At 38.4% G+C, this 55,602-nt stretch overlaps 11 protein-coding genes, 3 long non-coding RNA genes, 1 other non-coding gene and 3 pseudogenes across 17 annotated transcripts; 8 read left to right on the top strand and 10 right to left on the bottom strand.

Annotated features, from left to right (window-relative positions):
• Window positions 1-1,841: 1,841 nt before the first annotated feature.
• LOC130501375 (putative anthocyanidin reductase) lies at window positions 1,842-4,516 on the top strand (annotated as a pseudogene).
• Window positions 4,517-4,554: 38 nt separating this feature from the next.
• LOC130501376 (uncharacterized) lies at window positions 4,555-5,182 on the bottom strand. The gene is made up of 2 exons (XR_008939639.1): window positions 5,018-5,182; window positions 4,555-4,916 (listed from the first exon to the last, which is right to left on the bottom strand). It is a non-coding gene; the product is annotated as an uncharacterized LOC130501376 (long non-coding RNA).
• Window positions 5,183-5,299: 117 nt separating this feature from the next.
• Window positions 5,300-8,475, bottom strand: LOC130501378 (disease resistance protein At4g27190-like; annotated as a pseudogene).
• A 5,372-nt stretch (window positions 8,476-13,847) lies between these two features.
• On the bottom strand, window positions 13,848-16,012 carry LOC130501377 (uncharacterized). Its single transcript, XM_056996271.1, has 2 exons — window positions 14,369-16,012; window positions 13,848-14,012 (listed from the first exon to the last, which is right to left on the bottom strand). Exons 1-2 carry the CDS (start codon window positions 15,612-15,614, stop codon window positions 13,978-13,980), a joined length of 1,281 nt encoding a protein of 426 aa, XP_056852251.1. The 5' UTR covers window positions 15,615-16,012; the 3' UTR covers window positions 13,848-13,977.
• Window positions 16,013-17,331: 1,319 nt separating this feature from the next.
• On the top strand, window positions 17,332-18,859 carry LOC108851579 (protein translation factor SUI1 homolog 1). The gene is made up of 5 exons (XM_018625032.2): window positions 17,332-17,485; window positions 17,810-17,890; window positions 18,066-18,271; window positions 18,466-18,519; window positions 18,606-18,859. The coding sequence occupies exons 2-5, from the start codon at window positions 17,854-17,856 to the stop codon at window positions 18,648-18,650; spliced, it is 342 nt and encodes a 113-aa protein (XP_018480534.1). The 5' UTR covers window positions 17,332-17,485; window positions 17,810-17,853; the 3' UTR covers window positions 18,651-18,859.
• A 114-nt stretch (window positions 18,860-18,973) lies between these two features.
• Window positions 18,974-21,391, top strand: LOC130501373 (DDRGK domain-containing protein 1-like). The gene is made up of 9 exons (XM_056996270.1): window positions 18,974-19,111; window positions 19,199-19,340; window positions 19,417-19,537; window positions 19,842-19,951; window positions 20,152-20,253; window positions 20,343-20,501; window positions 20,656-20,712; window positions 20,805-20,841; window positions 21,041-21,391. The coding sequence occupies exons 2-9, from the start codon at window positions 19,209-19,211 to the stop codon at window positions 21,250-21,252; spliced, it is 930 nt and encodes a 309-aa protein (XP_056852250.1). The 5' UTR covers window positions 18,974-19,111; window positions 19,199-19,208; the 3' UTR covers window positions 21,253-21,391.
• A 493-nt stretch (window positions 21,392-21,884) lies between these two features.
• Window positions 21,885-23,114, top strand: LOC108855320 (60S ribosomal protein L14-2). The gene is made up of 5 exons (XM_018629111.2): window positions 21,885-21,985; window positions 22,073-22,174; window positions 22,449-22,578; window positions 22,662-22,774; window positions 22,862-23,114. Exons 1-5 carry the CDS (start codon window positions 21,983-21,985, stop codon window positions 22,916-22,918), a joined length of 405 nt encoding a protein of 134 aa, XP_018484613.1. The 5' UTR covers window positions 21,885-21,982; the 3' UTR covers window positions 22,919-23,114.
• Window positions 23,115-23,377: 263 nt separating this feature from the next.
• On the bottom strand, window positions 23,378-27,491 carry LOC108855319 (protein disulfide-isomerase 5-4). Its single transcript, XM_018629110.2, has 15 exons — window positions 27,326-27,491; window positions 26,688-26,778; window positions 26,463-26,557; window positions 26,203-26,260; window positions 25,824-26,005; window positions 25,639-25,696; window positions 25,275-25,315; window positions 25,126-25,200; window positions 24,941-24,997; window positions 24,744-24,810; window positions 24,500-24,643; window positions 24,181-24,402; window positions 23,938-24,090; window positions 23,707-23,784; window positions 23,378-23,624 (listed from the first exon to the last, which is right to left on the bottom strand). Exons 1-15 carry the CDS (start codon window positions 27,364-27,366, stop codon window positions 23,547-23,549), a joined length of 1,440 nt encoding a protein of 479 aa, XP_018484612.1. The 5' UTR covers window positions 27,367-27,491; the 3' UTR covers window positions 23,378-23,546.
• Window positions 27,492-28,463: 972 nt separating this feature from the next.
• LOC130501374 (uncharacterized) lies at window positions 28,464-29,976 on the bottom strand. Of its 2 annotated transcripts, XR_008939638.1 has the most exons (3): window positions 29,889-29,976; window positions 29,500-29,729; window positions 28,464-28,933 (listed from the first exon to the last, which is right to left on the bottom strand). It is a non-coding gene; the product is annotated as an uncharacterized LOC130501374 (long non-coding RNA). The 2 variants fall into 2 exon arrangements; XR_008939637.1 differs by lacking the exon at window positions 29,889-29,976 and having other exon boundaries at window positions 29,500-29,879.
• Window positions 29,977-30,249: 273 nt separating this feature from the next.
• On the bottom strand, window positions 30,250-32,469 carry LOC108849705 (tryptophan synthase beta chain 2, chloroplastic). The gene is made up of 4 exons (XM_056996272.1): window positions 32,090-32,469; window positions 30,853-31,652; window positions 30,668-30,762; window positions 30,250-30,582 (listed from the first exon to the last, which is right to left on the bottom strand). The coding sequence occupies exons 1-4, from the start codon at window positions 32,438-32,440 to the stop codon at window positions 30,407-30,409; spliced, it is 1,422 nt and encodes a 473-aa protein (XP_056852252.1). The 5' UTR covers window positions 32,441-32,469; the 3' UTR covers window positions 30,250-30,406.
• Window positions 32,470-33,088: 619 nt separating this feature from the next.
• TRNAM-CAU (transfer RNA methionine (anticodon CAU)) lies at window positions 33,089-33,160 on the bottom strand. Its single transcript has one exon. It is a non-coding gene; the product is annotated as a tRNA-Met (tRNA).
• A 30-nt stretch (window positions 33,161-33,190) lies between these two features.
• Window positions 33,191-34,752, top strand: LOC108854171 (vacuolar protein sorting-associated protein 22 homolog 1-like). The gene is made up of 7 exons (XM_018627680.2): window positions 33,191-33,330; window positions 33,438-33,548; window positions 33,623-33,758; window positions 33,892-34,046; window positions 34,126-34,233; window positions 34,331-34,420; window positions 34,512-34,752. The coding sequence occupies exons 1-7, from the start codon at window positions 33,280-33,282 to the stop codon at window positions 34,611-34,613; spliced, it is 753 nt and encodes a 250-aa protein (XP_018483182.1). The 5' UTR covers window positions 33,191-33,279; the 3' UTR covers window positions 34,614-34,752.
• A 195-nt stretch (window positions 34,753-34,947) lies between these two features.
• LOC108854170 (fatty acid desaturase 4-like 2, chloroplastic) lies at window positions 34,948-36,216 on the bottom strand. Its single transcript, XM_018627679.2, is given in 2 exon segments — window positions 34,948-35,747; window positions 35,750-36,216. Coding segments are annotated over 2 exon segments (846 nt in total). The 5' UTR covers window positions 36,018-36,216; the 3' UTR covers window positions 34,948-35,169.
• A 108-nt stretch (window positions 36,217-36,324) lies between these two features.
• On the top strand, window positions 36,325-39,414 carry LOC108854169 (polyadenylate-binding protein RBP45C). The gene is made up of 7 exons (XM_018627678.2): window positions 36,325-36,701; window positions 36,786-37,257; window positions 38,230-38,285; window positions 38,374-38,504; window positions 38,607-38,703; window positions 38,788-38,967; window positions 39,066-39,414. The coding sequence occupies exons 1-7, from the start codon at window positions 36,399-36,401 to the stop codon at window positions 39,066-39,068; spliced, it is 1,242 nt and encodes a 413-aa protein (XP_018483180.1). The 5' UTR covers window positions 36,325-36,398; the 3' UTR covers window positions 39,069-39,414.
• A 2,493-nt stretch (window positions 39,415-41,907) lies between these two features.
• LOC108849990 (polyadenylate-binding protein-interacting protein 4-like) lies at window positions 41,908-45,054 on the top strand (annotated as a pseudogene).
• Window positions 44,390-44,793, bottom strand: LOC130501379 (uncharacterized). Its single transcript, XR_008939640.1, has 2 exons — window positions 44,655-44,793; window positions 44,390-44,546 (listed from the first exon to the last, which is right to left on the bottom strand). It is a non-coding gene; the product is annotated as an uncharacterized LOC130501379 (long non-coding RNA).
• Window positions 45,055-45,239: 185 nt separating the features above from the next.
• Window positions 45,240-47,642, top strand: LOC108854173 (uncharacterized). Of its 2 annotated transcripts, none has more exons than XM_018627681.2 (6): window positions 45,240-45,491; window positions 45,638-45,771; window positions 45,875-46,044; window positions 46,422-46,499; window positions 46,715-46,862; window positions 46,933-47,642. In XM_018627681.2, the coding sequence occupies exons 1-6, from the start codon at window positions 45,374-45,376 to the stop codon at window positions 47,350-47,352; spliced, it is 1,068 nt and encodes a 355-aa protein (XP_018483183.1). In that variant the 5' UTR covers window positions 45,240-45,373; the 3' UTR covers window positions 47,353-47,642. The 2 variants fall into 2 exon arrangements, with proteins under 2 accessions (XP_018483183.1, XP_018483184.1); XM_018627682.2 differs by having other exon boundaries at window positions 45,422-45,560.
• A 126-nt stretch (window positions 47,643-47,768) lies between these two features.
• On the bottom strand, window positions 47,769-52,769 carry LOC108849991 (aconitate hydratase 2, mitochondrial-like). The gene is made up of 19 exons (XM_018623583.2): window positions 52,484-52,769; window positions 51,869-51,973; window positions 51,625-51,785; window positions 51,441-51,533; window positions 51,135-51,320; window positions 50,861-51,022; window positions 50,633-50,777; window positions 50,402-50,544; window positions 50,273-50,329; window positions 50,035-50,190; window positions 49,776-49,964; window positions 49,627-49,694; window positions 49,428-49,546; window positions 49,195-49,316; window positions 48,992-49,090; window positions 48,420-48,899; window positions 48,254-48,352; window positions 47,940-48,182; window positions 47,769-47,851 (listed from the first exon to the last, which is right to left on the bottom strand). Exons 1-19 carry the CDS (start codon window positions 52,767-52,769, stop codon window positions 47,780-47,782), a joined length of 2,985 nt encoding a protein of 994 aa, XP_018479085.1. The 3' UTR covers window positions 47,769-47,779.
• Between the last annotated feature and the right edge of the window lie 2,833 nt (window positions 52,770-55,602).

Raw genomic sequence — 55,602 nt, 5'->3', positions numbered from 1 at the left:
TATTCATGGGCTATTAGTTACTATACTCTTGAGACTATTTTTTTAAGTTACGATATATTAATATATGGAGTGAAAGAAATGAAAGGAACACTCTCAGCGTTTTCAAGACAGTGGATCAGTTGGCAAAGATATTGACAAAACTGTAAGGCAGCATATCCTATCAACTAGATATTTTGCGAAGCCGAAAATCCAAGGTTTAATGCAGTATTGGTTTGGAGCTCATATGCGGCATAGTTAGTTTGCAGGCTAATTATTTTTCTTTACACAGTTTTAATCAGATGTACATAATTATTCTTTTTCTAGTCGATGATCAATAAATTTAAAATTTCATCAAAAAGGAGAAAATTGGGCAAACATATATATCGGATCAAGTAGCAATAGTGATCATCATTAGACGGATCATCTACAATAACAAGTGAAAGGACAAAATTTCATCAGTTCACTAAAAGTCTCGACCACAGGTCCACAAACTACGTACTGACAAAGTAAATATTGCTAAATAACGACCACAAGCTAGAAGACGATATTGAAGACCTACAGTTCCTCATCAGTTATTCACAGTCTACAAAGTGATCTTAACTATTCGCTTAAACTAATATAACAACAAAATATAGTCTACAATGTTTGTCATAGAAGATGGAAGATGATATTACCAATAAAAAAGAATATTTAAAAAATGGATTTTGAAAACTGGGTTTGAAGAGAAGATTCCCTTTATTGTTGTGGTGGTATAGATTGAAGTCATAGATTCTTTAGTAATAATGAATATACTATAGGTTCGGTGGTTATTGTGGATTTGTGTGTTTCGTATCAGTAGGTATGAAAGATAAGGCTCTCTTCTTTTCGTATCCAATGTGAAGCGGTTTATGTGTAGCTATATTGTTATCCCAGCAGTACCTATATTGTATAGCTTAAATAGATTTATGTGTACACAATGTATTGCAATTTGCAATCCAATATAGCTTAAATAGATTTTATCTTTAATAACAATATTTGCAGTAATGCAATTGTAATCCAATATAGGTATATGTGTACATTGTGCAAATATTGTTATTAAAGATTTTTTTTCAAACTACAAATTGCATTACTGCTAATGATGTTTGAGATATGAATTGTTTCATTGCTGGGGTAAAGTGTGGATCTATGGTCCAGCCCATGCCAGTATCTTAATGTCTTGGAAGCCTTCTCATGTGATGTGGAAGAAGTACTTCCAAGGCACTAAGAAACGCACAAGAGTTAGATGGAAATGAGGGTCATCGACTGGTGTTATTGAGTTATGTGTACACAATCTACGGCATCGAGAAATATGGAAGCGACAAATTCATGAAGGCCAAAAATTTAGAAACCGCACAAGTCGCTGTTTTCTACAGCTAGCTGTGTCTTAACTGTTCTTAATATCAGTTTCAGAAAAAAAAAGTTGTTCTTAATATTTCTTTCTCTCTTTCTTCTGTCTTATCCAGTGATGTATCTTTTATCTTTTTTACCTTTTTTTTTCTCTTCTTTATATATATCAAAATGCACCATGATAACAACACCAATGTTGCAATAATCTTCTTTTTTGACTAAATGTTGCAATAATCTCATCTATCAAATGTCACAAAATGCCAAAACTAAATTAAAAAATGTGGTTGTCTACTAGTTTTCCAAATGTCAGGTTTTGGAAAGCACAATTTTGTTATAAAATACAAAAAAAGTTAACACCAAACCAGAAAGAAACAAACATGCAATATTAAAATAGCACAGACAAAAGACGGTGGTGGTATCGTTACAAGCCAAGAATTAATAATTAACACTGTAACCCGTTTTGGCATTTGAAGAAGAACAAGAGAGACAGAGAGACGATGGAGCTGAACGGAGAGGGAGGAAAAGCGACGACGTATTGCGTGACGGGTGCAAGTGGATACATCGTTCTTGGTTGGTTAACTCTCTTCTAGAAAGAGGCTACACTGTTCATGCCACTCTCAGAGATCTTGGTACTCTCTTGTTTGAGAAAAAAAAACTGATTTCAATTTCTTGAAACTATTCGGTTAGTATTTTATATAAGTTCTTGCAAAATGTGAAAGAAAAAATTACATAAGTTCTTGCAAAATGTGAAAAAAAATTACATAAGTTCTTGCATGGATTTGAAACTATTTGTTTTTTTAAGTGTTGATATTTTTTTTCTTTTTTTTGTAACTTGAAAGTGTTAGTATTATATTTTTTTGTTTTTTTTTTTAAAAAGTGTTAATATGTTAATTTGAATTATATCAAATCTTAGATACTTTGCATAGAGTTTCAGAATAGTTATGAATTAATTGGTTAATTTGAATCAAAGTTGGACTGATTTGTAAAATAGCTTCGAAGCCATCAGAGTTAACCTAATAGCTTCTTCCTCTGACAGCAAAATCTCAATATTTTCAATTCAAGTGGAAACGAAACGAACGGCTTAGATTATTCCAAGCTGATCTTCAAGATGAAGGCAGCTTCGATGAAGCCGTTAAGGGCTGTCATGGGGGTGTTCCATGTCGCGGCTTCCATGGAGTTTGATATCTCACCGGATCATGTTAATCTAGGTACAACCTTCTCCTTGCACGTACCGTTTTAATTTATCTTCTTTTTCACATTGTCTTAACCGCTATCAACCAGAATCTTCGGTTTAGTACTAATACTAGAATGTTATATATGACTTAATCCCCTCAAGCCTTGACCATGATCTGGTGAAACCTATGTCAATGTAAATATGATGTAAATGATGCATAAAGTCTCGTGTCAAGATCAAAGAACACGTAGGCTAACCGGGTTTTGAATCTCAGAGAGTTATGTCCAGAGCAAAGTCATTGACCCGGCGATGAAAGGCGTACGGAACGTACTTGGTTCTTGTCTAAAGTCAAACTCAGTCAAGAGAGCTGTCTTCACGTCATCCATCAGTACCCTCACAGCCAAAGATGAGAATGAACGGTGGAGATCAGTCGTAGACGAGACTTGCAAGACTCCCATTGATCATGTACTTAAAACAAAAGCAAGTGGATGGGTAAATACTACTATTACAATAGTACAGTTCACTACATGACTTAGGCACGTTGTAAACAACTTTAGAGTTTGTGCGGACGACAGGTTTATGTACTATCGAAACTAGTATCAGAGGAAGAAGCATTTAGATATGCAAAAGAGAAAGGAATGGATCTTGTTTCAGTTATTACAACTACTGTCTCGGGTCCATTTCTTACTCCTTCTCTCCCATCAAGCCTTCAAGTTCTCTTGTCTCCAATAACAGGTGTTTGTGTGTGTGTGTGTGTACGTATTTATTTTTGTTATCAAATATAAATTAAAATGTAACCAGTTTTGGTTTTAGGTGACTCCAAGTTTTGCGATACTATCAGCAGTGAACAAAAGAATGGGTTCGATTGGTTGGTGCACATTGAAGATATTTGCATGGCGCATTTGCTTCTTATGGAAGAACCAAAAGCTGAAGGTCAATACATATGTTGTGTTGATAATATTGATATGCATGAGTTGATGCTTAAGCACTTTTCTAAGGAGCATCTTTGTAAAGTTCATAAGTAAGTTCTTGAAATTTTACAATCTTCAGTTGCGACTCTTTTCTTTTGTTTTTTAGACAAAAAAAAATCACAAATTAGTTATTATTCTTGGTTTATAGGGTGGATCTGGAAGAGAGTCAAAGTTTGATGAAGCCTAATGATTTCTTCAAAGAAGTTGAGAGACTTGGGGTTTGAGTACAAATATAGTATTGATGAAATTATTCGTCAAACCATTGATGCGTCCATCGATTTTAGGTTTCCTACCTTGGACCACAAGCTCAAGTAGTAAGAGGCTTGTAGTTTTGATCAGGCCATAGTGATAATCAAGAATCTATTGATCATAAAGCTTTTTTTTTTTTGTAATTCCTACAAGTTGTTTATTTAGAAGGTTGTACTGTGTACTGCCAGTGCGAAACCGTTAGCCTATTTGGCTACAATACAAATCTCCCTGATTCGTTTCTCCTACCTTAATGTTCCTTCCACACTTGAGATACCGTCAAACCATGGGCCAAACATGTATATCACAGCACAGGACGGTACACCAAAGCATGATTCTAACTTATGAGTGGTAAGTAGGTTAAACAATCTTTTGCTGTCTACAACTCACACATGTACATTACCGGATTTAACTGATGTTATGACATGTTTAGAGGGTTACATGATATGTATTTGGCTGGATATTACCGGATTTAACTAACCTATCATTATATGACTTCTCTCAAAACCGTTTGAACATTTAAAAGTCTTTCTCTCAGACCTACTGATTGAGTATTAGTCACGTGTATAAATAGAGATGAAGTAGCGCATGTTGGGCGTCACTTCGAGCTAGGAGGGAGAGAAGCGTGTCGCCCATCAGACGGTCCACGGATGAACGAACTACTTGGACTGGAGTGGAGGTTGTTGTAAAAATCTCTGTGTTTCTTTCTTTCCAAACCAAGTAGATTACAGCTTGGTGGAAAGTAGCTTCAACAGCTTTTTTTTTTCATTCTTTACCTCTTTGTGGCATAGTTCTAGAATATCTGTTGAACTCGTGATGTATAAACATACTTTCATAGAATTTGAATAGAAAAACAAATTTCATGTTTACTTTCATTGCACGGAGTCGAGTAATAAAACAATCAGATATACACAAGAAAGGAGAAACAATCATCCGAGAATTCCTGAGGTGGGAACACCTTCAAACCTGTTACTATTTAGCGTCAACAACAATCACAGATTACGAAAACCATCAACACATATTTGTTAGTTGCCACCAAGATATGTCCTGCATAGACGATGGTGAAGTCCACCAACTGGACCGTAATGTTTGGTCTGCACGTTGCTTGATACTGACCTATCCCTGGCACAAAGAAAGCTCTTGACTCAAGCCTTTGAGGACATCTCGTGGCTCTTGTTTTTCTGCAAAGTATGTCAATCAAAGCAGCAAACCCAAGTTTACCACAATCTCTTACATTTTCTTGATAAAGAAATTAATAAAGTGTGAGAAAACGGACTACTACGTCTTGAATGTTCTCTCCTTTGTGAAGATCAGACAATTTTGAGGCCTCCTTGCAGATGCAACCAGGTTTAACTACAGTTACTTACATAAATCACTGCTCAAACCTGAACTTTTTTACAAACTGAGGCCACCAATTGAACCTGAAGCTCCTCAGCCATTAGGTCTTCTATCTAACTGGATAAACCTCTTCTCTCTCTCTCTCTCTTCTCTCTCTATTGGGTTGAGATGGACCCTCGGTTACACGAGATCGCAAGTGAGCTAGCCAAGTATTATCCACAAAGCTTCTGTAAGTTCATGATTACATTGTAGCTACAGAAGCTCCTCAGTCTGAGATCCTGATGTACTACAAATTGGAGAAGCTTCTAAAATCGTGTTGGGGCTCCGATAACAAGTAATTCCAACAGAGTCAGTTAGCTTGTTTCCGTCAGCTGGTATGAAACGAGGCTGAAGGGTTTCTCTCGTGTTGTTAACATCCCAAGTTAAGTTGTTCCACCAGTGTGTTTCTCCTCTTACTTCTCTGACCCTGTGAGCGTTATTTGAGCTAATGGGTAGATTCTTGAGAAGGTTGCATCGTATCACTTCCACATGTTCCAGACATCCCCATGACACTTTTTGGCTACATAAACTCTTCAACTGCGGAAGATTCCTTAGCTTTATGACACGCAGAGCAGGTACCACAGAAACAGAGGTTGGAACTTCCCCTGGAGAATAGTCGAACAGCTCCTGAAGCCTTTCACAAAAGCTAACATGTATCTCTTGTAGGTTCGGCAGGAAACAGATGAAGTTCCCTAATGAGAGAAGGCATTTGAGCCGGCTACATCTGCTGACTTCTAGATGTTTCAGTGTCTCAAATCTCAACCCCAGGTGACCAACGAGCTCTCTAATGGTTCCCAGGTTTACACGACGCAGATGAAGTTCTTCAAGGTTAGGTATAAGATCCAGCTGTGCAACAACACATCCACCAGCGGGTCTTATACTTCCACCAAAACCCTCTACCGTTAGAGATCTCAACATGTTGAAGCTACTCGTGCTATCGATCACCAAGTTCTCCAGCATCTCATTGAGACCCCAACAATGGTTCATCACTAGAGAAGTTGTCTTCGTTAGCAACCATCCAATGAATGCTTCTGAAACATTGAGACTACTAATTGTCACTCTCCGCTTGTCATGTCTAGAAGGTAAAGAGTTTGCTGTTGGACCGATAAACAACTGAAACTTCTTTAACCTTTCTATCCAAGGAATTGTACTCAGGGGAGAGAGGTGGGACACATACAACTCTGATTGAGAGGATTGATAAACGTTGGGAGCAAGCAATCTCTTCAAGTGTTGCTTGCCCTTCTTGAGTTTGTCCTTGGACGCCCCAGTGGAAATGACTAAGGGTCATGTCTAGAACCTCTAAACTTGACAACTGTGGGATGGTTCCTGCTGGAATGCTTTCGAGGTGATGTGTACGGGAAAGGTCAAGTAGTCTCAAGCTCTTCAATGTTTCCAACCCTTTTGGTGTTTCCTTTATTGGAGTGGCACAAAGATCCAGAACTTGAATTTTTGCCAAGCTTTCAAGAGAAGGAACTTCTTCAAGGTAGTAGCAGTCTTTCAAGATGAGAGATCTGAGTTCATGAAGCTCGCTGAGGGAATGGGGTAATGACTTTATGCGTGTCCCACTTAGATTCAGAATCCGAAGTGCTGGGAAAGATATCAAGAACCCCACAGGCAACTCTTCCAGGTGAAAGTTTCCATGTAGCAGCAAAGCTGAGAGTTCAACACACTCTACCACTTGATTTGGAAGCCTAGTAAGCTTATTATTCATCAAAGAAACTCTTCGGATAGAAGGAACAAACTTCTCATGTGGAAACTCGCACAAGCCTATACCAGACATGACAAGAGAGTGACTACCATCTCGTGAGGAAGACATGACCCAAATGGCAAAATCGCGAACCACATCATGCATCTTAACCGTGTCACCATGAGCACCCTCTTCAAGTAAGCAAGAGTCTTTCAGATTCTCTGCCAGAGTGATTCCTTGGTTCATTAAGTAGCCATGGTTTTGTGTTTCATCAATGAATCCTTCGGCAATCCAGTACCCTCACGAGCTCAGCTACTTCTATGGAGTAATCCTCTGGAAATAAGGCACAGAAGAGGAAGCAAGATTTCATATTTGGCTCGAGCAAGTCGTAGCTCAATTTCAAAGGCTGGTAGATCTTTTCTTCAATACTCTTGACATAAGGCACCGAACTCTTGAGTTCTTCAAAGGCATGTTCCCACAGCTCGACCATCTTCTTCCTCGCATAGCCATTCCAACCGTGATGATAGCCAAAGGCAATCCACCACATTCCCGAGAAACCTCTTTTGCTATAGGTTCAACACAATCTAATCTAGTTACTTCTCCAGCGTTTTTACAAAACAATTGCCAAGCTTCTTCTTCACATAAGCAATCCACTCTGAAGTCAATATCCGTTTTGATGCTCTGGCAAACCTCTAAAAATCTAGAAGTCAAGACAATCTTTGAAGCCTTGTGTATATTTGTGTCTGGAATCCCCAACTGGTCTAGATCAATGGGTTTCCAGACATCATCAAGAATGAGAAGAAATCTACTCACTTTCTCAAGCCTTCCATATATCCGTTTCGCCAGCGTTTCCTCGCTTTCGCCTAGTTTCACTTCCATATCCAATCTTTCAGCGATTTGCTTCAGGACCCTTCCCAATTCAAACTCTTTGAGACTGTAGCCCATATCACCATACCCAAAGGCTGCGTATCAGCTTCTTTCCATAGCTTATTGTTCAGTTCCCTGACTAGTGTTGTTTTCCCAACTCCACCCATGCCCCAAATACCCATCTTTTGAACATCATCTCTCATCAAACAGTTTAGAACTTTGACTAACATCTCTGATGCTCTTGTTTGATCAGCGATGGAGGGTCCAAGGATTTTTTCAACTAGAGATCTGCCTTCAAAAGAGAATATGTCGAGAAGTTCTACGCCTTGCTTCTGAAGCTTCTTGACTTTCTCAAGAACTACCGCGAGTTTTTTACTCCGCTTACATCTCAAGGACAGAGCACATGAAACACGCCCTTCCTGAATTGAATTTGCTTCAGAGACAATCTCTTCCACATCTCTTAGCCATCTCCTCAGTTGCACATGCAAGGACTTCCCTTTGATCTCCAAGGTTTTGAGGTCTTGTTCCACTTTGTCCTGAACATCAACAAGGCCATTGAGCGCATTCTCTAAAGCTTTGATGTTTGACTTGAACCGGATGGTATTAATGGCTCGAGTATAGGTTGATCTGGATATACCACGCCCTGCCTCTGCCAAGAAAGAACCCAAAGCTGAGCCCAGACAATCCATGACAAAGAGTTTCACAGAGAGATTTATAAAAAAAAAAGATAAGAAGGAATGACAATAAGAAATGTGAGGAACCACTGATCAAATATCAACCAGATAAAACCACTACGAGGCACCATTGACTTCTTAATGGGTCTCCTTAGTATAGAAAGGATCAAATAAAATTATGTTGACACTAGATGGTCTTCATAAATAAAAACAAGACTTTGATGTTGATGCCTTTGATTTAGCCATCTACGAGTTGGCATTTGAAGTTTCCAACAACTTTACTTGAAGACTTATTCCTCGTTTTATTTTAAAACTTCTAGCAAGACTTTGGGTATATTCATCGAAACTTTCTAATTGGTTGTTGAACTTTTCAGAAATAATAGAAACTCTTATTTGGTTAACTCGTGCTTTAACACTAGTTCAGACTTATTCAACTTATCTTCTTTCAAATGTCAACTTAGAACCCAATCCCACTTTCTAAGAAAGATAAAAAAAGAAAGAAAGAAATATGAAGTACTCACAAGTGAGTTTGCAGTCTTTTCTCTGTGCCTTTTCCAACCTCACTGCTCAACTTTGGAACGAAACTTTCTGAATCCCGTTGCTATTTCATAAGTTTTTCAGGGCCATGGAGTCATCTGCTCGGCATTGGAGAACCATCAGCTCTCCCTTTGGACTGAGTTATCTCTTAAAGGACGCAATAGATCAGCATCTTCCCTTTCAGTTCCTTAATGTGAGAAACTTGGAGAGGAAAACAGAAGGCTGAGATAACTGTATATAACCCCCACTTTTAGTCTTTCAGTCAATACATGCTGTAAATAAGAACAAAAAGCTAAGTGGGTTTAACAAGGGATTGTCTGAGAAACTTATTGAACACTCATATATATATATATCTGCAAAGAACCATGTACGAGCTTAGACCCAATGGATTATTTTAGGAAGTCCCTAACTCTCACAAGCTACCTTTAACAACTAAAATCCACAATAACAGTTAAGTCTATCTAGATGCTAATATTTGCCTCTAACTAACATACGTGACAAGCTCGAGCTGGAAACTATGGCAAGCAATGAAATACGTTGTGTGGATATATATCCATATTGATCTAACCTCTGGCAAAATGCATCAAACTCGAAACACCCCTGACAGTATACAACAGGACAAACGAAAACCATAGCTAACTCAATCTTGTTCCTCAAACACCTAAAATCTTAAGCAAGAATCAACCACATAAAGTATAGAACAAAAGCAGCAGAATCAACTTGCATTCTAAACCCAGAAAGCAGCTTAAAGCAAAGGAAGAAAGGTTACATTACATATCATTTGCTCACTGACCGTTTCCCTGGAGCTGGAGAGCCATAAACTGTGTGGCAAAGAGATAGTTCCTTCGATGTTATTACTAACAAACACTGTAAGCAAATTCACCCAAGAGAACTAAAAGTTTTTCACCATTTTCATCGTTCCAAAACCCAATTTTACTAAACACTTCGAAATTCGATCAAATTGAAGTTTTTAAACCATAAACTTGACGATTATGATCGAGAATCCAGAACTTTACTTTTGGGAGCTGATTTCGTTACGTAAACGGATGAAAATAACACTGTACAATATTGTGGGGAAGGTTCTTCTCGTAAAGAAGAAAATTTTGTATTTGGACAATTTTTAGCCCATTACGTTTTTTTGGGTCCATAAGCGTGAATGGCCTTTTTTGGACCAAAAGAAAAGGGTGAAAACTATTCTTTTAAAACTCAACTTTTTTTCCAATAGGAACAACAGAAATGAAACTAGGTCGAATATTAGCCCTGCTTAGGTTGCGATTCTGATGCTAATGTTTGTTAGATTAGACATCAACCTTCCTCAACTGGTGAGTCTCTGTAATACTCCCTCTCAAGCCTCATAGCAAGGGTCGATGCTTGAATGGCACACGTCAAGGTTAACAATATAGGCAGTCGTCGGATTATGTTTCTCCCTAAATTTGGTCACTAGTTACTGTTTGTTTTAAACCTGTATAGATATTAGCTTGTATTAACCTAAAGAGTCTATTTTCTCCACTTTCATCTTTGTATAAGAATAATTTATGTGTTAAAAACAATACATTAGTGCTCTAAAATCAATCGACAAGCATTAATAGAGTATACTAATCATATTATATTTGTTAAGTATACATCACCATATATAAGATCTCTATTATTGGTTTTGTAATCTATTTTGGTGCAAAACCTAGTAAACATCATACTTGATACACTTGAACAAAAAAAAAGTAAAACTTATATTTTATTACGGAGTAGTGCTTATTACATTAGCCTCAAGCTACCATTACACTAATATTTTTTTCTGATAGTAACGCACGATGCCTATGTGTTGTTAAATATACATCAACAACCATATTATTGATGATCATCGTGGGATAACACTAGCTAGGATTTAGTAAGGAGGAAAGAAAGGGATGGCAATGAAGGGACATGTTCCAATTCGTTGCATGTTGCAAACGTTAGGCAAGTTCTTAGCGATCTTATAGATGCGGGTCGACTGGATTGGTCCGTGCTGTCCCTGCATCCTAACTGCTTTGGCTGCTTGTTTCAAAGTAGGGCAGACGCACTCTTGGTCTTCCTGGTACAGCTCGTTACAGCATTGCTGGCGTAGCGACGGCCCTTGCTGAGGACCCCATTGGTTTTCGCTGAAGGGTGATCCTAATAGAAACAGAGTGAAATGGAAATATCTTCATTAAGATTAATGAATGTACAATATGTTCCTTATATACAAGATTAATTATCACTACTCTAACTGCTACTCTAACTGCTCATTTACAAGTATACAATACTATAACACCTAATAGTCCCCCTCAAGATGGCGTTAGAAGTCCATGAAAACCCATCTTGGACATATACTTGTGAAACAGAGTAGGATATAGAGCTTTGGTGAAAGGATCTGCAAGCTGATTCTCAGATCTCACATGAAGTGTCTTGAGCTGACCAGCTATGATCTTCTCGCGTATGGAATGACAGTCTCGCTCGATGTGTTTGGTTCGCTCGTGAAAGACGGGGTTCTTGGCGATGTGAAGAGCTGCCGTGCTATCACAGTATAGAACAGGTACAGTAGGAGGAGCAACCTGCAAGTCATTAACCATACGAGAGATCCACATGATTTCTTTAGACGTGAATGCCATAGAACGATATTCTGCCTCAGCAGACGAATGAGAAACTACATCCTGCTTCTTTGATTTCCATGATATCAACGAATTGCCAATGAAGATGCAGAAGCCCGAGATAGAACGCCGAGAGTCAGGGCAGTTAGACCAATCTGCATCGCAAAACGCTTTGATCTGAAAGTCATCATCAGCAGGGTAGAAAAGACTCTGTCCAATGGTTCCTTTGAGATAATGTAGAATCTTAAGAGCTGCTTTAAAATGAGGAACACGCGGAGCTGATGAATATTGACAAAGCTTATGAACCGCAAAGCATATATCAGGTCGCGTTATAGTAAGGTAAAGCAGTTTCCCAACCAAACGACGATAAGATTCTGCATCAGTAAGTAAGTCACCATCTTCAGAAGACAGCTTGATGCTTGGATCCATCGGAATAGATGATGGTCTACAGTCGAGGAGACCAGCATCAGTGAGAAGCTCAAGAATGTATTTGTGTTGACAGAGGGAGATTCCTGAACTTGAACGAGCTATTTCAATACCCAGAAAATACTTAGGTTGACCGAGATCACGAAGCTTGAAGCAAGTAGAGAGCTTCGAGATGAGAGAAGTCACAGAGGGATCAGAGTTGCTGGCGATGATGATATCGTCAACGTAAACCAATACCATGAGAAAGACACCAGCAGAATAAGACCAAAACAATGTGTGATCACCATTGATCTTTTCAAATCCCATAGTCATAAGAGTAGAGGAAAATTTCAAGAACCATTGTCTCGAAGCCTGCTTAAGCCCGTAGATAGATTTCTTGAGTTTAAGAACAGCGTTTTGTGGAAGATTGTCCCCCTTTCTCTCTGCATATCCTTCTGGAAAATCCATATAGATTTCCTCAGACAGATCGCCATTGAGAAACGCACTAGAGATGTCAAGTTGATGAAGAAACCATTTCTTCTTAGCTGCTAAAGCGAGTAGCATCTTGACAGTAACCATCTTGGCTACAGGAGAAAATGTATCCACAAAATCAACACCCTCTTGTTGAGTGTAGCCTTTGGCGACGACACGACCTTTAGGTCGCTCAACTGACCCATCTGCGTTGAGTTTTAGTTTAAAAAGCCAACGACATCCAATAGTCTTCTTACCATCAGGCAGAGAGCAAACTGACCAAGTATCAAGGTTTTCTAAAGAGTCAAACTCGTCGTCCACAGCCTTACACCAGAATTTGGACTTCTTCGCTTCTTTAAAAGAGGAAGGAGTTGTGAGAACAGAGGAATTTATAAAAGAAAAATGAGAAGAAGAAAGCTTTTGATAAGAGAGAAAGTCGGAGATTGGATAGAAAGAGTGAACTGAATTGCACAAATAGTCTTGCAAGTAAGTTGGTTTCTTTCGTAACCGAGATGCAGTTGCAGAAGGCAAACCTGCATCAGAGGGTGAAGAGGCATTGCCTGATGTTTCACCAGAAGATGACGGTACAGAAGGTACAGAGTCATCGATGTGAGCAAGACGAGGAAATAAAGCTTTTGCGGCATCAGAAAGAGAGGAATCCGCAAAAGGAAAGATTGTTTCATGGAATATGACATGCCGAGAAATGGAAATGCTATTAGTTTCAAGATCAAGAACTCTATAACCCTTGTAACCCGAAGGATATCCTAAGAAAACACAAGCGTCAGCCCGGGGATCAAATTTGGTTCTACCTGTGGGAGAAGTACTTTTGTAACAAAGGCAACCAAAACTTCTAAGGGAATGGTAATCAGGGAGCTTGTTCATAAGGATTTGGTAAGGAGATTTGTTTTTAAGGACAGGGGAGGGTATACGGTTGATAAGAAACACTGCTGACATTATGCATTCCCCCCAGTACACTAAAGGTATGTTGGATTGGAATAGAAGGGATCTAGCCACATTTAAGATGTGTTGGTGTTTCCTTTCTACAACTGAGTTCTGTTGAGGGGTTTCAGGGCATGAATGATAGGAAAGGATACCTTTGTCTTTGAATAAAGAACCAAAGGTCAACTCAGGAGCATTATCAGTCCTAACAGCTTTAATTTTTGCACGAAATTGAGTTTCAATCATTTTGATGAAAGCAAGGAATTCAGTCAAGACATCAGATTTGGCTTTTAACATGTAAATCCAAGTTGCACGACTATGATCATCAACGATGGTTAAAAAATACCTATAACCTTCATGAGTTCGAACAGAAAACGGACCCCAAACATCAATATGAATCAAGTCAAAACAAGCATCACTAATATGATTATCAGAAGGAAAAGAGAGACGCTTTTGTTTAGCTTGATGACAAATAGAGCAATGAAAAGGATCAATTTTCTTGGTTTTATTCAATGGTAAAATCTTAGACAATGAAGCAATTTTATCCATAGAAGGATGACCTAACCGAGAGTGCCAAATATGATTGTCTATAACAGATGCACAAACCGCATTATTCTGACTATTATGAAAAGGGACAGGAATAAGAGAACCTGAATCAAGCACATATAGATTGTAAATCTGTCTACCCTTGCCAATCATCAACTCCCGTGTAAGATCCTGTATGAAACAAGTACTAGAAGTGAAGCCAACCATTGATTCAGTATCTCTAGTAAAGGAACTAACACTCAGTAAATTGAAACGAAATTGAGGAATGAACAACACATTTTTCAATGTTATATTATCACTAAGACGAATAGGACCTATACCAATAATGCTCACAGAGTTTCCAGTGGGTAAAGTGACAAAGGTATTGAGGAGGGGTTTAATGTGGGTGAATAAGGATCTATTATGACTAACATGGTGAGTAGCACCGGAATCTATTACCCAAGAGTCACTTGAAACTAAAGCATTTCCGGAAGAGAGAGCTGAAGGCATGCCAATGAGAGAAAAAGTATATAGAGGTAGGAAAGTACCAGTCGCTTTGCAAGCCTCTGATACAGCTGAAGGAGAAGGAAGAAGTCCATTTGATGTTGATGTATGGCTCTGGTCTTGGAGTTGAGCACTGAAGTACGCGATGAACTGTTGCAGTTGCTCAGAGCTGAGAGTAGAAGGTATCGGAGAGGTAGCATTTGCAGTCACAGAAGTAGACTGTTTCACGTCTGGTGACTCAGAGATGATAGCATTTGCAGAAGCTTGACCATGTTGAGAGGCTGTATTCTTTGGTGGATAAGTTCTGCCTCGTGCTTTAAGACCTGGTGGATAACCATGGATCTTGTAGCATCTATCAACAACATGTCCAACACCTTTGCAATGAGTGCAAACCGGACGAGGCTTCCCATAAGAAGATACCTGAAACGTGCTAGCATCAACAGAAGTCTGAGAAGTAGTTCTTGCAGAACGTTGACTATCTTCTTGATCGAGAATATTGAAGACTTCAGACAGAGATGGAAGGGACTTCTTCATGAGAATCTGACTACGGATGTGATCATAACTGTCATTGAGTCCCATAAGGAAGTCAATGACTCTGTTACTCTCATTCTGTGCCATAAGACCTTCAATAGTATGAGCTGGAGCGTTCAGACTGTTGAGTTCTTCCCACAATGATTGCGTCTTGGTATGATACGAGGAGAGATCCATGCTACCTTGACGAAGTGAGTGTAGTTGATGACGGAGCTTGTACAGTCGTGGCAGATTAGATTTGTGGAACCGAGTGTGAAGATCATTCCATATATCAGATGCAGCTTTGAAATACAACACACTTGTGTAAATCTGCTTTGAAACGCTGTTAAGAAGCCAAGATTTGACCATACTGTTGCAACGACACCAGATCTTGTAGAAAGGATCAGTATCAACAGGCATAGCAATAGATCCATCGATAAATCCTAGCTTGTTCTTTGCCTCTAAACTCGTAGTCATAGCTATAGTCCAGATGCTATAGTTCGTTCCATCTAAAGCCTCAGATGCTAGAACTAAGCCAGGGTGATCTGAACTATGAAGAAAGTAAGGGCTATGAATGTTATCCGGAGAGTTAGATACCTCAAACGGTTTAGTGGAACGAATCACAGCTGGATTATCTGAAGAAGGTAGGTTAGCAGCTCGATTTGAAGATCCAGAAGCTTCGCGACGGAGATCGGAAGCTGGAGATGAATCGCGATGAGTCGGAGATTCGCGATCAGGAGTTGAGCTCCTGTATTTGGAAGCACACTTTCTCTTTCCCATAGTTGTGGATGATATGATCGAAGAAGAAGAAGCGGATGATAGGGATGATCGAATCGATTCGAGAGATCAGAGAGATCGGAGAGCTCGAGTCGTGAAGGGGATAACCAAGATGGCGAGATGCGGAAGAAGAGATGAATCGAAGAGAAGTCGTCGTTGAGAGAGAGCGACAACGGAAAGAGAAAGCGATGATCGGAAAGTGAATGAAGACGGCGGAGCAGTGATCGGAGATCGACGGTTAGAGATCGGATCAGTGAGCTCAGCTCACTCGCTCTGATACCATAATAGAAACAGAGTGAAATGGAAATATCTTCATTAAGATTAATGAATGTACAATATGTTCCTTATATACAAGATTAATTATCACTACTCTAACTGCTACTCTAACTGCTCATTTACAAGTATACAATACTATAACACCTAATAGATCCCGCAAGTTGCTGGCGGATCCATCGCTGGCAAGCTCTTAGGTGTTGCTCTTGCTGAAACTCCCTCTGGCATTTCCTTGGTGGACCGAATGGGTTTGTATCGTCATCCAATTCGACGACGGTGCGGTAGATGGATGCGTTGGTGAGGAGGACGCAGAAGGCAAGAGTTGCGCATACGAGGAAGAGCTTGGTAGCCATTTGCTATCTGTGTGTGTGTTTCTTGTGTTTTGGTTTTTGAGTGAAGAATGTAGCGAAGGGTTGGGTGGGTATTTATGGACAAGATAGGTGTTATGCATGGAGATCACGTGTAACATTGCATGCATGTATTTGTGTGTTTTTGTGAGAGAGAGAAGCTACAAGGTTGTTGTCGGGATTAGATGTTGGAAACTCGAGTGTAGAGGAATGACAAGTGATGAATAACACCTGCATGTTGATCTTGTCTTGGATTTTAATTAATACTTAAAAGCAAAGCCGGGTGATAACGGTAAAGAATTGATCATCATTAATGAATACTCAATAGAATAGTTACAGAATCATAACATTCCATTCATAGTGATATTATATTTCATCGTGTTCCTCTTTTCCATTACCTACACCGACCATATACACTCATTATAGGATTGGATATGTTAGTTTAATTGGATTTTGGTTGTTTAGAGTTGAATCTGGTTTTGCCTTATTAGTTATTAAACATCTACTTGTTTAACCTGAAATTTTGTTTTCCTATCATCAGACGGCTTTCTATATACTATACGGAATTTGTAACTATATATATTGACAATTCATTACATTTTGACTAAAATTATTTTGAGAATAAAAATCTATCATGAGCCAGCCGAACTATATACTAGATGTTAGTTACGGCAACCATTTGTTTGTGTGTGTGTGTGTGTGAGAGAGAAGGCCGATGTCTGAAGTGAGTGACAAGTGATCAACAACACCATCAGTTTTTAACATTTAGACCCCAAAAAAACAACACCAGCAGTCCTCCGCGTCTGCATGCTATGTGTTACTTGTAGCTCATATTCTGACATGTCCGAATATTAACATCATTTATGGTAGCAATAACAAATACTTGAACATTATTAATATATTATTTTATACCCGTATTTAACTAAAGTTAAACAGGAGATAACAATCATTTCTAGCAAAACGATATCTTGTATTATGTTAATCAAGTAGCAAACTATACATTTTTCCAACAAACACCAAGAAATCAGTTAAGTCAAGTAAGACTGGGAGACGTCTGAAGGCCAAGCCCACGCAGAGGACAAGTATGAAGCCCAAACCCACCGAGAGATAGAAGATATATTTTCCGACCAAAATATCCACTCATCTCCTCCTCTCATTACTTTTGTCTGCACCGAAGCAAAAAGTTTCAGACTATCCAAATCCAGGGTTTCTTCTCCTACAATCAGATCATCGAAACCCTACTTTTCGAATCAGGTAGATTTGTGCGTTTTCGTATGAATACTGCCTTTGATCTGTCTCGAGCTTTTGTTTATGATCTTTTGGATTTGCTGTTGTCTTTGCAAAAAAAAAAAAAACGGATCTTGCTTTGAATCTCATCTTAAAAAAATAAAATTCAATGATTTTACATAATGGTCACTGGTTTGATGTTCTGTTGTACATCATTTTCTGTAATTTAACTGGATATTTGCTTAACTAGGTTCCTGTGATATGATCAATATATTGAATTTTTGATGAAGTGTGTTCTTTACCCTTATGAGTGTGCTAAATTCTTATTGTAACGTTGGTCTTCTTTCTCAGGTCTTAGCTTCTCCGTCGTTTGCCCCTCAGATCAATAAAGTTTCATGTCTGAGCTTGATTCCCAGATCCCTACTGCCTTCGGTAAGTTTCCACTTTGATCCATAGTCTACCTCTGATTATCTGCCTCATAAGTCTATTGCTTAGATGTTTGTTAACAGTTTAATATTTGGAACATGGGCTTTAGTAAACGTTTATCATGTGGGAATATTAATCTGAGCTAATTAGTTTTTTTTGTTTTGGTTTTGATTTATGGCAGACCCGTTTGCTGATGCGAATGTTGAGGACTCAGGTGCAGGAACAAAAGAGTACGTCCACATCCGTGTGCAGCAGCGCAATGGTAGGAAAAGCTTGACAACTGTCCAGGGGTTGAAGAAAGAGTATAGTTACAGCAAGATACTTAAGGACCTCAAGAAAGAGTTTTGTTGCAACGGAACAGTCGTTCAAGACTCTGAACTCGGACAGGTTCGTGTTTTCTTTTTTCAACATTAACGTGGGTCAATTACTGTCTTCATTGTTGACATGTTACCATTAAAATAATGCAGAGACTAATTGCAAAGCTTAACCAAGCGATATTTAGCTTTTCTCCAAGGATAGTCTGTTTATATGTGTGCTCTCTCTCTCTCTCTCTTTAATAGTGTTTGTGTGTAAATGTGTAGGTTATTCAGCTTCAAGGAGACCAGAGGAAGAACGTCTCCACGTTCCTAGTCCAGGTAATGATCGCATTCTCACTGACAAAGCTAAACATTAAAAAAACATTTTTGCATTATCTCATTTCTTTTACTTTTGATTGGAACAGGCTGGGCTAGTGAAGAAGGACAACATCAAGATCCATGGTTTCTGAGCTGCATTGTCCCTAAGTCTGTTTGCCTTATATTCTGTTATTAAGTGTGTATTACTATTGTTATCCTTCCCTTTCCAAAACATTTCCTCAAACTTCTTCTTTGATCTCTTGTTGCTTGGTTTGTTTCGATTTAGACTCGGTAAGAGACTATCTTTTATGTACTTGTTTGCTACTTGTTTAATAAATAGATATGAAATTGTTGAATAACATATTCGTGTTTTGTAACTTGAGAACTATACAAAAACAAAAGGACCATTGATCCAATAGACTCCTAAACTGAACCGCTAATCCATGAAAGACTCTGATGGCGCCCAGAGGGTTTGGAAAGTGTGGTAAATTACGAGATTAACCTTCGCGTTGATTGTCTTCTCTAATCGAGAGTTCAGCAATCCTCGAGTCGAGAGCATGGTGGTTTTTTTTAGGTTAAACTACGAATAGAGAAGACAACAAAAACAATTTAGGTTACTTTCCGAAATATCTGAATCAATTCAATTTTAATTTCAATTTTTCATCATCCTCGTTTGGTTTCGTCTACATCTCGATCGCAGGTAAGAAGAGATGGAAGAGATGTTGGCTCTGATAGTCTCAATGATCCTCATAGCTGCGGTGATACCCTTGTTCTTGTGGAAACAACGTCGGGTAGACAGTAGTAGTAGTAGATCACGTGAGGAAGATGCAGCACCTCCGCTGGTAAAATTTCTCAACTTTCCTTTCATTGTTGGACGAAATGGATTTTGACTTTTTTTTTTTTTATTATTCGACGCAGGTTCAGGCGCGTGAAAACGTGGGACGTGCTACTGGTGGTGGTGGTGGTGGGCGTAGAATGCGTCGGAGACCTGCAGCTTCTGCTGCTGCTGCTAGCTCCTCTTCTTCATCAAACGTTCAAGGTTTGTGCTTTACAACAGCCTTCTCTCTCTCTCTCTATCATAAAGCTTCGAACTTTATATAAATAAAAGACATGGGTTGTTAGATGTCTCCAACTTATACGTAATAGTTGGAGACAACCGTATGTTCAGGGGGTGTTAGTGGTAAGAGTTTCCTATATAGCCAGGGAGAACTCGAAACCAGTGACTCGAGAATAGTCAAATAGTTTTTTTAGTTTCATTTGTTCACCTTGCTGTAAATCTAGCTTAAGATAACTGGGAGGGTATATTGGAATGATTTTTTTTGGGTACCAATGTGAAAAAACAGAAAATATCAGTGGGAGTGAAGATGAGGATGAAGATGAAGCCGGTGGGAATCAGGCCAGAGCATCAAAGAAGAAAGAGAAGAAGCGACAAGAACGAGAAGAACAAAGACAGGTGGGGCTAACAATCTCTTATCTCCATAAAATTCTTCTAATATTTTATCAGAAAATTCTGCAAGGATGAGAAAATTCTAGACCAGTTACAGAACGAACTACGGAAGCTTTACATTGTAGCTTCAGAATAGAGCATTGGTCTAGTAGTACGTAAATTTTTAGACTTTCCTGATCAAATTATGTTTGTATTGTCTGGTGAAGGCTGAAGAAGCTGCACGGGAGTCAAGGAGTACAAAACAAGATTGGTATGCAGAGATGCGGAGGAAGAAGGACGAAGAGCGTGAGGCAGAGGAGCGGAAGTTGGTGGGTTAATTGAATAATATACATCCTTCTGTTTAGGCCTCCTTCTTTAGAAATACTGAACTTGGCTATTTGTGACAAATGTTTTGTAGGAAGAAGAAGAAAAAGCACGACAAGCCAAGGAAGAAGAGGCAGCTGCGTTAGAGTTTGACAAATGGAAAGGAGACTTCTCAGTTGATGCCGAAGGTACCACAGAGGAAGTGGAAGGTGGGAATCAAGATTTGCTTTCAGAATTTGTTGAATACATTAAGGTATTATATCTTCTTGAATAACCATTATAATCTTGATTCCGCGAAACCGAAACAAAACTGACAGTGAAGTATAGATAATACAAGTACTGTCTCATCCCATAACAGTGTGCATAAATGTTGAGCCTTCCTTTTTTGCTTGGTGTTGTGATTGCAGAAACAGAAATGTGTTCCACTTGAAGATCTTGCAGCAGAGTTTCATCTAAGAACTCAGGTATCATCTGGCTACTACATCTTCTATCTCACAAAGAAATGAATACGTTTTGTCATTGTCCTATAGTCTGATTTCACTATTTGTTTCTATAGGAATGCATCAACAGGATCGCCTCGTTGGAGAGCATTGGTATTATCTCTCTCTCTCTCTCTCTCTCTATCCAATCATAAACTAGCATTCGTCTCGCAGTCTGTTGTTTAGTATGTTTATAATAAGCATGAAGCAATATGAAAGCTTGATGATTATGTATACATACATTATACATACATGTGTAACCGTGATGGGACTCTTGAGATCTGAATGCCTTGTCTTTTTTTTTTCAATTCAGGGCGCCTCTCGGGGGTTATGGATGATAGAGGAAAATACATTTACATATCAATGGAAGAGATGAATGCGGTTGCGGATTACATCAAACGTCAAGGAAGAGTTAGTATCTCACACCTAGCAAGCAAGTCGAACCAGTTCATCGACTTGGAGCCCAAAGTTCAGCATGAGCTGACTGAAGAAATCAGCAGCGTAGAAGAGATCTCGGTTTCTTAGTTCCTTGTTCGCAGTTTCTCTCGTCCTTTGTCGAAAACAAGAGTAAGAAAAAAGTCTTAGGGACTCGTTGTAACTCGTTGACCACCTTGTTTTGATTTTACTAGTTTGAGATACATACATCCATATGCAGTACATGAAAATATATCAACTCCAGTTTAGACTCAATTTTCATATCCAAATGCATCTACTTAATTTGAAAGATTCTCAAACTTGAAACATTTTTCAATTATTTCGGTTTGAAATTGGGAAATTTTTTTTAACACAAATTTATCAGTGTGATATTACTTTACATTTTTCTCTGTTATCTCCAGAGGAACATGTGAAAACAGAGGAAGAGAAAACTGTTATATCCATTTTTCTCTTTCTTGCGTTCTAAGAAACTTAGGAAACGAGGTAGAGATGACGATCATCTGACAATTAGCTGACTTCTGTACTTCTTTCGTAAATAATGAATGACATGAATCATGATTATAATGAAATGCTCATCGGAGTCTTGTAATGAAATACACCTACAACGGTGAGGTTAAGCTAGCAACGACGAGAATATCAACGTATAAACGACACCGTGTTATTGCTTTACTATATTGTTGGGCTTTTAGTTAAGCTCTAGCATTCATAACGGGCCTTTGGGTTATTTATTGGCTCAAAACAGAAAACCCTAAAAACCACTATATAACTCTCTTCGGCTTTGGTCACTCTGCTTCGAACATTCAAGCTACCGCCGGCGAAAATGGTGAGATATAATTCCAGATGTCCTTTCCTCCTTGACATCCAGCAAGGTCGTGCCTGAGATTTCTATGTTTGTTTTGTAATTGCTCAGGTTTTCAAGAGGTACGTCGAGATCGGGAGAGTCGCTCTTGTGAACTATGGAAAAGACCACGGAAAGCTCGTCGTCATCGTTGACGTCGTGGACCAGAACAGGGTACGTTGTTTTAAATTTTATTCATACATTACGAAAGTTTTCATATTTTCTTAGTGAAGTTAAGAGCTAGCTTAAAAATTTAGTCCGCAGATCTTTCATTGCTTAGTGATTTGTGAAAGTTTTAGTTCTTCTCGATCGATCAGTGTCTGCTTAATAAGTTTTAGTCTTTACCTTGAGCTGCTGCTGTAAACTTGTCTATGTTGCAATTGTAATTTGTGTTCTGGTTTATGTCTTGATTGTCTAATTGAATCCTGGTTTCGTTATTTTCGTTTAGGCTTTGGTAGACGCCCCTGACATGGAGAGGATCCAGATGAACTTCAAGAGGTTGTCTCTCACTGACATCGTTATCGAAATCAACCGAGTGCCAAAGAAGAAGGCGTTGATCGAGGCCATGGAGAAGGCTGGTGAGTGCTCCTGTTTAATGAATTGTTTAATGTTGAAGTTCGTAAGTTGCTCCAACCTTATCCTGGGATAAATGTGTTTGCAGACGTGAAGAACAAGTGGGAGAAGAGCTCGTGGGGTAGGAAGCTCATCGTTCAGAAGCGTAGGGCTAGCCTCAACGATTTCGACAGATTCAAGATCATGTTGGCCAAAATCAAGGTCTGTGTTTTAAACTGTTAAACATTCTGTGACCTTGTTTTCATAATGTTAAAACCGAAAATAATGGTTTGTTGCTATGTTTTGTAGAAAGCTGGTGTCGTCAGGCAAGAGCTTGCAAAACTCAAGAAGGAGATCACTGCCTGATCAACTTGAGGATTATCTGCTTCTCTGTTTTTCGATTTTGAATTTGGTAGTTAGTGTTTCTTGAAAGTGTCAAACATCATTTATCTACTCTGCTGTCGGATGTTAAGTTCAAGTTTGAATGAAACCTTGTTTGGAAGACTTCATTTTGTTGTTTGATCGCACTCTCTTAACTAAAAGCATGTTTATTTTCTGATTAGTCTTTATTCGATTCACGTCTCCATAATTTTCAATAAGTCCCATTTGAAGAGAATGTCCGACTACAGTGATCTATGATGGTCTCTTATGTTCTATTATTCAGATATATTTTAATGTCTGTGTTTTCTCTTTTTCTCTATAACCTTATTAAAATTAACTGTGTCAATGAAAATGCTTTCATCTAATAATGTAGGATGCTGGTGAATGGTGTGCAGTGTAATGACGAAGTTGAAGTGTTCCAATCTTCTAAATAGTTAGTACAAAAACGTCTAAATGATTCTGCCTCATCTGATTGTGTATAACAACATTCAAAAGGATAAACATTTTCCCAATATCTTCAAGGATACTTATGCCTCATCAGGTTGTGTATAACATAACAAAAATTTCCGATAGGTTACACAGAAAACGAAATAAAACTCTCTAAGGGAAAGCTTCAAAAGTTTTTTCCAAGTTCAATCTTTTTCATCAGTGTCATCGTCTGGTGGAGAATAGAATCCAAGATTCCAGCAACCTGAAAAAGAAGAAAAGTGTCACAAGGATATGTTTTTGATGAATTATAGCAAGAAGACGCTTCTAACTTCTCTAGTACTAACCGTGAAGACACCACCGATAATGGCGCATACATTGGTAATGAAGTGTGAGAAGGATCTTGAGTTTTCGGTTATGAGAACCTGCAACCAAACGAATAAAGAAAAAGATGAGCAGAGTGTAACTACGGTTGTTGTCCATACACAGAACCAGCCAGCAGGGCTTTTGGCTCAGCGTTCCATCCCTAATCTGTGAAACAGATCTGAGTAGGCAACAAAAAGAATGTAGAAGCCTACCTGCATAGGTGAGAGCTCGAAGTGAAACTTGGCGACTGGTAAATAGTAAGTATGAGCAACGCTGCTATGTGCTGTGTACTCATACTCCTCTACCACTGCATGTCCATTGCTTTTCAATACCTCTGTCTTTACTATTTGCAGATAATGCTCGATCTGTCCATGGAAAACAACACTTTAAAGCATGCTAAAAAAAGATTAATTAGATTAATCTTAATAGTATTTTTATGAACTAAACAAACTTACGGTAACATTAGGACCCAGATCACGTTGGTTTATGAAGGGGCGGCCGTTCAAACGGTCGTGACTATGACCGAGATAAGGTGACAAGCGCTTTAAGTCAGCGAATGTCTGAGGCAAAATCTTCCGCCCAAATGAAAGATGGTTAACAACATGGGACATATTCATCTGAGAAGAATCAAATGAATGTGATCCCGAGCGTGCTGAAACCATTAGGTTGCCTGGAACCTGCAATGACCATAGAAAAGTCACTATTTTAAGTTTTTAAGCAATTAAAAAGGCAAAACAGACACATAAAGAGAGACCCTCCCATTCAAATGCTTACCTTCTTTACACGTATGTATCCTTCAATTCGGCATCCTCCTGTAGAAGGTGCCTTTTTTAAAGTTTTCGATGCATTGCCTGATTTGTCCTCTAGTGCAAGTTTATGGGGCTCTACATGGATTGGTTCTACCAGACCTATCACCATCTGCAGGGGAACGCATGATACTCAATGAAGCTCAAAAATCAACTCTTTGTATAAGGGGCCATGGAAAAGATGCTGAAAAGAAACCTAGATCAAAAACTACCTTCACTAAGCTTTCCGTATCACGATCTCCATAGTATGATTCATGATCATGGTGTGCCTTGTCATCCCTATTAAGCAGAGATTCAAGCAGATGAAAGAAAGGTAGAGAAAATATAGAGGTTATAAGAATCGAGTAAATGATGGGTATCAGGGTATGCATTTGAGTAAACAAGTAACCTAGGAGTTACATTCTCTTACCTAAGATCACTGCCTTGGCGGAAAATGCGAATGGATGGATACCCTTGAATGTGATTCCTGGAGATCATTTGCAGAGGAAAATTGTGGGAATAAGTTAAACTGCTGGTAGAGGACTCCAGAGAGTGCATTATGTTATAGAAAATGAAGAAGTCAAGATGCAAAATATCAAATATGATGGGACATACTTCCGACAGAGATCAGCTTCTTGGGTGCAGTCAACTTTTGCCAAAATGACACGTCCGTCCATTTCTGGATCATATCTAACAAAAGCAAGAAAGTTATAAGAAAGAATAGTACCACGGATTCTTTATCTAAAGAGAGTATAATGGCACACCTCTCTTTTATTTGTTTTGCTGCTTTCTCCCATGATGGTTTCTGGCAATGCAGACTAAAGTTTAGTTTTCGAGTAAGAACATCAAAATTACCAGTGTGGTGTGCATAGACTGCCACCAGAAAATACTCTTTTGATATTTGTCATCAAGTTGATACTTAGATAAGTCTAGTCTTTTCCATGACAAATTATTACGAATACAGCCAAAGAGCATTCTCAAGAAAGACTGACTAGGTTACAGTATATTGCAATCTAAGCACATCTTAAGCACCAAACAGGTAGGATCTCCAATAGTAAGAACGCTAATAATATAACCCTTGCCAACAAGCAGCAACATGACGTTCTAGATGGAAAATGCGGGAGTTACCAGGAGATTACACCAATAGCACCACGGAGCATAGAAATTAACAACCGAGATAGGATATCTGCAAGTTATATGATTCATATGTTGTCATCAGAAGAAAGAAAAAGAAGAAGATACGTACTAGAAAAATACTCCTAGAATTATTGCATCTACGTACGAAATGTGCAATAATGACTCAAACTACTTACTGATGTAACAATGTGTCGAAGTTGCGGCTAGTAAGGGATACAGAATCTTCAACTACTTCTTCACCTGCTTCATCGTGATTAACGTGCGATAGAACTTCCCCAGAGTGAAACTCAGAACCAGTAGGTCTCAAATTCGGATCGATAGAAAATTTCCGAATTGTCTTTGTTACATTTAGCCTATTCTGAAAACAAAAGTTAACAAAATCAGGATAGAGAACAACCGAAAATTTTGAGTGACATTTCGGGTTCCACCCCGCATATATAATAAGACCATCTTTCACAATTATGGTGACATTTCAAAAAAAGAAAAATTGCGATAAGAAATCAAAGAAAAACAAACAGAGACTCGAAATGAGGTAATGATGAAACAAAAACTTACAGTTCCCAATACGTCACTGACATCCACAGATGCAAATTCACATGAAAGTGATGGGAAGCTGCGAAAAAAATAGAACATGTATCTAGTTAGCATTCAGATAGATGTTGCATTTCACACGACTTTGTGACATTTATGAAGAGACAAGGTATGTGCGCAAAATAAATTAGCGTTCTAGAATACTAGAGTCACGTTTCTACACTCTTTAACCTCTAAACTAAAACACATGTGTTCTGGAAAATGAAAACTGGGTAATAATGTACCTTATGTTAAAATCCATGCGCAGGAAGTCCCCATCAGAGCTCCGGTCAACGATGACGGACGTTGTAGTGCTTACAGCCAAATAATTATTTAACTCCTGTAATATGTGAAAAAATAGCATTCAGTTTTTCCAATTAGCACTAGTGACATAGTTGTTGACACAACATTTGAAAACCGCCACACAATGTCATAGTATCGGCAAAGTCAAGTGAGGTTGAAACTTTTACCATTCCAAATAAAAAGAGCATACAGAGTGCTGCTACAATGGACAATCCAGCTCCAGACAGAGTCGCCTCAGTCAAATCCCTCGGGATTTTCCTGCAATCATCCATCCAAATAACAAATTTCAAATTTTCTAATCCAGAATCACAAATGTTTAAATAAAATCACAGATCTCAGTAAGTTCAAGAAGGTTTGATTTATTCATGGATTCTTAGACTAAACAAATATCTTTCATCTGTCTAGCTAGCTTCCGCTACTGTCAAAAAAAGAAGTATAAGTGAACAGTGATGTTCTTATCGCACTAAGATCAAATGACCAATGCTAGGCAAAGATCAGAACTAAACGAATACACTTGCATAGCTTCTGCTACATCCAAAAACCGTAATAAAACTGACAATGAAGATCTTAAACCCTAACTAAAACACTTTCACTAAGATCAAATGATCAGTTCTAGTCAAAACCTACAACCTCAGGATCGCCTCTTCACAACTAAACCCTATCACTAATCAAGCATGAAAATCCACAGAATGTAGATACTCCTCAAGATTATGTTCACATTGAGCTATCGAAATCAGATCATGTCACTGCCTAGATCGAGGAAGCTTGAGAGATCTGCAAAATGTAAAAGAAGCAGAAGCAAAACCTGTAGAAATCGACGGATTTGATCTTGCTCGTGGAGACCATCTTCGTCAGATAAGGAGTCAACTGTTTGCTTGGGCTGCTTGTAAAAGCTTTAGGGACGACGATGCACCCCACCTCCCTTGGGATTTATCTTCTTCAACCCCTTTCAGATGTGAAACTCTCTCCCCCGATCGGTTCTAATTTATAAAACTAGTCCCTTATGATTTACTTTCTTTGATATTTGACCCAAATAGTTTTTTTCATAACAAATTAGTACCCAATCGTCTCAAATGTTACAGTCAACAAAACTCATTTATGACATTCGGCGTAGAAGGTGCATAATTGAATGCTCTAAATAATGCAGTGCACGAGTTGACCACTAGAGCCCTGTTCGTTTGGTTGCAGCCGGTTTCAGCGTCAGCGTCGGCGTCGGCGTCGGCGTCAGCGGCTGCGTCAAACTCGTTTATCTGATGTTCGTTTCATAGACGCTGATGCTGACGCCGACGCTGACGCCGACACTGATTGTTGTTCGTTTCGAAGACGCAGGAAATTGACGCAGCCGCATGACGCAAACGCATGATGCTGTTTTGGGTTGTTCGTTTGATTGACGCTGCGACTATTTTCATTTATTCATATTTTATTTTTAAAAAATTGTAAAATTGTATTTTAAATAAATAAAATGTAGTTTAAATATATTTACATCCATAAGAATATTATTTTCAATTGGTAATAAATTTTTGGTCAAATATAAAAATATAAAAATATTTGATGTCATAAATCATAAGCTAAATAAAAATAAAAATAATACATCAAAATATTTTATAATTATAATCAATCATATTAAAAAAATTATATTGAAGTAAATATGATAAAATTATATATTTTATTTTTATAAATATAAGATATTTATGTTTATATGACAGATATGTTAAACATTATGAGATTATATAAATAAAATAAAATATTTATGCTTAAAATATAATATAATGACAGAACGGTTTAATATTAGGAAACTATATAAATGTTAGTTGGTTGTTATGATGATATTTATGCTTAAAATAAAATATGCTTAGACCATCTCTACCATATTCACTTGTGATGTTTTCACACAAAGCTTAGATGATGTATTAAAATTGCTACAACATGGTCAACATAAGATATATTGTCAACATCATTTTAGTAAATATGAAACAAGAAGACAGAGCCTCACTTATCATAACAAAAGTAGAGAAACCGGAGAGAGGGGTTTGACTTCAAAGTTACTTTTCATATACAGACTAAGAAAATGTAAGAGAGCATTGATTAAAAAAAAAAAAAAACGTAAGAGAGTGATGTACAAAAACGAGCTCTGGCTCAATCAAAATGAAAACTACTTCCAACGATCATGTTCATGTGACTGAAGCTATGATTCTTAGCCGAGCAGGCTCTTGACTCTGTTCTTAGCAAGTGCCTCCTCGTCCAGTTCCAAATCTTCGGGAACAGCACTTCCCCATGCGTCTATTTTCTTCTCTTCAACCTTCTTTGGGCTCTCTGTTCACCAAGACACCATTCATTGTTTTGTTAGCACAAGCATACAAACGACATTACAAAAAGATATGCAGAAATGTGTGTGAGCTTGAGACGAGAGAGCCTGCAAAAAACAAATGCAATGAGGTCAGTATTAGTACATGTCTGAAGAACAAACATAAACAAACGAGAACAAACAGAAATAAGCAAAGCCAAAGGCTGTGAAACGTATAAACATCAGACTGATTGGCTATAAGCAACCTTAACATAACCTCTAATGTGCAAAAATACTGCATCAGTCTAAACCTCAAACAGTTGCAGATACTCAACGAAACTATAGACCATAGTAATCACAAGAAACATATTAACATGAGTGAAAGATCAGAAACAATAAGCAAGCTTAACATGAGTGGAAGAACAAGGACATACAGACACATGATGCATGAGAGAAACCATTAAGCTCAAGAACATGATCATAAATACAGAACCAAACGCATGAACCTAGAGCAAAGACAACACAAGACAAAGCAATTAAAAAGTGAAAAGCTGAAACTGAAGCTACGATCCTATATTAAAACTGAAGCTGAAATTGAAGCTACTATGAACAGAGAACATAGATCATCTCGGCTACACTATCAGTATCAGTATACAAAACGATTACAACCAATGCTTTAGAACAGAGACAGATACCTCAAAGAGAGAGAGCTCGAGTGGTTTGCGTCGGAGAAGAGAGAGAGCTCGCGTCCGAGATCGAGAGAGAGAGTTCGGGAGATGGGTTTTCGTCGGGAGATCGAGAGAGAGAACTGCGCCGGAGAAGAGATAGAGAGCACTGCGTTTACGCCGGAGATCGAAAGAGGGAGCTGGGTTCGAGATCGAGAGAGAGTTGGAGAAGAAAGCTGTCTGCGTCAATGGAGGTGAGTCTGCGTCAATAGGTTTAGATATTTTTGTAATTAGGAAATCAAGTTAGGGGTAAAACGGTAAATAGGTAAAGTAGACGCAGAAAAAATGACGCGGCCGCTGGTTTTTTCGGCGTCTTGACGCTGGACGCTGCATCTAGACGCAGACGCCGACGCCGGTACCTGCGTCGATGAAACGAACAAGCTTTGTGCGAAAATCATTGCCGCAGACGCAGACGCCGGACCTGCGGCAACCAAACGAACATCACTTAGGTAACTAACCTATACAAGATCACATCTCAAACAACTATAGCCTATTCATTTTGAATAATAATTTAGTAAAATATCTATCAATTGTATATAATTGAAGTAGTTTTTAGTTTCAAATAGTAAATCAGATTAGTGATCTAGAAATATCATAAAGTGTGTTTTTAACAAAATTTTATTTTAATTTGTTTTTACTGCATAGAGGTTTCTTCGTTTTTGGTCAAATTAAAGCCAAGTGAAGACAAAACACTTCGAGTTGTTTTATAAGAACATCAAACATTCAACATAAGTCTTATTTATAGGATTACATTCTTAAAATTTTCGTTCTCTTCTTGATACTTTGTTCCTATTTTGAGTTTCCCAAACCAGAAGCAAGAACTGACAAAACCACTAAAAGAAAATGTCACTATCTGAAAACGAAAGTATTATTCTCTTTAAACTTCAAGATACTTGATGGCAGTCTGAACATCCTTATCACCTCTCCCGCTGAAGTTTAAAACAACTCTGGCTCCATCAGGTAACGTCGGACAAAGCTTCTCGAGATGAGCCAGTGCATGTGACGTCTCCAAAGCAGGGATTATTCCCTCCAACCGAGACACTCTCTTGAACGCTACACACGAAGAAGATCAGTAAGGAAAAAACAATACAAATTCTTATTACATGTTATACAAACATATAAAGACAAGTACACGTACCTTCCAAGGCTTCTTCATCGGTAACACTATAGTATTCAGCACGTCCCATGTCTTTAAGGAAACTATGCTCAGGTCCAACTCCAGGGTAGTCCAAACTGTTATTAACATGAAACATATATACTCTTTAGAAATGGATGTTAAGGAAAGATCATTTGAACAGAGAAGAGTCTCTCTCTCTCTCTCACCCGGCACTGATGGAGTGTGGTTCAATGATTTGTCCATCATCATCTTGCAGCAAGTAACTCATAGCTCCGTGGAGTACACCGACATCTCCTTTCGTCAACGTGGCAGCGTGTTTACCACTATCCAATCCAAATCCAGCAGCTTCAACACCAATCATCCGAACCTCAGCATCATCAACAAACTCATGAAAGAGTCCCATGGCATTCGAGCCACCACCAACACAAGCCACCAATACATCAGGCTTCCCACCCCATTTCTCCATCGCTTGTCTCCTCGTCTCTTTACCAATCACCGCATGAAAATCTCTAACCATCATAGGGTAAGGATGAGGACCCGCCACAGATCCCAATATGTAATGAGTCGTCTCCACGTTCGTCACCCAATCCCTTATAGCTTCGGACGTCGCGTCCTTCAGAGTAGCCGTCCCGGAGTGGACCCCTCTCACCTCAGCGCCGAGAAGACGCATCCTGAACACGTTGAGAGCTTGTCTCTCCATGTCCTGAGCACCCATGTAGATGATACATTCCAAACCGAAACGAGCACACACGGTGGCTGTGGCTACACCGTGCTGTCCAGCTCCCGTCTCGGCGATGATCCTCTTCTTGCCTAAACGCTTGGCGAGAAGGGCCTGAGCGACGGCGTTGTTGATCTTGTGAGCACCGGTGTGGTTCAGGTCTTCCCTCTTGAGGTATATGAGCGGTCCTTGGCCGTTTTCTCCGCGGTAATGCTCCGTGAGCCTCTCTGCGAAGTAGAGAGGACTTTCTCGACCCACGTAGTCTTTCAAGATCCCTGCCAACTCCCTCTACAGTTTCATCAAACACTAATCAGACATAAGTCTACATACGAACTAACCAACAGAAGTTTCCAGATAGCATCAGGCAAAAAATGTATTATTGCTTACTAACACATGAGTATGCAGACTGACTTCAGTCTTTTTGGTAAATCACAACAATTTTCCGACAAAAGTTTGAGACTTTATGCAATTTTCCGACAAAAATTTGAAACTTTATGACAAGGGTAACTCTTAAATCACAAATCCGACAGAGAAAAAGTTCATTTACAAAAGAACTAAGAAGCTTCCAGATTGCATATTCAGGCAGAAGCATCTAAGTGCTGAAGAACATTATGAACTTAGTTTCTGAAATTTATGTGTAAATTACAATCATTTCAGATGACATTAGAGTATTATTTTGCGGATCTTCAATTTTCTAATAAAGATCAAATACCAAAATTTGTCACCTGGAAATCATCGTCGGTGGCAAGAGAGTAGAAAGCAGTTTCGAGTTCGGAGAGGGCGTGCATAAGGGTTTCAGGGACGTACTTCCCACCAAACTTCCCGAACCTCCCGAACGAATCGGGTCGTTTCCACAGGGTCGGGTCAGATCCAGCGGCCTTGGTCTTCTCCTCCGCCTCCGCCATGAGGAAAGTCGGGTCCTTTGCGATGGTGCAAGAGACGGAGAAGGAACGTGAGCGAGAGGGTGGCGGAGGCGTAAAGTTGGGGACTTTTGAGGGCGGTGATCTCAGATGGGTTAATCTAGAAGAAGCTGGAATGGATGGTCTGAATGTAGAAGCGGTTCCTGTGGTGGCCATTACTGAATCTTTTTTTTTATCTCTTTGTTTTTTTTTTTTTTCTGACAGAACCTTCAAAGTTTGGGCCTTTTATACAGATTCGCTTTGAAAAACGAAGTTTATATTTATTTGGTCAGTCCTGTCATCTGTGACCAGAGAAATTTCAATAGAATACACAAAAAGAGTCGGTATCGTATTAGTTTATTTGTGGATAGCAAATATCAGGAGGAGGTTGGTGAGAGGAGAGGGGTGTTTACATATTTGGTGGTTGGATGTGTTTATCACATGCCTTTATCAGTAGTGTTAAAAATCTGCTAATATAGTCTTTGGTTAGTGTAGTATAGTTTGGATTTATTTCTTTGGAAGCTACGACAACTTCTAAATCATTTCACAGAATATTGTGCGTGTCCTTTACTGTGTGAGATGCATCATCGTTAAAACACAGCTTGGCTTTTGTGCTGTTGTTTACTTTCACTAACATTCATAAACATGAGGCCTAGTATCTGTAAGACGTCTTTGAGGTAGGAGAAAAAAAAAGAGAGAAACAGCTGTGTGAAAATATGGTGGGCATCGGTTTGGTTCATTAGGCTTATCAGAATTTGGTTCATGGTTCACATTGGGTTCGATATGTAGAATGGGCTCTAAATCATTAGGATAAAAAAGAAAAAATATCAGAGCCAGGTTTCGATCCTGGGACCTGTGGGTTATGGGCCCACCACGCTTCCGCTGCGCCACTCTGATTATTGAAAGACAGAGAAATAACAATTTAATAGACGAAACGTAAAACGTCTTCTCTGATTGAATACTATTCCTCCCCGATTGACAGAGAATTGCAGAGATCATCAGAAGTAAATTGAAAGATGCGACGGCGACCAGGAATCGGAGGTCTTCAAAAGGCGGCAGCTGCTCGGGTTTTGCTTCTAAACCAGATTTGATTATTCCAATTCGTACAATCGGTTTGTTTCCAATGTAATCATATGTCACTTTTAACTCTAATCTCGATGAAAAATCAAAACAGGATCAGTACCGGTTATTAGGAGAAAATGTGGCAAAGTTAAGGACTGATATGATGAAAGAACAGCTCGCCACTTTCAAGTCTCAGCTTGAAGAGTTCGCTCGTAAACACAAGGTCTTTTTTTTTTTTTTGGATTGGTGTGGTTTTTGTTTGATTGAAAAGAAGCTTATTTTGACATTGGTTTGCAGAATGACATACGTAAAAATCCAGCGTTTAGAGCTCAGTTCCATGAAATGTGTGCTAAAGTTGGTGTGGATCCACTTGCTTCCAACAAGGGCTTCTGGGCTGAGCTCCTTGGAATTGGTGACTTCTACTATGAACTTGGTATCTTTGTTCTCCTATCTTTACATTGTTAGCTATAGCTATAGCTCTGTTTCTTACTTGGAATTGCACATTGCCTTCTGTGATGTTAGAAAGTTGGATAACATGTCTGAAAATTAGTATATTGATTAAACAGGAGTTCAGATTATTGAAGTGTGCATGCTTACAAGGTCACTCAATGGAGGTTTGATCAGCTTGCAAGAGCTCTGCAGCCATCTTCGTCAGAGGAGGAAGAAAGACCGTGAAGCTGTCACCGAAGATGATTGTCTTCGTGCTATTAGCAAGCTTAAGGTATCTATCTAACTTTTGTTTTTTTTCCTTTTCAGATTTTTTCAACTGTTCTTACTGGTAGCTTGGCCTTTTTCGTTAGGTATTGGGTAGCGGATTTGAGGTCATCACGATTGGCAAGAAAAAGCTTGTCCGTTCAGTCCCCACTGAGCTCAACAAAGACCATAACCAAATCTTGGAGTTGGCTCAGGTTATAATCATATATATACATACTTTCACATGTTTTGCATTATCTTAGAAGTTTTTCACTGAAGTAACTCAGAGGACTTTTGTTGCTTTCTCCACAGGGTCAAGGCTTTGTTACTGTGGAAGAGGTACAAAGACGGCTCTCGTGGTCATCTGGTCGGGTCATAGATGCTCTCGATACTTTGTTAGAGGTTTGCATTTGCCCCCGTTGATTTATGTGATTCAGTACATATGGTAAATGCAGTGCAACGAACTTTGTAATTTTTTGTAACATATTTTCAGGAGGGGCTCGCAATGATTGACAATGGCAACAAAGACGGAATATGTCAGTACTGGTTCCCCTGTGTCTCTTCTGTTTACTCTTTCGTTGGATCTGATACTTAAAAACTGGTGCATTCTCTCTTTTGTACTTTTTGTTTTATACTCAATACACTCACTCTGTATTGGCATATAAATTGCGAAATGTTATTTATCAGTGTATTTCTTAAATAAATTCTTGTGCGTGTAAATACATGCCATGTATGTATTAATAATTGTTTTCAAGTACGGCATAGTTCTACCTTGTAGAAAGAGGAGGATTCACAAAGCGTTTCTCAACTACAAGCTAAGTAGCAGAGCAGGTGACTTCTTGGGATATTGATGATGGGTCTTATAGAGTACTTGGTTTGAAGTTGAACTTATACAGCGATTGAGGCAGATTATGATACATACACAGGTAACAATGCTGTGGTGTACATTAAGCTTTGGGGGCTATTGTGATCGCAAGCACATTATAATTAGAAATTTTTATGGAAAAAGTCTCAAATTTTTTTGTACCTTTTATTTTCTTAAGCTACTAACTAACAACCCAACGTTTAAAAAGGTGTTATCAGACCCCATCATGACCAAAAAATGGTCAAAGTAAATACTAAACAAATGATTCAACTCTATATGTAAACAATCAATGATCCGAGTTTGGATCGGTCCATGACCTTGGCTTCACCCCGAGCTTGAAATAAACCACCATCTCGAACGCTTCAAAAAACCTATTATCATCCAAACACTTGTTCCATACCCCACTCACCACGCAGTAAGTATTGTTATACGGTGCTCGGTGATGATCCGCGTGCCGCTTCCGTGACACGACCAGTCCAGTGTCCTGCAACGCCACCACAAGAGGTGGAAGCTTGCTCTTGGTTCCATGAGCCCAAACATGAAACTGCTGGCAAAACAACACGCAAAACGCAAACGTGCTTACGAAGCCATGGAGCACAGGGTCATCAAATGCAAGGTCTAGTGGTAGAACCATCAAGGTTGTGCCACGAGCCAGAAAGTGTAGATTGTCTGCAAACTGCCGTTCGGTGATAGTCCAAGGGCACTCGTGGTGATCAAGAGAGTCTTGGACGTGGGTTCCTACGAGAGGCGTTGACCCATCTCCGTAGTTATCGGTGGCCCAGTGGTACACACCAGAGCTTAGATCTGCTAATATGTATCCGGCAAAACCGGCTAAAGCTGGTTCGAGCCAGAGGTTTGAACCACCCCTCCAATGATAGATTTGGCAAAAGAGACAAACACGGTGGTGCAGCCAGCTGAAACCCATAAGCGGTTGGACCATGTAGATCGCAAAGCTGTGTCACTGGACAGAGGAGGATTCACAGCCGCAAGGTTTTGACGGTTCGGGCGAGACTTGGTGGTGGTAGTAACTGAGCACGTGACACGTACACGGAGAAGCGACGGACGGTGACTTGTTGACATGTTGTTGGTGATGCGACCTAGAGTATGTTTGGTCTGAAGTGGTACGACAGCCATTGAAAAATATCAAGTTTCTAGATTGTTTTCAAGGATAAGAGAAAGCCATGTTGTCATGTGCTTTCAAGATGTGTGGGGACTATTGTCATCACTAGCCAGCCAATTACAAGCTGCCAGCTGTGAATAGTCTTTTCAAATCTTTCAACCAGTTGTGAAACTACAATTCCTCCTACCGGTTTGGCATAACACCGAGTTGTTCTTGTTCTCTCAACATGGGCTGAAATATTTTATATTGGGCCACATGAGGCCTAAACCACAATATATTTTTGTTTTCTCTTCTAATAAAACACAACCGAGACAGCTTTGTCACTCCCTCTTTTGCCCTTTGTCCGAAACTCCAACTTCGGCATCGTCTCTCTTGTTTTCTAGGTCTTCGCCGTCATGATGCAGCAACCACCTCCCGCCGCAAACGGTGCCGCCGCAGGATCAGGGCATATCCCTTCAGACCAGCAAGCTTACCACCACCACCAGCAGACGTGGATGATGCAGCAGCAACAACAGGGTCAGCCACCAGCAGGAGGATGGAATCCACAGTCGGCGCCGTCTCCAGCCGGTCAACATCACTACGGCGGCGGATCTCAGAATCCAGGATCAGCTGGAGAGATCAAATCCTTGTGGATCGGAGACCTTCAGCCATGGATGGACGAAGGCTACCTCATCAGCATCTTCTCCATCACCGGCGAGGTTAATCTTTAGAAATCATCAATTGTTTATAATAAAGTTTGATCCTTTTAATAAAGTTGTTAGCTTTGATTCGATTACTATTAGGTCCAACAAGCTAAAGTCATTCGCAATAAGCAGACCGGGTTAACCGAAGGGTACGGTTTCATCGAGTTTGTGAGCCACGCTGCGGCTGAGAGGATTCTGCAGACTTACAACGGTGCTCAGATGCCTAACTGTGAGCAGACCTTCAGGCTGAACTGGGCTCAGCTTGGTGCCGGGGAGAGGCGCCAGTCCGACGGGCCTGAGCACACTGTTTTCGTTGGAGACCTGGCGCCTGATGTTACCGACTACGTGCTTACCGAGACGTTCAAGTCTGTGTATTCCTCTGTGAAGGGCGCGAAAGTTGTGACCGATAGGGCCACTGGAAGGTCCAAGGGATACGGGTTTGTGAAGTTTGGGGATGAGAGTGAGCAGATGCGCGCCATGACTGAGATGAATGGTCAGTACTGCTCGTCCAGGCCTATGCGTATTGGTCCGGCTGCTAACAAGAAGCCTCTTACAATGCAACAACAACCAGGTATGTTTTGTTACTAAATAACAATGAGTATGTTGAGTGGTGGTTTGGTTTTACTTTGTCTTTAACTGTCTATGTTAGTTGATTGTATTTTCCTTGGTGGAGCTTGTTTCTGTGTTAGTTAAGACCTATACGTTTCCAAGTTTTAAATACAGTCCTTATCCTTCAGCTTCATGCCTATCAGCAACTTCAAAGAATTTAATATCGCAAAACATCCTAAACCTTATAAGATAAACTCATGTTGTCTTAAAGCAGGAGAACAAGGGGCCTGGAACTGACTTCAGCTGAAAATGATTCCACCTTATTGCGTGGCCTCATTTAGGTCAGTTGGTTATGTTTTCAGAAAAAGTTAATTACTATTAGCCTTTTTTTTTCCAGCAAATTATTTTTTTTCAGTTCCTTACTTATCAAAGCATAAGTCTTTTCTTTTATTTTTAAGCCCTACCTTTATGTTATTTCTTTTTCATATTACACAGTTTATTACATTCCGCTTCTTTTCTTCCAGTATCAGTGTTTTGTAATCTTCTTCATACCTATCAGTTCGTCTTCCTTCAGTTAGTGTTCTCTAAATTTATGCTATCAACTCCCTTTATTTTTTAACTTTTATTCGTTCGGCAAGTTGATTACTATGGTAACGAGTGTTAGATCATTCAAGGAATTTAGGTTACTTGTTATATCCTGGAGAGTACTGGTACCATTCTCTAATCTCTCAAAGTTGGATCCAACTTTTGCGCAGAACACTCTTAATGATGCGGTCTATCATTTATCTACTAACTTTAGATCTCTTTACCTTAATCTTCAAGATGTTACATATTGCCATTTAGTATATCTGCTGATATTTTTGGATCTTGATTTGGATATTCTTTGCGAATGTTGTAGTCTTGTAGATTGTGCCTGTTTATGTTAGTGTCTGTTTGCTTTAGAATATATAAGTATAAGTCAACTCCACTAAGCTCTCTTGTGTATTATTTGCAGGTGGATATCAGAACACTCAAGGAAATCCCGGAGAAGGTGATCCAACTAACACAACGGTGCGTACTTTGTTTGGGGTCTGCTCTATGTAGGGGTCTGTTGTTTAGGTGATATTTAAGGGTCTTCTTTTTGTTTTGGCTTTACCAGATTTTTGTTGGAGCTTTGGATGAAAGTGTGACAGAAGATGTTTTGAAGTCAGTTTTTGGTCAATTTGGTGAACTTGTTCATGTAAAAATACCTGCAGGAAAACGTTGCGGATTTGTTCAGTTTGCTAATAGGTAGTGGGTGACCGTTAAGACGAACTTGTTTTTTATTTTTATTTTTATCTTTATTCTGAGATTGTGTTTTTACATTTCTTTTCTCTGGCTGTCTGCTTTCAGGGGATGTGCAGAGCAAGCACTCAACTCGTTGAATGGAACACAGCTTGGCGGACAAAGCATTCGTCTTTCATGGGGTCGCACTCCTTCCAACAAGCAGGTTTGTATATCCGTTAAGACAATGCAACAAGTTTACTATGTTATGTACTCTTATATCATCTGATGACTTTGATTCATGTCACAGACTCAACCTGATCAATCTCAGTATGGTGGTGGTGGTGGATACTATGGGTATCCTCCTCAGGGATATGAAGCTTACGGATATGCGCCTCCTCCTCAGGACCCTAACGCCTACTATGGTGGCTACCCTGGTGCCGGCTATGGAAACTACCAGCAGCCTGGTGGCTACCAGCACCAACAGCAGGTAATCATTTGTTTTTTTTTGTACTTGAAAATCTTTGTGGTATTGCGAGCTTTTCACTGATTCTTGTTCTTCCATCTGTTTGTTCTTCCTAATTGCAGTGAAGCATGATGTGTGTGTGTCGTGATCGGAGCTGAAGTTCCAGAAAGCTGTCTGTGATGATGAACCACCGTTTGGAAAATGGTGTATTGAGTTATTGAAGTGGATGTGTATTAGCTCTTGTCTCAGATTCTCTCTACAACTCTTGTTTTGTTTTTCTCTGGCGTGACAGTTGTTGAGTGTCCTCCTTGAAGGAGTAATTAGAGGTGTTAACTGAAATGTTTCCCGTTTGACCATTATGTTTCTGTTTTATTGTTTCTATACTGTTTTCTTGCGACAATGGCCGGCCAGTCCTGTTTTAATAATTTTCGACAAAAGTCATAGTGTGTTCACTAGGCTTTCTTTATCACATTACCAACCTTTAGTTCAAAATTTTGGTTATGCAACGCGCCAAGTCTATATGTATTCAAATCATCTGGTTCTAATGATAACTTATGGTGAAGAAATGCAAGATATATATATTGGGTAACTAGTAGTGGGTGGTCAATCCAGTAAAATCTAACCAATTAAAACTGAATCAAACCATAATAGAAAACAATTAAAACTGAATCAAACCAAAATAGTAAATGTGGTTTGTACAAACCAAAATAGAAAATGTGCTTTGTACAGTAGTATCCATTAATAAAAAAACAATAATATATGAATATAATTTGATATATATAAATCGAAGAAACCGATCAACTAAAGCTATTAGTATATTCATATATAATATTTTATAATAATATTAATACTATTTACATAATTTATTTTATTAATATGATATTTATAATCAAAATATTTATTTAATAATTTTATTTTGTTTTAAAATAAGATGGTTATTCGGTTTTCATTTTCATCAAACTAAATAAAACATTTTTTATTGATAACTCCTTGTGCCAAAATATAATTATATTACTAATATTATGTTTTTACTCTTATTTTAATATTTAAATAAAACACTATATTTAAAATTTAGACTAAGGAATATATATTTATTTTTAATAAATCTGATTTCTATTCGTATAATCTAAAATTTGTTAGCAAAAATAATTATCATTATGGTTTTTTGAGTATAAAATCGAATAAGTCAAATCCAATGGTATATAAATCGAACCAAACCAAATTAGATATGATTCCAATATGGTAGTTAATTTTTATAAACCGAAAAATCGAAAACCAAAAAAAAAAATGAACTAGAACCATACCGAAATCCGGATTAAACATGCCTAATAGTGTCGAACATAGTGATGGTCGTTGTAAGAACATAGTGTCATATTAGTTATGCATTACTGAATTTACTGTTTTTATCTATTCAATGCTTATAAAAGGATTATAAAATGCTAATGGTTTCAAACACATTGTTTTCATTCCTGCTAAAGCAAAAACAATGTTTGAAAGAGGAGGAGGATGTATGATTAAGCTTTCAACCATTCTTGCTAACTAATTGTTTTATTTTTATGTTTTTTCTAACTTTTATATTTTTGTAGATTATGTATACCGTCTGTTTCATTATGGGAAAAGCATATGGAGTTTTTCACCATCCAGCCTCAAAAACAACAGCTTGGTACTTACAGCGACGGTCCAACAGTTGTAGAGGCCCTACCTAAATTGTAAGAAATGTGTTTTCTTTCTATTATATAATTTTTTTTTGCTAATCAATGGATTTAGGGTTTAGGCCTATTCTAGTCGTTTTACCTATATTATAGAAAATGAGTTTAGTTTTGTGTTACTCTTTTGTTATGATAATCATTTTTTAGAGACATAAAGTAACTTTTTATTTTTCTTGATAGATAGAGGCGAAGTCTACTATTATAAATTTATAACAGTGAGCAAATGCATTTTTAGTGAGATAATTGAGTTGATTAAAATTAAGTTACAGATTTTGTATCTTTGACTTTAGATTTTATTGATGTAAAATTATTTAAAAGATTTAAAAGCACTAAACATAAAGCCGTAGAATAATTAATTATAGAGTCAATATATTTCTTTTTTCTATAAAGATTTTGGACTGTATCTTTAAATTTTTTGATAAATTTTGATTGCTTTGATTTTATTGTTGTATAGAGAATTGTACCTGTGGATACCATCCATAATTATCACCAATCACCTTCAATGTTATTTTAGTTGGAAATCGCTATTTTGTGTGAAAGTGAAACATTAGTTTTGGTAAAGGATCGTCATATTCATATGATTTAATAATGAAAAAATGTTATTACTACATGTAGCAACATTTTGGTCTTTTGATTTTTTGATGTATAAATTACTTTCAACCTTTTAGTAATTCAAAATTTACAAAATAAACTAGTTACTATCTCTACTGCTGAGACTTTTTTTAAAAGATATATGTGCTAGGTTTAAGTTTCAGCAGCTGCGGAGAGGTGATTTAGCAACAGACACTTGTTTATAGCCTACAAAGAATATTGAATCTAAAACATCCAAATAGTACTGAATCATGATATAATTAGTAAAAAGAAAGTTGAAAATATTCTAAAATAATATTTATTAGAGAATATATATATATATATATATATATATATATATATATAAATTTAAAGTTTAGTGATTATGATTTTAGGATGAACATTTAGTGGGTGGAGATGAGATCGCAGTTTATAAATTAGTGTAACTTATCATTAGATGATAATTTTGAATAACTTTTTAAAATATGCTATTTAGGAGATATACCGTTAAATATTAGATTTAGAGTAAACAACATTGAGTATACACATCACATATGATGGAAAGAGAAACAACATTTGAGTATAAACAAAGTGGGCCGGGTATGTTTTACAAAATAACGGCCCATATAAAAGAAAGAGTCGCTGTACTGGTTCCATCGTATCTCTAGATCTCTTCTTCCTTTTTCTGGTACGATGAATGTGTATATAAACTAGCTTCGAATAGCCCGTGTGAGATAGATTAGAAACTTCTGGAGATTTCAGAGACTTTGAATTGCACTTGAAGGTCAACAGGATGGGATACGCAAGGAAACTGGAAGACGACGACGACGACGACTCTTCATCGTCACGACCACTAAACGAAACGCTGTTGATAGCGACTATGTGCATCATCGGATTGCAGGTTCATGTTCACGTCAAGGACGGCTCGGTGTTTTCCGGTGTCTTCTACACTGCTTCCTTCGAGAACGGCTTTGGTTCGTTGATTTGAATTTTTTTCTTCTGAATTTGATATTGTGTGTGTATGTGTTGCTGTAATGCTCGTAGTTTAAAGATCTGAATTGGGATCTATGGTATCAGAATCGAAGATTTATGTTTGTATTTTTAATGAGGTTAGACAGTTTAATCAAGGGAGGTAATGGAATTAAAGTTGTCTTAATCAAGGGAAAGCTACTTTTCTGTTATGGTTTTGTTTTTTTATGTTTTTGTCTATTTCCTGATTTGGGATGTATTTTTTTTTTTTTGTTCTGTTTAGGCATTGTTTTGAAGAATGCGAAATGACTAAGAAGGGAGAGTAAAGCGAATGTAGCAAGCGGAAGTGTGGTGGAGACACTTGTTATCATGTCTCCCAACATTGTTCAAGTAGTTGCCGAGGTGTGTCTTTTTTTTTGTTTAGTTACTTTTTCCCTTAAAGCTTTCGTTTTGTGACAGTCTTTGTGATGATATGCTTTGATTAGGGAGTCTCGCTTCCATCAAATGTAACTGGGAGTAACGAGTGTGAGGTTGTTGGATCAGCCGTGGAGACTTTACCTTCTAAGCCTCGTTTCTCTGCTGCGAACAAATCTAAGAAAAATGGCACTGAAGGAAGGGGCAATCATCATAGGAGGTAAGCTGTCTACTTGCTTTAAAGTTCATGTCGAAACAGAACTATATCGATCTTATGAGTTATCTAAAAATTTGCTTAGATAATTTTCTTTTTTTTTTCTCTGATTCTTGTATGCTTTTGTTGACAGACAGCCAGGAGCCAAGGTTTTGAAGCGTAATGAACACATTCCTGACCTTCATCAGGAAGATATCCAAATCTCAAGTTTTAGCTGTAAGTTCATTTCCTGTGTTAACTGTTTTAATCCTTGTTATTTGGTGTACTTGTTTCACCTTCTTTTGGGACACTGAAAATGTTTTCTGACGTACTTATCCTCAACTTTCAAATTCATGTGAACATGCAGTGGATAACAACATGTCCGAACGAGTTAAGCCAATAGAAGAAGATAAGTTGATGCCGAAACCTATCAGTAATGGTTTTCACGATGCTGCTGAAAGGCTCTCTTCCACTGACAATTCATCCTCACCAAGTACAACTGTTGATGAAACCTCAGAGTTGTGTCAGGGTTTAGAGGCATCTCCTAACGAATCAGTACCACCTATCCAGGCCGTAAAAAAGGCTAAGGTATGCTGTCAAATTGGTCAGTGTTTAATTTACTTATCTGTTACTCAATTACCAAGTTTCTACTTTTAGAATTTTTTACCACAGACTACTTTACATTTCAGGAGTTCAAGTTGAATCCAGAGGCAAAGAATTTTTGTCCATCTTATACAAAACGTCTTTCATCACCGTCTCCTGCTGCTATACCTGATATTGGAAATACTGCTTATATGCCATTGCCAAGCAACACTCCTATGCTACCTGTTCCTCAACCTGTTTACCCAGAAGTTGGAAACAATCCTTATATGCCCCATACAGTTCCACCTTCCAAGTTCGTGCCATATGCTAATTTGACTCCTGGAAATACCGTCGGTGGATTTAACTATCCTCAACACGTAAGTATTATCTTTCCTCGGACATATTATGTCAAAGGGGGCCTTATGAGCTAGCAGTTGAGAGTTGTTTCAGCACTAAGCGCTTGTATCCTTAAGAAATGTCGGTTTAATAGAATATTAGATTAGAGATGTCTTTGGGTTGACATGACTTAGTTTAGTAAATGTCTTTTGCGATAAATGATATATCATACTTCCATTTGCATCCCACTTTTGTGCAGATGATTGGACCTACTGTTAATAGGGCACAGCCGCAGAGATTCAACTCTCCGTACCAATCTGTTCAAGCATCACCAATGTTTGTAAATCCAAATCCTCAGGTTGTATTTCATGGGCAACCCTGAAAACTTTTGTTAAAAATGTTTATTATAGTGAACTGCAATGTAGTGAACTTTACATGGTGTATATGTTTCTCAAGACTTGTACTATACTTCAGGTAATGGTTGCGAGATCAGGGCAGCTTGTGTATGTCCAACCAGTTTCTCAGGTTAGAACTTGGTGCATATAACTTCTGAATTAGTTGTTTGTATCTCGAGATATAAGCTGTTTGGTGAACATATAATGGTGTTTAGAATCAATCTGTGACTTGCATGTTAGTCAAATGTATGTCATGTATTTCAGAGTGAGAGAGGAAATAAAATTATGTAGTCGCTTGCCTAATCTCTTCATATTCATATCTGATAGTCATAACCGTTTTCTTCTTTTTGTTCTTCTAGAATCTGGTTCAAGCAACACCGCCTCTTCCACCTATGCTCTCTTGTCCTCTAGCACCCGCTACAACATGTCCAATACCTGAAGCATCAAGGTAAAAATACTAAGTCTCTCTTAATAGACACACTGAAGAACAAACTTTGTTTTTTGGACCAAACCCAAAAAGTGTTGGTCCTAACTAGAAAAAACCATTTTATGATGCCAGGTGTTGGTCAGGCCGCGCAGCTATGCGTTCCCCAACAGTTCACAACGGGTGGAGTGCAACCTTACGGCGTTCCCGCCCAGTTCCCGGCTATGCAGCCACCTCCTCCTTTCCTGACGAATCAGCCAATGCACATTGCAGTTCCTAATGGCTTCTACGGCACAAAGTTTCCATAAATAGAGTCTCCTTGTTCTTGGTTATATACACCTTTATTCTTTGCCTCTCCAAACCTAATAAGGGCTTCATGGTTTATTGTTCGGTTTGGCTATTACCGGTTATTGATTTATTGGTTTATTTGGATTGGGCAAACAAACTGTTGTAGAATGTGAAAACATTATATACATGATTCTTTGATTGACATAGAAAAAACTTTATGGGCGTTTCATATATGGTGGAGCAGAAAGCACGGTTGAAACGCTAACGTATACGCGAAAAAAACAAACGGACCGACTAATTATTGAACCGAAATGAACTGAACCAGATGGTAACAGAAGTCCGTGTCAGTTGTCACCAAAATTATAAAGTTAAATGGCCCATGTCTGAATTGAATTCCGACAATGTTTAGGCCCGACAAACAACGTTATGCCGGTTTTTATTTAATCGTTTTTTTTTTGGTTTCGGTTTGACTCCGACCGGAGATTTCCTTTAGTCCGCCGTCCAATAATCGAAAACTCCCGGCGACCAGAAATTTTATCGGTGAGTTGTGATGGAAACTCGCAATTCAGAAGAAGGAAAGCTGCCGACTTGGCTCAAAAATCTGGACTTGAATAAGAATCACGAACCAAAGAATAAGATTCCTGTTCCAGCTTATCTATCTTCCTCACGTAAGCCCCCATCGTTCTGATTTTCCGACGTTCTAATTATGCGATTCTCTATGGTTAATTCGTTCCTTGGTAGCTCTCTCTTTTGCTTGTGAAAATTTCAAAGCTTTATGGACACAGTCACACAGCTGACATGTTTTCGATCATAGGGATGATGTCTGGGTTGAAACGAGGAGGACCTCCGTCTCTTGTCAGCTTGTGTCTTGGTGTTGTTGGGCGGCATTTAGAAGAAATCGTTCCTTGTTTATCTGATATCTCTGACTTCTTTCCTGCTGACATCAAGGTTTGCTTTTAGTTCTTTTGTGTGTTTCTCTTGCTCTCATCTGTATTATTGGGCAATGATGCTCTTAGAGAGTCTTTTACTACGTATCATTCATGTGAAACAGATGTCGATTGCTGCTATTGCTAAAAGAAGAAAGCTACTAGATGATAATTTGATCATCTCTTTGGCTGACACTTCCTGGGAGATTCTGGACATTAGCGGTTCTGATGTTTCGGATTCTGGCTTAGCTAAAGTGTCGGAGATGTGCAAATCTCTCCGAGCTGTCGACATTAGGTATTCATTATTGCTTAAAGTATTTAAGTTGAAAATCTATGACTATGAGTCCAGATGCCTCATTGTTATGGGTTACTTTTAGTTGCCAGTACGGATGACTTAACTGTGTCGCATGAATGCTTTCTCTACGTGTTTCATAAGCTTAGCTGTTAGCTTACTACTCGTCTAGCTACGTCCGTTAAAGATGGGAAGCACACAATCTACCAAAACATATGTCTGATTCTGTTCGGTTGGAATAGTGGATTTGTTTTGTTAGTTAGTTCTAGTCTTGTCTCTTGCGGGTTCTTGAGCTAGGAGCTTTCTGTTCATTGGATAAGTGTGTTTTTCTTTTTGTTCACCTCATGTAGTTATATAGTTGCATTGTTTTGTAATGTCAGCCGGTGCAACAAAATCACATCCATGGGAGTCTCGGAGCTTGTACAGAACTGCCGATCAGTGGAAACTCTAAGATGCGGGTAAACTTACTTTTTGCTCCAGATAAGTGCAGTTCAGTAAACTGGCTTTGATTTTTCAGTGGTAGCTTGTCTTGTTTTCTCATGAATCTTAAGTGATTTTTTGATGGGTAAAAGTGAGATAGAACTGAACCCATAATGTGTGGGTTTGACTTAGGAGGCTAACAAACTTTATAAAAAAAAAACAGGCAATGAGAGAAACAATTAAAATATTGCAGAGGATGCCCAAGCAGTGAGTCCACTGCACGCAGATCTTTGAGTTTGTTTAAGCCAGACTTGAGTAATGCTGAAGAAGAAGACACATGGGAAGAGCTAGACGTTACAGAGATTGGTCATGGCGGTCAGTCATTGCGTTGGCTTGTTTGGGTACGCATTGTCCCTTTATTTGTTTGCAATGGTTTCACACTGTTTTAGATCTAATTTGCTTCCTCTGCAGCCACGAATTGATAATGATTCATTGGAGATGCTATCCATGGAATGTCCAAGAATAGTAGTAAACCCTAAGCCCTCGTTTCTCACTTACAGTCTACACGAAGTCCCTCGAGAAGCATTACCAGATGTTGCATTGGACGAGCCGTTTGTGAAAGACATCGATCCCAAGACTTGGTTTGTTAGAGGAGCTGTGAAGAGTCCCACAACATCCTACTCATTATCAGTGACCTCCGACGGTGAGCTGTCGATAGCAGAGAAGTTCAGACTAGCGTTTGCAGAGAGAGATGCACGGTTGGCCCCTAAACGAGCTAAGAATGCAAGGCAACAGCAGCGTCGTGCTGAGAGGGATTGGATGATGTCTAGTGACGAAGCCAAAGCGATGGCATTTGCATCAAAGGCCACCAGGTCTTTGCGCAAGAAGTAGTTTTACTGATAGAATGAGGAGGATTCACTTCATTTAACCCGCAGCAAAGAAAACACGAGAAGGAAGATCAGTGTATCTTCTAACTATATAAGCATGGTTCATGCCAATTCTGTACTTTATTATGTTGTATCATTCAGAGAGGTTTTTGGGAAAAGCAAACCGAATGAAGAAGAAGAGTGACTGTGCTTATAGAAGAGAAAAACTGTTGGCTATGTTCCTTAACTGTTATCAAATCTTTTAAAGTGGTACAAAACGAGTTGATATATATATATAGAATGAACTGCCTCTCTTATTAGTCTCTTTGCATTTTCTGTTAACAACTCTTGCTGAGAAAGGTTCAGTGTAACCTTAGAACAAAGATGCTCACAAAAGTTGCTTGGTGAACTATGGAAACTTGTAGAAGGACAAAGAAGACAAAAAGCTTTGATCACTTGGTGCTGCTCAAACTCCGGATGACGTAGGGAAGAATACCGCCATGGTCATAGTATGCCAGCTCCACCTGCACATAATCCAAGAAAACCACAAAGTCTCAGACGAATTGAAATCTTGATTACAGATCAAACTTTTTTAACTAGTCTGCTATTTACCTCTGTATCAAACCGGAGAGTGCAAACAAAGGATTTGCCAGCGTCAGTGGTTACAGTGACGTCTTGGCCAGGTCTAATATCACTGACTCTGGTAGGAAGGTGGACTGTATAGCGTTCATGACCAGTCAGTCCAAGGGTTTCTGCGTCCTCCCCGGCTTTGAAACACAGAGGGATGATCCCCATTCCAGCCAAGTTGCTGCGGTGGATTCTCTCAAAGCTTATGGCGATCACAGCTTTCACTCCCTAAAGTTGTGGTTAGTTACCTCAGTTATAATCAAAATCTGATGACCAATTGTAAACAAGGTTCAACTTACCAAAAGCAAGGGACCCTTTGCAGCCCAATCTCTAGAGCTACCACTTCCATATTCAGCACCAGCTAGGATAATAGTATCCTCTCCAGCGCTCTTGTATCTCTGAAAGTTCATATGATTTTGAGTAAAACAGTTAAAACTTGGAAAGTATTTACGTTTCTATACTTACACTTGCTGCATCAAAAACGGTAAGTTTCTCTCCACTAGGAATGTGAACAGTCTTGGGACCAACTTCTCCTCCCACGAGCTTGTTAACGATACGGATGTTGGCAAACGCGCCACGAGCCATCACCTCATCGTTTCCTCTGCGACTTCCATACGAGTTGAAGTCCTCTTGACTAACACCGTGTTCCATCAGGAACTTTGCAGCAGGACTATCCTTTTGAATGTTCCCGGCTGGAGAGATGTGGTCCGTTGTTATGCTGTCTCCGAAGTTCAGCAAGCAGTAAGCACCTTTCACTTCACGAGGACCAGGTGGAGTAGCGGTCATATTCTTGAAATAGGGGGGCTCATGGATATAGGTGGAGTTGGGATCCCAAGAATATAATGTCGAACTTGGTGCAGAGAGTTGATTCCACAGAGGATTCCCCTCTGTTATTGTCTTGTATGTGCTCTTGAACATGTCTGGTAAGACGCTTCTTTGAACAACCTAATGAAGAAAAGTACCAGGAAAGTTAACAAGGAACGTTAGAAAGGGTCAGAGACATAACTGTGAAGGTTAGGATATGGTCAATGTAGCACCTGAGCAATTTCCTCATTGCTTGGCCATATGTCTCTCAAGTACACACTTTTGCCATCTCTTCCGGTTCCTATCGGTTCTTTCTCAAAGTCAATATCAACCTATATATAAAGGAGGCAGATAACATTCAGTAAACACATAGACACAAACATCTACATTTAGTACAACAAAGATCTCAGAGGTCAGCAAGATGTAAAGTACTAACCGTTCCAGCAAGTGCATAAGCAACAACTAGTGGAGGTGAAGCAAGATAGTTTGCTCTTGTTAGTGGATGAACACGGCCTTCAAAGTTTCTGTTCCCGGAAAGCACAGAAGCCACCACAACATCTGTGACAAGAAGGAGAGAAAGCAAAAGTGAAAAGTTGAGAGCTAACTCTTTATACAGCATGCTTCTTGCCAATTTCAAAGAAAGTTTCATACACAAAACAATATCATTACCATTATTTTTAATAGCAGATTCAACTGATTTTTCAAGGTTGCCAGAGCTTCCTATGCATGTTGTGCAACCATAGCCAACAATTTGGAACCCTTGCTTGTCTAAGTACTCTTGAAGCCCACTGCAGAGAAGGTAAAAAAGGTTGAGTAAGACTGTTAAATGAAGTCTCCATATGAGGAAATATGTTTGGTTCCAACAGACCTTCTGTCCAAATATTTGGTGACAACACCAGAACCTGGAGCAAGACTTGTCTTAACCCATGGCTTTACCTGAATTAAAACGTCAGTTTAGGATTCATACACCATGTGATCTCAGGGCTAAACTACAGGGAGGGAAAGATGGAAACTCACCTTTAGACCAAGATCATAAGCTTTTTTAGCAACAAGTGCAGCACCGATCATGACATTAGGATTTGACGTGTTGGTGCAGCTCGTAATTGCCGCAATGACAAGACTGCCATGTTTGAGCTCAGCAGGTGTTTTTTCTTCAAACAAGAAGTTAACAGTATCCTTTTGGTTCTCCTTTGGTATTGCAAAACCCTTCAAAAAAGAAACAATGTCTTAAAGCGTATCCAAGGTAACATGGTCAACTTGACAAGTTGTATCTCACCTTGAATCCAACAGGATTGTCAAGGCATGCATGCCAGTCAGCCTTCATATCTTTCAGAAGCACTCGGTCGTGAGGCCTTTTAGGGCCAGAGATACACGGTTCAATCTCCCCCAGATCCAACTGGAGATAAGATGTATATGCTCTTTCTTGCTGGGGCTGCGAAAGACAAACCATTTTGATTTGAGAATCATGTCCTTATAAAAATCCTACCGTGAACTGATCCAAGAATGTTCCATACCTCATTGTAGTCCACAAACATCTTGTTTGCACGCAAATAAGATTCTATCATTGCCACCTGTATAACAACAACTTTCTGATCAAGTGAGCCTCACAAATCATATAAAGAAACATACTCAAGCACACTCACAGTTTCATCGCTTCTTCCTGTCAACTTGAGGTACTCCAAGGTAACATGGTCCACTGGGAAGAAACCCATAGTTGCTCCATACTCGGGAGACATGTTTGCAATCGTGGCTCTGTCAGCCAGTGGCAGTTCTCTCATCCCCTCACCTTCATATCAAGACAAAGATTAGCCTAAGTATCCACAACTGAAAGTCAAGTCATACATAATCAGACATCAATGAAGGATGAATCTCACCATAAAATTCAACAAACTTGCTGACAACGCCATGCTTCCTTAATATTTGAGTCACCGTGAGGACCAAGTCAGTGGCAGTCACCCCTTCCCGCAACTTTCCCTCCAACTTAAATCCAACAACACCAGGTAGTACCATGCTCATGGGCTAATATATTACATTTTGATGTACCAAATCAGCTAGAACAACAAACTATGAATGTGCAGGGTGCAGAGAAAATGGATTCTGACCTGACCAAGCATTGCTGCCTCTGCCTCGATTCCTCCAACACCCCAACCAGCGACTCCTAGTCCATCAATCATGGTGGTGTGGGAATCAGTACCAACAACGCTATCAGGGTAGAGCAATCCATCAGAGTTGAAAACAACACGTCCTAGGTATTCCAAGTTGACCTGCATAACGTATCATCACCACAAAGATAGTAGTTAAACCAGCTAGCACTATAGTGACTCACACTTATGATATACGTTCCTTGTTTAGAAATAATAAGTAAGCATCTTGTACCTGATGAACAATCCCAGATCCAGGAGGAACCACAAGCATGTTGTGGAAGGCTGATGAACCCCACTTAAGGAACGCAAATCTCTCTTTGTTCCTCTTGAATTCAAGCTCCTCATTTATCACCCTGGCCTTCTCTGTGCCCGCTGCATCAACTTGGAGTGAGTGATCAACGACAAGATCAACAGGAATCTGTGAACAGAAAATTATGAGACCTATTAGAAAAATGAGCAAACTGTTCTAGCTCATATTAACACAAGGGCTACAGCAAGATTCAACACATCTGAAAGCGTGATAAGAGAGTTAACTAACCGAGGGATTAATCTTGTTAGGATCACCACCAAGAATCTTCATTGCGTCCCTCATAGAAGCAAGATCAAGTAGAGCTGGCACTCCAGTAAAGTCCTAGGAAAGAAAAGCAAAAGACACTGTTAATTAGGTTAATCAAAAACAAACGGTAGCATATATAGAAAAGTGAAATGTTAAAGATAAACACCTGTAAAATAACACGGGCTGGCTTGAAGGCAATTTCAACTTGCTTAGTAGATGTATTTTCCCAGTCAATGATCTTGTCGACGTCATCATTTGTGACTTGATAGTTGTCACAGTTACGAATGGCTGCCTCCAACAGTATCCTTATACAGTAAGGCAGTCTACCTGCAATATTTTCAAAAAAAAAAATTGTTACAAGGGAACAGACAGAGAGGGTGTTGCAGCAAGCAGTTGTGGAGGAAGCATACCAATTCTTGGATCGTTTAAAGCTGTTAACGAGTAGTACTTTCCATATTCTCCACCACCAGGCTTGGGAAGACTTATTAAAATATCCTTGTATGCATGCTCAGAAGCTGTGTGTTTTCAAATCATCAAAACTATTAGAAATTTATAACCATAGATAAAATGAGTCACTGATACCACATGAGTTTTACTGGTCCATGATCTAAATAAAACCCCTTTTAGAAAATGCAAAACTAAATCTAGTAGACTAGATCATATTAATAACCATTCTTGCAATACAAGTTAAAGATAGTAAACCATATCCAATATATTTATCAAATTGTTACTTCTAAAATAGAAAAGTTTTATAATATATAGATAGATTTTGCTCTAATGTATTTCTTTAAAATAAGGATTTTCAAATATAAAATAAAATATATTTCTCTATAAATACAAATAGGCTGAAGTGATTTTGCTTTTAAATGCTATTATAAATACAAAAATAGAGGTAGGTTGGAGATCTTATTAGTAGACACAGTTTCTTGTGATACACGTTTAACATCTTAGCAGATATGGTTTCTTGTGATACAAGTTAGGTTAAACAACCATTCTAAAAAAGGAAGGAAAGCTAACAGACTTACCCATGGTAGCATATTTTTGCTCCAATCTCTCCATCAAAGGAGTGGAGACCCTAGCTTGAGCACGAAGACTAGCTGGCGATCGCCAGCTCCCACCATGGCTCCACCGCGTAGAGGCGGAGCACACACGAAACGAGCGGAGAGCCGACGAGAAGCTCCTACATGGGTTCCTCTGATTAAGAACGGACGTTTCTGGTGGCGAAGCGGAAGCTGTAGGAGTAGAGCTGATCCTCGAGAGTGAAGAAGAAGAAGAAGAATGCTTTGTTAGAGAAGTGGCGCGTCGATACATGGCGGAGAATTAAAACAGTTGAAGAGGAAGAAGGATGAATGAAACCATAGAAAACGCGACGTTTTATAGGAAGTGGATGATCGTGACAGGAACGAAGAACGGTGCGAGTGAGATTTCGTCAAGCTTAACAGAACCTCAAAGAGACGCTAAATAACCGTTGGATTGACTCGAGGCGGGAGAACTAACGGTCATGATTCTTTCTTTACCACTTACTAACAAAATGAGATATATACATAAATATTATTTATTTATTTTTTGTCAAGAAAATGAGATATATATTATTGCAATTTGTTTTTAAGATATGCAAAAAAGTTACTTGTTCTTCCAAATTATAGAAAGAGTTATTATTAAAAAAAACTTATAGTTAAAGACTAACATTCGAATATTGACATTTCGTCGAAGTATGGGAGAATATTTCTTTTTCATTTAAAAAAAAACTATAACTGGTGTAGAATATTTCTACACTCGTTTTACCACGTTTTGATTGGCTCGTATCTGCCAGAAGGTAAGTTCCGGTGTGTTTTCTTCTATATCATTTTCATATCCTATGACATGAAATTAAACACCAGTTAATTCATTTGCCAAGGAAAAATGGAAAATAAATTATTTAATTTTAAATCCTAACAAATAAAAGTCATCGAGGAAAATGTGAATGATATATGGGCTTACTCTTCCTAAGCTATTAAAACCAAAGTCAAATTAAATCTTAAGCACAATGCCAAGAGACAACCCCTTGAAGAAAACAAATATCATAAGGAGATGGTAAATGAATTAGGACAAAAAAAAAAGGAGATGGTTTCTCATTGTGACTCTTCTGATTAAGTCTTCAATAACGACGTCACAGCCTGAAAGGCCACAACTTTAGGGTCCTCAAAAGCTCTCTGAATCATCTATAACTGTAAGACCCAAACCAACCGGTTTATATGTAGACTACAACAAACAGTTTACTGGACAAAAAAATTATGTTGGCTGCGTGAACATGAGATGTGTTTAGGACGGTGGCTGCCATGTTCCGGCCTAAATACTGATCCAGATCTTGATGGCTGCTCTGTTTTCATGCAATAACATCATAGCTTTTTTCTTACTCATCAGTGCCAACTCTTAGACGAATCATATGAAAGCTTGTTGATATTTATTTTGGACCGCAAAATATATTGTTGATTAGGGACCAGAATATACAAAACCGTCGATCTCACAAATTATGGCTTAAATTGCTTAGGTCAGCTTAGATAAAACCAAAACCTGAAATTTGTTTTTTTTTTGTTTAAAAAAGAGAATCAAAGTTCGATGAATGACGGCTACTCAAAAGGGCCCATGTAATTGACATCCACTTACAAAACTTCCTCAGAAAGTTCTTATTACTGTAGAATGGAGGCTAAAAATATACCATAATACCTGATTCGAGTTTAGAATATCTTCAGACTACTGCGAAAAAAATTGATCGTTTGTTACAACAATCATATTAATTAATTAGATTGAATTTCAAACTAAATTAATTGATTAAATAGTGATAAATATATTCTTAAAAAGATTGAATTCATGACTGATGTAAATACACAGTAAATTCCAAAAGATTACCGTTAAACTTTACCGAGAAATAAATGATATTCAATCAATGTTTTCTAAGATTTAGATGTTTTTAGCTACATTTAATCAGATTTACCATTAGTTATAATTATCATGTAGATTTATAAATGTGTGGGTTCAATAAAAATCCATCCAAGAACATGTCCAACTATGACACCACGAAACAACATGCATTCTGGTATCATTTATCAACACAAACGCTGATCACTTGTAGTTTTGTCCTAGAATTTGTCAAGAAAAAGAATAGTAGTATAATAATATTTTACCAGGTCAGCCGTCTAAATTGAAACATTGCCACAAGTTAAAAGCTCCAAAATTTTATCTTAAAGGGGATAAATATCTTAAAGGGGATGTCCAACTATGGACACCACGAAAGATGCATTCTGGTATCATTTATCAACAACACAAACGCTGATCACTTGTAGTTTTGTTCTAGATTTTGTCAAGAAGAAGAATAGTAGTATAATCAGGACCGTCTCGAACTATTTATGAACCCTGTTCAAAAAGTATTAATGGTATATTTAACGATGTAATAGAATAGTTTTAAAAGTTTATAGTTTTATTTATATATATTTGACATCTTTTTTATTGAAATTATCAGCTCCAAATTTAGTATTATGTCTAAAAATTGAAAGTTTTATATTATAACTTATATATTTATCTCAAAAATCCTTAATGTTTTTTTAATTTTTTAATTTGGACCTTGTTCGACCGTTCCACTTGCACGTGCTGTTAGACGGCCCTGAGTATAATAATATTTTACCAGGTCAGCCGTCTGAATTGAAACATTGCCAAAAGTTAAAGGCTCCAAAATCTATATTATTAAAAGAGAAGTACACTTATAAAATGCCTCTGAGTTTTCAGTGTTATTTACAATAGTATGCCCCTGAACATTTAATTAATCTTTCTATATTAATGTTTGTCTTTTTCAGTTATTTAATGTGTGTTTCCTAAATATTTTTTTGTCTTTTTCTGTTTAATTAATGTATTTCCAAAATCGAATTCTATTTAATGTGTATTACCTTTTATGATTTTTTGTCTTTTCTGTTTAATTAATATATTCTCAAAATCGAATTCGAAATAAAAAAAATTTGGCAACAATAATTAATAAACCTAACTTATATTATTCATTATTTTTTCCTATTTTTTATATATATGTGTGTGTGTTTGCAAATAATTAATAAATATAGCTTTGAATGTTTAATGAACAATATTATTTATAAATATGTAATTATATTTTTATTAT

Source organism: Raphanus sativus, unplaced genomic scaffold (genome assembly GCF_000801105.2).
Source record: "Raphanus sativus cultivar WK10039 unplaced genomic scaffold, ASM80110v3 Scaffold0179, whole genome shotgun sequence".
Lineage (NCBI taxonomy): Eukaryota > Viridiplantae > Streptophyta > Magnoliopsida > Brassicales > Brassicaceae > Raphanus > Raphanus sativus.
Note: the sequence above shows the minus strand (reverse complement) of the source record. Positions and strands in the feature narration are given on the sequence as shown.

Bases quoted from the DNA above. Each gene is read 5' to 3' on its own strand.
- LOC130501377 (XM_056996271.1), bottom strand. From the start codon at position 15,614: ATGGGAAAGAGAAAGTGTGCTTCCAAATACAGGAGCTCAACTCCTGAT. The intron at 14,013-14,368 runs GTACTTTCCTAC...TGTTTCATACAG, and splicing joins AGAGGCTTGCAAAGCGACTG to GATCTTACACGGGAGTTGAT.
- LOC108851579 (XM_018625032.2), top strand. From the start codon at position 17,854: ATGTCTGAGCTTGATTCCCAGATCCCTACTGCCTTCG. The intron at 17,891-18,065 runs GTAAGTTTCCAC...GATTTATGGCAG, and splicing joins CCAGATCCCTACTGCCTTCG to ACCCGTTTGCTGATGCGAAT. The intron at 18,520-18,605 runs GTAATGATCGCA...TGATTGGAACAG, and splicing joins TCTCCACGTTCCTAGTCCAG to GCTGGGCTAGTGAAGAAGGA.
- LOC130501373 (XM_056996270.1), top strand. From the start codon at position 19,209: ATGGAAGAGATGTTGGCTCTGATAGTCTCAATGATCCTCATAGCTGCG. The intron at 20,713-20,804 runs GTATCATCTGGC...TTGTTTCTATAG, and splicing joins AGTTTCATCTAAGAACTCAG to GAATGCATCAACAGGATCGC. The intron at 20,842-21,040 runs GTATTATCTCTC...TTTTCAATTCAG, and splicing joins CGCCTCGTTGGAGAGCATTG to GGCGCCTCTCGGGGGTTATG.
- LOC108855320 (XM_018629111.2), top strand. The intron at 22,175-22,448 runs GTACGTTGTTTT...ATTTTCGTTTAG, and splicing joins ACGTCGTGGACCAGAACAGG to GCTTTGGTAGACGCCCCTGA. The intron at 22,579-22,661 runs GTGAGTGCTCCT...ATGTGTTTGCAG, and splicing joins CGAGGCCATGGAGAAGGCTG to ACGTGAAGAACAAGTGGGAG.
- LOC108855319 (XM_018629110.2), bottom strand. From the start codon at position 27,366: ATGGTCTCCACGAGCAAGATCAAATCCGTCGATTTCTACAG. The intron at 26,261-26,462 runs GTACATTATTAC...TTTTTTTCGCAG, and splicing joins CGCATGGATTTTAACATAAG to CTTCCCATCACTTTCATGTG. The intron at 23,625-23,706 runs GTTAGTACTAGA...CTTCTTTTTCAG, and splicing joins TTATCGGTGGTGTCTTCACG to GTTGCTGGAATCTTGGATTC.
- LOC108849705 (XM_056996272.1), bottom strand. From the start codon at position 32,440: ATGGCCACCACAGGAACCGCTTCTACATTCAGACCATCCATTCCAGCT. The intron at 31,653-32,089 runs GTGACAAATTTT...ATGAAACTGTAG, and splicing joins CCACCGACGATGATTTCCAG to AGGGAGTTGGCAGGGATCTT. The intron at 30,763-30,852 runs GTGAGAGAGAGA...TGTTAATAACAG, and splicing joins CCACACTCCATCAGTGCCGG to TTTGGACTACCCTGGAGTTG.
- LOC108854171 (XM_018627680.2), top strand. From the start codon at position 33,280: ATGCGACGGCGACCAGGAATCGGAGGTCTTCAAAAGGCGGCAGCTGCT. The intron at 34,234-34,330 runs GTTATAATCATA...CTTTCTCCACAG, and splicing joins AAATCTTGGAGTTGGCTCAG to GGTCAAGGCTTTGTTACTGT. The intron at 34,421-34,511 runs GTTTGCATTTGC...ACATATTTTCAG, and splicing joins CTCTCGATACTTTGTTAGAG to GAGGGGCTCGCAATGATTGA.
- LOC108854169 (XM_018627678.2), top strand. From the start codon at position 36,399: ATGATGCAGCAACCACCTCCCGCCGCAAACGGTGCCGCCGCAGGATCA. The intron at 38,505-38,606 runs GTAGTGGGTGAC...GTCTGCTTTCAG, and splicing joins TTTGTTCAGTTTGCTAATAG to GGGATGTGCAGAGCAAGCAC. The intron at 38,704-38,787 runs GTTTGTATATCC...TTCATGTCACAG, and splicing joins GCACTCCTTCCAACAAGCAG to ACTCAACCTGATCAATCTCA.
- LOC108854173 (XM_018627681.2), top strand. From the start codon at position 45,374: ATGGAAACTCGCAATTCAGAAGAAGGAAAGCTGCCGACTTGGCTCAAA. The intron at 46,045-46,421 runs GTATTCATTATT...TTGTAATGTCAG, and splicing joins CTCCGAGCTGTCGACATTAG to CCGGTGCAACAAAATCACAT. The intron at 46,863-46,932 runs GTACGCATTGTC...CTTCCTCTGCAG, and splicing joins CATTGCGTTGGCTTGTTTGG to CCACGAATTGATAATGATTC.
- LOC108849991 (XM_018623583.2), bottom strand. From the start codon at position 52,769: ATGTATCGACGCGCCACTTCTCTAACAAAGCATTCTTCTTCTTCTTCT. The intron at 51,023-51,134 runs GTACAAGATGCT...TACGTTATGCAG, and splicing joins GATCTGGGATTGTTCATCAG to GTCAACTTGGAATACCTAGG. The intron at 50,330-50,401 runs GTGAGTGTGCTT...GTTGTTATACAG, and splicing joins CAGGAAGAAGCGATGAAACT to GTGGCAATGATAGAATCTTA.